Here is a 66,685-nt window from a genome sequence, read left to right as displayed (position 1 = left end):
TCCCCTGCATCGGCAGGCGGACGCTCAACCACTGCGCCACCAGAGAAGCCCTATTCTTTTTTAAAAAAAAAAAAAATTTTATTTACTTATTTTTGGCTGTGTTGGGTCTCCATTGCTGAGCGCGGGCTTTCTCTAGTTGCAGCCAGCGGGGGCTATTCTTCATTGCGGTGTGCGGGCTTCTCATTGCAGTGGCTTCTCTTGCTGCGGAGCACGGGCTCTATGCACACTGGCTTCAGTAGTTGTGGTACGTGGGCTCAGTAGTTGTGGCTCACAGGCTCTAGAGCGCAGGCTCAGTAGGTGTGGCGCATGGGCTTAGTTGCTCCGCAGCATGTGGGATCATCCCGGACCAGGGCTGGAACTCACGTGCCCTGCATTGGCAGGCGGATTCTTAACCACTGCGCCACCTGGTCTGTATTCTAACTCAGGCCGTCGTCATCCCAGGTCTGCGTTACTGAGCTACGCTCCCCTTGTCCAGAAGTCCTGGGTCCCATGCCCACGCAGCACCCTGTGCAACACGCCACTGATCTTCTCTCGTCTGTGTCCCTGACCGGGTCTGGAGCGCCTTGAAGGTGAGGACTGTGTTGCCTAGCAAAGTGCACTTAGGAACCCTTTGCATTTAGCCCTTAGTTCTGCTCAATTAAACGTTTACTACATTCTAGGGAATAAGAAAACTGCCTGAGGACTCGCCCCAGGTTAATTTCTAAGCGTGTTCTCCTTACTGAACTAGGTTAATATATAGTTATTGTAGCTCACTTTAGTCAAGTATGCCAAACAGTAAACATAAACTTCCAAAAGGGGAGGAGAAGAAAACATACCTATTTCCAGTGATGATGCCAAAAGAAATGGTTCCCACACAGCTCTGCTTCCACGCAGCCTGGAAACCGGGTTTAGCTACATTCCTATTTCCTAAAGGCAATAGAACGTCACTCCTCTAACACAATTTATTTTTTCCCCCAAAAGATAAATGTTGAAAACAGAGAATTCAAAATAGTGATGGTACTTTGTATGCGCCAAACCAGTGTTTCACAAGGTATGGAGGGGGAGGGGATCCATAGTGGGATCCCCTGAGGTACCTGCTTAAAATGCCTAATTAGAGCCTGAACTGTAATGAATCAGTCTCGGGGGTGTGTCTGGGGTCTGGATTTTTTAAAAAAATTTATTTATTTGGCTGCCCGGGTCTTGAGTTGCACCATACAGGATCTTCGTTGCAGCACGTGGGATCTTTAGTTGTGGCATGTGGGATGTAGTTTCCCATCCAGGGACCTAACCCCAGCCCCCTGCATTGGGAGCACAGGAGTCTTACCCACTGGACCACCAGGGAGGTCCCTGGGGTCTGGATTTTTTAGGTAGGCTCCTCCCCTGCTGCTGCACCGCGGGCATCAAGGCAGAGAAGGTGACTGTGTCTACTCGTAGGTCCTTCCTGCCGTAGGAGCGGTTTTTCAGGTGTGAACGACTTACCGGCTTGCTCTCAGTCACTGAGATTTGCTCAGTGACATTTATTGAGCACCTATTGCGTCCCAAGCACTGTGCTGGCGCTAGGGGTCAGCAAGGAGCGGGACTAGCAGGTCCTCACTATCACGAGCTCAGCTGAGTCTGGGGGCGTGCGGGCTGCTAGTATGACGGGGCCCGGGTTGGGGAACGAGTGATGGGGCCGTGGAAGAAATGAAACAGGGTGGGTGGAAAGCTGAGCCCCACGGGGGAGGAAGAGGCAGAGCCAGTGTTCCTGAGGCAGGAACTGCTTCCCGGGGTGGGGTCATCGGGAGCAAGAGGGAGGGAGGGGATCCGGCACGAGAGGGAAGCAGGCAGGGGCTGGATTGAAGGCCTTCAGCTCCTATTGTAAGTGTGAGGGAAGCCCTTGCGGACTTAAGCCAGAGGGATGGCAAGATCTGGTTTGCTTTTTTTTTTCTTCTTTTTTGGCCACGCCACAAGGCATGTGGGATCTTAGTTCCCCGACCAGGGATCGAACCCGTGTCCCCTGCATTGGAAGTCTTAACCACCAGACTGCCACGGAAGTTCCTGGTTTCTGCTTTTTGAAAAGATCACCCTGGCTGCTTTGTGGAGAACAAAGTTGGGGAGTGGGGTGTTGTCAAATTCAAGTTGCTGTGCCCGACACGCAGTGAGGCCCAAACAAACCGAAACGTCAGAGTTTGGAGCAGAGAAAGGTTAATTAGTCCAGGAGGTGCCAACCTAGCAGATGAGAGACCTAGGCTTGTCTCAGATCCATCTTGCTGGCTGGCTGGGGCACAAGGTTTTTAAAGGTGAAAAAAAAAAAGGTAAAGAGGATCTTTGTGATTTCAGCTTCCTGATAAGACCTTAGCTGCAACCTTCTGGCCCTCATACGTCTTGTGACCCCATGTGTCACTGGTGATCAACCTGTCTGTTCCTGCAAAGCAAACTAGTAAATCATGGTCTTTTGATCCCTTAATTTCTTTCTAAGAGAGAGCAAAAGTAATGGTTGAGGTGTTTTATTATTTATGTAGAGCCTATGTGACTGGTTAAGACTTTCAATTCCCTCTGGGACCCTGCTGTTTTCTTTAGGACTTTGGGGGCCTGCTCTTTCCTGTGTTTCTGTGTTCCCTCACTTCCCTAATTAGTAACTGCTTGAATCTGCTCTTTGGAACTCAGGGAAAGTCTAGGAGACTAAAGCCTTTTTCTACAAACAAGAAACAGGAGACACGGAGAGGCTTTTGTATCCAGGAGGGCCCCGTAGGGTCCTGATTGACTTCAACCCCCCCCCCCGCCTTTTCTTTGATTCTCCTCAATCTTGAGGGGGACAGGAGCAGGACAGAAAGGGTATAAAGTTTTGGGTAGAGAGGTTAATCATAGACTCATAGGAAGAACTTGGTTTGGGGGGGAGTTGGTTTCCCCCAAAGAGGGAGTAGAGTAGAAAGAGGCTACAGCATCCATCCAAGTAGAAAGAGGCTACAGCATCCATCCAAGCTAGAGATGCTGGTGGTGTGGACTAGGGTGAACAAGGCAGAGACCATGAGAGGGAGCAGGTCCAGCGAGATGGATGGACGTGGGGAAGCTGTGAGCAAAACAGGAACCAGCGATGACCCTGACTCCTAGGTTAGGGGCCCAAGCAACTGGGGGGAAAGTGGTGCAACTCACCAAGGTGGGAAGATAGAGGAGGAGCGTGCTTAGGGGGTGAAATCAAGGTTTTCTTATGCTGAGCTCACGGTACTCATTAGATTTACAAGGGGAGACATCGGGTGGGTGGGTGGACACGAGTCTGGGCTCCAAAAGGAAGTTGAAGCCAGAACCTCAGAAGACATCGGTGAAGCTAGTATTTAAAGCCACCTATTAGAGATGATCTCCTGGGGCCTGAGTATTGACAATAGAAGACTGTGCTCTGGGTCACCCCAATATTCAGAGTCTGAGCGGCAGCGAAGCGAGCAAGGGAAAGGTGGAAAGCGAGCCAGGAGGCAGTGCCGGCAGGAATGCTAACAGGAGAGTGGGAAACTGAATAGAATGCCACGGAGGGGCTGGATTGGGCAAAACTAGAGGGATTTCAGTGGGGTCACGGGGAGGAAAGCTCGCAGGATGAGAGCGAAGAGGTGGAAGCCAACGCAGAGAACCCTGGGGGAGTGTAACCGAGATGGGGAGGAGGTGAGTGGGGTGACAGTGGCAGGAGGGCACGGGGACAAGGGCTCCTGTTCTGTTGCTTCACAATGGGAGGCACCGGGCTGCTTGCTGCCAGGAAGGGGCCAGGAGACCCGGGATGAAGTGCTTCTGTGAAAGTTACCGCAGGGGGCGGGGAAAGGGAGACGCCTGGGGAGGGAGGACACGAAAAAATGCCTTTTAGAAAGTGGGAAAGTGACCCTACGAGGGTAGTACAAGATCTCAGGAGAGGAGGGGAGTGCTGGGTTCCTGTGCGACCCCCCGTGATCCCACATTCACCTGGGACTGGTCAGTCCAGCTGCCTGGTTGGGTGAGATAAAGGATTGCTAGCCCCAGGGACTGTAGCTCTAAAGTACAATTCCTTGCTTTAGGGAACATCTGTCCCTGTCACTGCAAGGCTGCACACCCACGTCCACTCATTCTCCAAACACACACACAATCAACTCTCATTCATGGTAGTTAGATTCCATAAAGTGGCCGCAGACACTGAACCAACCATTCCTGCCTGGGGAAACACAGGGTGAGGTTTCTGTGAGCCTCGGGCCACATCGACCAATCAACATACAGCCTTGTTTTGTGTGTGTTTTTTGTTTCAAGACACTTTCATTAGTATACATTACTGATTCACTAGTGTTGAACTTAGAGCGTAATGACTCAGGCCTGAGCGAAGATGCTTTAAGACACACCCCACCCTCCTTGTGCTGAGAAACACTAGCGGACGCTTCGGCATGGCACGGTGCCTGGGGGCCATTTTGTTTAAATGGCAAAATCTACAAGAAAAAGCAGAAAAATGCAAAAAAAGGCCTGCGATTAAGTAAGTTTGAGCTAAAACAAGAAGGCCGCGTGTTGCCTTGTTTGGCTTCAGCCAGGAACACGTGCATCGGGCAACTCAAAATGTCGCTACGTTGCGCGTGCAAACGGCAGCAAAAGCACCAGGAGTATTGATTTTGGGGTTACGAATAACACTGAGTGAGTAGGCCAATTCACAGAATAGAACCGGTGGGCCATGAGGAGCGACTATTAGATATTATGACACACATTATGCGAACACACACACACACAGGGGGCTCACTAAAGGAACAGCCTTACGCCTGACGCCCTCCCTGCCAGGTTTGGGATCCGCCTGCCTCTCCCTGAAGCGGCACAGCCCTGTGGGGCTGGGACCGGGAGGATGGACCCTGCAGTCATACTGCCTGGGCTCATGTGGCAGCTCTAACACTTCCTTGCTGGGTGATCACTGGTCAAACCCATTTCACCTGCCGACAGTAATCAAGGTCATTTAAGACTTGCAGTCCTCCAAGCAGCAGGGAGCCTACGCAATAAGATGTTTCCCCGAGTTGTCTTCCAGGAGCTTGGAGTCAGCTGTGTCTAGTTTGAGCTGAGCTGGTTAAGACTGGATAGGACCACTGACCCTCCACATGGGTGGCCTTTTGACGTCAGAGAGCCACCCTCAGCTCGTGCTAAGCGCCTCTTTTTTTTTTCTTTGGCCACGCCACGCCGCTTGCAGGATCTTAGTTCTCCGACCAGGGATGGAACCCGTGCCCCCTGCAGTGGAAGCGCAGAGTCCTAACCGCTGGTCCGCCAGGGAATTCCCACCCCTCCAGTTTTGAAGGTGCAGAGGCCTGTAGCTGAGCCACACCTGCTCAGGATGACGATGACCACGCCTTTTCCCAATCACCTATCCCCACTCTCCCCACGCCTCGGACCACCTTTATTGGTCATCCCATAATATACCCCCAGCATCTTGCCTTCCGGGAGGCAGGTCTGAGCCTTTCTCTTCTGTCTCCCCGCGTGGCTGCCTTGTGAGCGAAACCCTCTCTGCTGCGAACCTCGGCGTCTCAGCGATTTGGCCTGCTGCACGTCACACAAAAGGTTCGGGGACAAATACGGTGAGCCGGCCGGGGGTGAGTCCAGACGGACCTTTCGCCCGTGGCTGGTCGGCCCCTTTTGAGTCCAAGCAGCTGCCTCGTCCTTTTGTTCCGGGGACTGGGCCCCGGGTTTCCTCAGTGAGACGCCGTGGGCCTTCGGCGCCTAGCTTTGTTTTGCAGCAAAGAAACGGTTTTGGGTTTGGAAGATGTCTTTTGGGCGAGTACCACACGTGTGCCTAGGTTGCTTGGCATTCCCGTCCGGATTGGGGGGTGGGGAGGGGGCGGAGCGTGGAGGCCCACCTGGCAGGATTTCGGTAGAAAATATAAAAGGTTCCAGCTGCTCAGGTGCTCCATACCTGGGTTGGAGGCCCGAGGCGCCGGGTTCGGTCTTGTTTTTGGTCTGGTTTGTTTGTTCCACGATATCCTTTAGACTCTGGCGCATAATGGCCTAAAAATGGATCCTTAGGTTACAGTACAAGTTTACAACTAGATTTATTTTGTAAATGGGAAGAAAAATGGGATGAAATACCTTATGTACAGGCTTTTATGTTATTGTATCAGAATAAACGATGTGCAGAGAAGATGAAGGCCCGACAGGAAGGGAAGGCAAAGAAACCTGTTTTGCTTGTTTCAGGAGGAGGGGGACTTGCTGTGGGTTTAGTGGGACACCCCGACTGCTTTTCCCCCGCCCCCATATGATGGTGCCGCTGCTCCTTCGTTGCTGGTGCCTGAGCCCCAGTCTCTGGCTTGGGGTGGAGGGCGCCCTCGCAGTCTCTCAGGTAAGTCCCCGATGGGGTGTGGACACTGAGACTGGGCAGCTGAGGGGGTGGATCTGGGTCCGTCCCCCCTTGGCAACTTCGGATTTATTTCCTTGGAAGAACAGTATGCCCCCTTCCGGAGATGACCCAAAGATAATGGAAAATATTTTTTCATCGGTATTATTATTATTTTTTTTTTTGCGGTACGCGGGCCTCTCACTGTTGTGGCCTCTCCCGTTGCGGAGCACAGGCTCCAGACGCGCAGGCCCAGCGGCCATGGTCACGGGCCCAGCCGCTCCACGGCATGTGGGGTCTTCCCGGACCGGTGCATGAACTCGCGTCCCCTGCATCGGCAGGCGGACTGTCAACCACTGCGCCACCAGGGAAGCCCTCATCGCCACCCACAGCCCAACGTGGGCAGGTGTTCAACACTGAATACATACCCTCCTCACTTCAGAAGAATGTTGAGTGGTGCTGAGGAGGCAGACCGGCTTCATACAGAAAGCCCTGGCCGCCCCCTGTGGGCTGCTGCAAGCGGAGCTGGACCAACAGTGGATCCTAACTGGACTGTGAATGCTGGAGATGGGCTGAAACTTAAGCATCATGGAGACTGCATTCCTGCAGGCTCACGCAGAAGGGCGCCGAGACAGTGACGCCTCGGTGAAGTACAGGAGGTAAGACAGAAACTGAGTGAGGATCCTTCAGAATTTCTAGAAAGGGTCTTTAAAGCTTATAGGCAATATACAGATAGAGACCCTGAGGCTGCAAAGAATCTAAGGATGGTTAACGTGACTTATCGGTCCGAGTGCTCCCAGCATACAGAAGAACCTGCAAAGGTGGGAGGGCCTTTAGGGATGTCTTTGTCTCAACTTGTTGAAATTGCCTTTGAAGTTTCTAACGGCAGGGAGCAGGCTCAGGAGAAAAGGGAACACTGGAGAATGAAACAGCGGACCGCTCGGCTGGCGGCTGCCTTAGCAGAGGGAAGAGCTGGACCAGATGGAGGACCCCCGCGAGGGACCCGGCCAGCGGTAGCAGGGCATCTGCTAGTGGGATCCCGCCAACGTGCATATTGCAAACAGCAGGGACATCCTAAGTAAGACTCTTGAAGGAGGTAAACAGGTGGCACATCAGATGCCAGAGTGACCTGAGAAAGGCAGTGACCAGGAAAGACAGGGCCCAGAGGCTCCTTTAAATCCCGACTGTCTCAGTAGCTCCCATATGGAGCCCTGGGTGATTACGGCAGGGGGCCACTTACTCGGTTTAAAATACAAGACTTACTAAGTTTTCTTCTGAGTCTTATGTTAGCAACTGGGGTGTCCGGAGAAACCTTGCAAAAGGCTTTTTTCTAGCTGCTAGGCTCTCAGGTGGAGGAGGGCCCATCTGAAGCATAGCTTTCTGGACAAGCCTGAATGCCCCAGTCCCCTTCCGGGATGAGATTTACTAACCAAAGTAAATGCCAAGGTTACCTTTGCACCTGGAGGAGTGGACACCAAAGCTCCCCCAGAGCAGGCTTGTACATCGCAGGCTCTATTGCTCCGACGTCAAAGAGAACAGCCGGCAGCCATTCTGGAAGAGGTACTGCAGAAGGTGAGTCCAGAGGTATGGGCAGATGGGAGGCTGGGAAAAGCAAAGACAGCTACACCCGTCCAGCTGAGGCTGTGCCCTGGGGCAAAAATTCCAAACCTTATGGGGTACCCAGTAAAGGAGCAGGGAGAGCATGGAATTCATCCCCTCCTAACAGCCTTCCTCGAATGTGATTTAATGCGTCCCTGCGAGTCACCTTATACTCCAGTCTTACCAGTCTAGAACCAGGTAGAGATGAATACTGGTTTGTGCATTACTTAAAAGCAATTAATCGAATTGTGGAAGATACTCATCCAGTAGTCCCTAATCCATACACTCGTCCCTACTGCTCACGGGAGATTTTGGTTGGTTTACTGAACTGGATTTGAAGGAGGTTTGGGGGTTTGTTTGTTTGTTTTGCATACCCTTGAGATTTGAACCCCAAGAATGGTTTGCTTTTAATGGGAAGATCTAGATACATGGGGAAAACAACAGTATTGCTGGACAGGAAGTCCTCGGGGCCTTAAAAATTCCCCCATGATGTTTGTAGAAATCCTGGTGAAATATTTGAAGGCCCTTCAACTAAACGAGGGAGCCCTGTTCCAGTATGTGGATGGTATCGTTCTGATTGCCAGTAAAACAAAGGACACCTGAGGCCAGAATACAGTTTTGATTCTGAACTTTATGACTGAATGAAGTTATAAGGTGTCCAAGAAAAAGGCATAGTTCTCTGCCTTCTGTTAAATACTTGGGTTTTGAACTCTCATAAGGACAGAGACTTGCTCCCTGACAGAAGGGAAGCTCTAGCTGGGGTTGCAGTTTTCACTCTCAGGAGGCAATTGTGGGGATTCCGGGGAATAGCTGGGTTCTGCTGCATTTCGATCCCCAACTTTGGATTCGTGGCAAAACCATGTTAGGAAGCTCTTAGAGGAGGAGGAGATGACCCTCTAGACTGAAATCTTGGAAGAGTAAACATCCGGAAGACCAGCTTCATTCTCCCTAGACTGGACCTCGTGTGGAACGTGATGGGAAATGGAAACCACACTGCAGAGGAGAACTGTCGACCGAGATCGTCCAAGCCCTGGCTGGCTCCAGACCCCGTACACCGACTTCTCCCGGTGGGCAAGTGAACCGCTAACAGATCTTGAGCGGCTTTTCAGAAAGAAGCCACAAGAAAGAAAGTAAGGCTTGCAAGGACAATTCAATGATTAGGACTTCTCATACTTGGACAAAAGCAGGTACTCTCTCCTTAGCTGTTGGATATTTCATCCAAAATCTTTTTCCGTATTTGATCATACTGACCCCTTGATCCTGCCTGTCATTAATTTTTTTTTAAATTATTTGTTTTGGCCGCACCACGAGGCATGTGGGATCTTAGTTTCCCAACCAGGGATTGAAACTGAGCCCCCTGCATGGGAAGCATGAAGTCTTAACCACTGGAGCACCAGGGAAGTACCTGTCATTAATTTTTTGACTGTCCCTAACTTCACTGTAACATATCAGATTAGGCTAATCAACAGAATTTCCTGTCGTGTTTTTCCTTGTCTAAGGTGAAATTTGGTCCTTGGGACCTCAGATTTAAAAAAAAAGACTGTAGTCTACCCCTGTCAAGGTTATATTAGGTGAGGATAGAAAACATACTTACTTTTCCCCAGCCTGTGTTCCTTCCATATTTAAGTGTTTCAGCCACACTGATAATGATTGGGACTCTCCAATATGTAAAAAGGTAAGACACTGATCCCTGGCTTGACCTTGTCCTAGATAAAATCCCTAAAAGAAGACTGAATTTTAACAGTGTGTGCCCCCTCAGGGCACGTATTTGTCCGCCGTTTCAGTGATCAATCTTGGGCCTATGACAGCTGGCACGTAGGTGATATGTTTCTTGGGATCAACTTGAAACTGGGAACAAGAGAATGTTTTCAAGTGAGCGCTAAACAGTAGCATTCCTGAAGCTTTTGTTAGCCCTGTGCTTTTGTTGTTTTTAATCGGAGTATAGTTGATTCACTGAATACACTGCTGTGTTAGCCCTATGCCTCTTATCCGCAGGAATTACAGTCATCGCCCCCTCTTCCCTCCAGATTGAGGAATGATCAAAAGAAGGGGCGTGGGGGTAAAACTGGGTAATTATCAGTCAAACCCATTTCATCTGCCTTCATTAATCAAGGTAATTCATTTTGAGACTTGCATGTCCTCCAAGCAGCAGGTAGCCTAGTGTTTGTCTCAGTTGTTTTCTAGGAGCTTGGAGTCAGCTGTGTCTAGTTTGAGCTGATCTTGTTAAGATTGGATAGGACCACTGACCCTCCAACTGGGCCTGCCCACGTGTCCACTTGGTGACCTTTTGACAGATCATGCTAAGCACCTCCGTTTTTGCATGTGCAGAGGCCTGTAGCTTAGTTACGCCTGTGCAGAATGACAGTCACCGCAACTTTTTCCAGTTACCCATCCTCACTGCCCCCACGCCTCAGACTGCCTTGCTTCTTTATTCCGTAAACACCTGGCGTCCCTTGCCTTCCAGGAGGTGAATCTGAGACTTGTTGTGTCTCCTTGCTTGGCTGCCTTGTGAATAAACCCTCTCTTTGCTGCAAACCCTGACACCTCAGCGTTTTGGCTTGCTGCACGTTGGGCAAAATGATCCTGGTTTGGTAACAGTCACAGGGGCATTACTTAGGTTCTCCCGCAATCATTTTTTTTCCTTTTTTTTTTTAAGGGGTGAGTGTCTCTCCCTTCTCACTGACATTTAATTTTTCTCTTTTCCTAAACAAACAATACCCTGAAGAAATGAAACTGAGCAGGACCCTGGGGGGGGCGGGTCTTCCTGGGGACAGCTCTAGTAGTTTTCTGGCATTTTAAGGATTCTCTATTTATAGTATCATGTCATCTGCAAACAATAACAGTTATACTTCTTCTTTTCCAATTTGTATTTCTTTTACTTCTCTGATTGCCATGGCTAGGACTTCCAAAACTATGTTGTTCCCCTGCATCGGCAGGCGGACTCTCAACCACTGCGCCACCAGGGAAGCCCCAGATCATATGGTTTTTATTCTTCCATTTGTTTATATGGTGTATCACATTGATTGATTTACATATATTGAAGAATCCTTGCATCCCTGGGATAAATCCCACTTGATCATGGTGTGTGATCCTTTTAATGTGTTGTTGGATTCTGTTTGCTAGTATTTTGTTGAGGATTTTTGCATCTATATTTATCCGTGATATTGGTCTGTGATTTTCTTTTTCTGTAGTATCTCTGTTGGTCTCAGTGTGTTTCTCCTTGGGTTTATCCTGTATGGGACTCGCTGTGCTTCCTGGACTTGGGTGGCTATTTCCTTTCCCATGCTAGGGAAGTTTTCAACTGTAATCTCTTTATATATTTTCTCTGGTCCTTTCTCTCTCTCTCTTCGCCTTCGGGGACCCCCATAATGCGGATGTTGTCTACTTTGTGTGTGCCCTCCGAGGGTGGAGTCTCTGTTTCCCCCAGTCCTGTCGAAGTCCTGCAGTCAAATCCCGCTAGGCTTCAAAGTCTGACTCTCTAGGAATTCCTCCTCCCGTTGCTGGACCCCCAGGTTGGGAAGCCTGACGTGGGGCTCAGAACCTTCACTCTAGTGGGTGGACTTCTGTGGTATAAGTGTTATCCAGTTTGTGAGTCACCAACCCAGCAGTTATGGGATTTGATTTTACTGTGATTTCGCCCCTCCTTCCGTCTCATTGTGGCTTCTCCTTTGTCTTTGGATGTGGGTATCTTTTCTGGTGAGTTCCAGTGTCTTCCTGTTGATGACTGTCCAGCAGTTAGTTGTGATTCTGGTGTTCTCGCAAGAGGGAGTGAGAGCACGTCCTTCTACTCCGCCATCTTGGTTCCTCCTCTCCATTATGGTTTGTCATAGGATATTGAATATAGTTCCTTGTGCTACACAGTAGGACCTTGGTGTTTATCCATCCTGTATATAATACATCCGCTAACCCCAACCTCCCACTCCATTCCTCCCCCAACACCCCACCTAGCCCAACCACCAATCTGTTTTCTATGTCCGTGATTCTGTTTCATAGATAGGTTCCTTTGTGTCATAGTTTAGATTCCAGATATAAGTGGTATCATATTGTATTTGGCTTTCTGACTTACTTCACTTAGTATGATAATCTCTAGGTCCATCCATGTTGCTGCAAATGGCATTATTTCATTCTTTTTCATGGCTGAATAGTATTCCATCGTCGTGTGTGTGTGTGTGTGTGTGTGTGTGTGTGTGTGTGTGTGTGTGTATATAACATCTTTATGCATTCATCTGTTGATGGACATTTAGGTTGTTTCATTGTCTTGGCTATTGTGAATAGTGCTGCTATGAACATAGGGGTGAATATATCTTTTAAAATTATAGTTTTGTGTGGATATATTTCCAGGATTAGGATTGCTGGATCATATGGTAATTCCTTTTTTTTTTTTGGCTGCACCACATGGCATTTGGGATCTTAGTTCCCCGACCAGGGATTGAACCTGTGCCCCCTGCAGTGGAAGTGCAGAGTCTGAACCACTGGACTGCCAGGGAAGTCCCTCATATATATGGTAATTCTATTATTAGTTTTCTGAGGAACCTCCATACTGTTTTCCAAAGTGGCTGCACCAACTTACCTTCCCACCAACAGTGTAGGAGTGTTCGCTTTTCCAAAGAGCAAATTTAATGAGATTGAGAAAATGCAGAAACAAAGGAAACCAGTCAAGCAAGACAAAATAATAGTTTAGCCATAGAACAAAGTCGAGAACCTTGAGTTCCTCCTCCAGGGATACAGACAATATCCTGAGCCATACCCTTGAGTTCTTTTGCAGAAACTAAACCCCCACCAGGTGGAGGAAGTTAACTGCATGCTGACCACCAGCACAGAGACCCCAGACCAGTTGGAACCAGAAGGTTGATAACTGAGATTCTCGAAGCATCATGCTGTTATCTCATCATCAACCTGAGAATTGTACAGGAGCTGATTACCCACCTGTGACCCTTTCCCTCACACCGTTTTTTTTTTTTGTGGTACGTGGGCCTCTCACCACTGTGGCATCTCCCGTTGTGGAGCACAGGCTCCGGACACGCAGGCTCAGCAGCTATGGCTCACGGGCCCAGCCGCTCCGCGGTACGTGGGATCCTCCCGGACCAGGGCACGAACCCGCGTCCTCCACATTGGCAGGCAGGCTCCCAACAACTGTGCCACCAGGAAAGCCCCATCACACTTTTTTTTGCAGTACGTGGGCCTCTCATGTGACCACACCAGGATATTCTTCCCTACTGGGTTGCCTTGAATGGAACTTTTCCTTTGGAGGGTGGGGTGGGAGAAAGCATAGGACTTGGTGGTCTGGTTTTGAGCAAAATGCTTTTTTAAAAAACTATATTTATTTTGGCTGCACCAGGTCTTTGTTGTGGCACGTGGGATCTTTTAGTTGTGGCACACGGACTCTTAGTTGCAGCATGCTTGTGGGACCCAGTTCCCTGACCAGGGATCGAACCCAGGGCCCCAGCACTGGGAGCACTGGAACCCAGGGCCCCAGCACTGGGAGCACTGAGTCTTACCCACTGGGCCACCAGAGGAGTCCCCAAAATGCTGCTTTAATTGGAGTGTTCTCTTCTGAGTTGAGGAGTGCTTCAGCCATCCCACACTGCCCTTGTGGTGACTGGGAAACTCCCTGTTAAACCAAGGCTCGTTGGTACCCCTATCTGGAACAACAGGTAGGAAATCTTCCATTCTTGTGCTAGGGAACTGTGATCCTGAGAGGCCTCTCAGCACTGGGTTGCCTGGTTCTGATCTGTTTCTGGTAATACCAGCTGTATGAAAAAAAGGGAAATCGGAGCTTTATCACATCTTGTAGTCCTCTGGGGTGTATTTTACAAAATTGGGAAATCTTCAGCTATGTTTCTATGAAAAGAAAGATGACTTTTTTTTTTTTTTTTTTTAGAAAGATGACTTTGTTCTAATACCACATGGCCAGAATGTTTAAACTGGAGAAAAATGGCTTTGCATTGTGGTGGACTCTCTTGTTGGGAGCATGGGCTCTAGGCGCGTGGGCTTCAGTAGTTGTGGCACACGGGCTCAGTAGCTGTGGCTCGCGGGCTCCAGAACGCAGGCTCAGTAGTTGTGGCGCACAGGCTTAGTTGTTCTGCGGTATGTGGGATCTTCCCAGACCAGGGCTCGAACCCGTATCTCCTGCGTTGGCAGGCGGATTCTTAATCACTGCGCCACCAGGGAAGCTCTAAAAAAATTTTTTTTTTTTTTTGCATATGCAGTTAGAGACGTCTGGCTTGATTAAAAAAAAATTCTTTTTTGGGGGGGGGATGGTGTTGGGATAAATTGGGAGATTGGGATTGACATATATACACTAATATATATACAATAGATAACTAATAACCTGCTGTATAAAGAAAGTAAAATTTTTTTTTAAATTCTTTTCAAAATTCTGGCCCTGAGAGAGCAAAAGTACTCCTAGGTAAAAGGTTAAGTTATAACTTATTTCCTTGAAATGCAAACACAGCTCACATTGTCTGAGACTGTGGTCTCAGCTTACCTGGTAGAACCTGAAACTGAGAGGAAATGGGAAAAGAAGCATTTTAAAACTCAAGTAAACTTATTCCAACTGTTATAAATTAATGTTTTAGATGTCTAATTTATGATTGTTTAAAAATGAAACTATGGGATCTCTAGTTCTGTCTTTAAAAATTAATTTGTAAATGAGCTCTAATTGATTGGCTCAAAGGGAATTAAATGCTTATATAAATTCTCAGGAATACAACAAATTAACCCAAATGAATTTCAAGTTCATGTGATCTGGGGGAGTGGTATTAAACTAAGTTTAATACCAGATATTAAGTTTGGTTTAATACAGACCTGTCTTTAGAGTCATCAGTATTAAGTATGATACTTTTATTGTACTTAGGTTTACTGAAAATCAATAAATTCTCATTATCCCTGTTGCAAATTTTGTCAGCAAGAAAAGATTAACTTGGTATGATATTGTCATAAGTAATAGAGATAAATGGGATAAAAGCTTTTAGGTGAACTCTTTAGGAACAGTTGTTTTTCCAGATTTTTGGTAACTTGAGTTTTCCTAAATGAAGGTAAAATGATGAAAATTGAATGTCTAAGTCATTTTTAAATAAGATGAAATAGTGGAACACTTGCTAAACAAGTCTGTTTACAGCAAGTCTGTTTACCTAATTTAGTTTTTCTCTAACAAGAGGACAAAAGATATGTCTAATAAACCCAAACATGTCGTGTACCACGTTTTCTATGAGAAAATGTTTTTAGGTTAGAGAAGATGTTCCTAAGTTTGCTAATCAGAAAATGCTGGTATGATAAACATTTCAGTTGCTTGCCTCTTGGTTTTTGCTAGAGATTAAAGTTTTTAAGGGTTAAAAATTGTGATAATTAAAAACTACTAAAAATAAGGGAAACATTTCAGTATGTAAAGGAAGTAGGATATATGTTGTTGGCAAGAAGGTATGAAAAATGGAGATATTTTTGTTAAAGAATAGATTTGTCCTAGAGCTGGTTGTTTCTGGATGGGAAAAGAATAAGGGACAAACTCCTATGGATATAGGAAGTTGTGGAAGAGGAAACTTGAGAAAAGAGTTTTGTTCGTGGTCAGAACTGGGTAAGATTAGACTGAATTCAATCTAAGTAAATTAATTTTGTTATTAAAAGTAAGCTGATAGAGCTTCCCTGTTGGCGTGGTGGTTAACAATCCGCCTGCCAATGCAGGGGACACGGGTTCGAGCCCTGTTCCAGGAAGATCCCACATGCCGTGGAGCAACTAAGCCTGTGTGCCACAACTACTGAGCCTGTGCTCTAGAGCCTGTGCGCCACAACTACTGAAGCCCATGTGCCTAGAGCCTGGGCTCTGCAACGAGAAGCCACTGCAATGAGAAGCCCATGCACTGCATCGAAGAGTAGCCCCCCATCGCCGCAACTAGAGAAAGCCTGCACGCAGCAACGAAGACCCAATGCAGCCAAAAATAAATTTATTTTAAAAAGTATTTTATTTATTTAAGCTGATACAAGACTGGAGTTTGTTTTTGTTTTCTCCCGTTGTGGAGCACAGGCTCCAGATGTGCAGGCTCAGTGGCCATGGCTCACGGGCCTAGGCATTCTGCGGCATGTGGGATCTTCCGGGACCAGGGCGCAAACCCGTGTCCCCTGCATTGGCAGGTGGTCTCTGAACCAGTGTGCCAACAGGGAAGCCCTGGAGTTTGGTTTTTTGTTATGAGACAGTTTTCTTGGAATATTGAGCTACTTTAAGTAATACTTTTATGATTTTTTAATATTTTGACCTCACCACATGGCTTACGGGATCTCAGTTCCCTGACCCGGGATTGAGCCTGGACCACAGCACAGTGACAGTGCTGAATCCTAACCACTAGAACACCATGGCACTCCCAATAAGACTCTTACATGATCTGTTGTAACCTTCTGTATCTGCCTTTGAAATCTTCACTGTCACTTTAGTTAAGTGAATACTTTCACAATACTTACGATTCTACTTGACCAAGTGTTTTAAAACTTTATTTAAAAAAACTTTATTGAAATATAGTTGATTTACAGTGCTGTTAGTTTCAGGTGTACGGCAAAGTGATTCAGTTATATATGTGTGTGTATATATACAAATATATGTATGAATACGTGTATTTTTTAGATTCGTTTCCATTATAGTTATTACAAGGTATTTTTACGGTACGCGGGCCTCTCACTGTTGTGGCCTCTCTCGTTGCGGAGCACAGGCTCCGGACGCGCAGGCTCAGCGGCCATGGCTCATGGGCTCAGCTGCTCCACGGCATGTGGGATCCTCCCGGACCGGGGTACGAACCCGCGTCCCCTGCATCGGCAGGCGGACTCCCAACCACTGCACCACCAGGGAAGCCCTACAAGGTATTTTTTTTTTTTCCTACAAGGTCTTTTTAAAAAATTAAATATTTTTGGCTGCATTGGTTCTTCTTTGTGGTGAGCAGGGGCTACTCTTCATTGTGGTACACAGGCTTCTCATTGCAGTGGCTTCTCTTGTTGTGGAGCATTGGCTCTAGGTGCACGGATTTCAGTAGTTGTGGCTTGTGGGCTCTAGAGCGCAGGCTCAGTAGTTGTGGCGCATGGTCTTAGTTGCTCTGTGGCATGTGGGATCGTCCCGGACCAGGGCTTGAATCCCCATCCCCTGCATTGGCAGGTGGATTCTTAACGACTGCACCACCAGAGAAGCCCCATTACAAGATATTGAGTATAGTTCCCTGTACTATACAGTAGGTCCTTGTTGGTTATCTATCTTATATTATAGATAGTAGTATATATATTTCAATCCCAAATTCCTAATGTATCCCCCCACTCCGTTTCCCCTTTGGCAACCATAAGTTTGTTTTCTGTTTGTGAGTCTGTCTGTAAAATAAGTTCATTTGTAGGATTTTTTTTAGATTCCACATATAAGCAGTATCATATATTTGTCTTTCTCTGATTTCATTTAGTATAATCTCTAGGTCCATTCATGTTGCTGCAAATGGCATTGTCTCATTCTTTTTTATGGCTAATAGTCCACTGTGTATATATATATAGCATATCGTCTTTATCCATTCGTTTGTCCGTGGACACTTAGGTTATTTCCATGTCTTGGCTATTGTGAATAGCGCTCCTATGAACATTAGAGTGTGTGTATCTTTTTGAATTAATTTCTCCAGGTCACCAGATCATACAGTAACTCTATTTAGTCTCTTTTAAGGAATCTCCATACTGTTCTCCATAGTGGCTGCACGCATTTACATTCCTACCAACAGTGTAAGGGGGTTCCTTTTTCTCCACACCCCCTCCAGCATTTATTATTTGTAGACTTTTAAAAATTAATTATGGCTCTGCAGGCTCTTCATTGCGGTGCACTGGCTTCTCCAGTTGTGGCACGCAGGCTTTAGAGGGCATGGGCTCTAGAGCGTGTGGGCTCAGTAGTTGCAGCACAAGGGCTTAGTTGTGGTATGTGGGATTTTAGTGACCAGGGATGGAATCTGGGCCCCCTGCATTGGGCACATGGAGTCTTAACCCTGGACCACCAGGGAAATCCCTGTAGACTTCTTAATGATAGCCAATCTTGACTGGTGTGAGGTGATACCTCATTATAGTTTTGATTTGCATTTCTCTAATAATTAGTGATATTGAACATCTTTTTATGTACCTGTCGGCCACCTGTATGTCTTCTTTGGAGAAATGTCTATTTAAATCTTCTGCCCGTTTTTTGATTGGGTTTTTTTGGATATTGGGCTGTATGTATATTTTGGAAATTAAGCCCTTGACAGTCTCATCATTTGCAAATATTTTTTCCCATTCTGTAGGTTGTCTTTTCGTAAAGCTTTATTTTTTAAATATTTCCCTTACTTTTTGGCTGCATTGGGTCTTAGTTGTGGCACATGGGATCACTGTTGAGGAATATGGGATCTTTTTCGTTATGGCCCATGGTCTGCTTGGGTTTCTCTCTAGTTGTGGCACGTGGGCTCCAGAGTGCGTGGGCTCTGTAGTATGTGGCACGTGGGTTCTCTCATTGAGGCGCGCGAGCTCAATAGTTGCAGCATGTGGGATCTTAGTTACCCAACCAGGGATGGAACCTGCATCCCTTGCATTGGAAGGCAGATTCTTTACCACTGGACCACCAGGAGAGTCCCAGTAAAACTTTATTTTTGACAAACTTCCTCAAATCAAATTCTAAATTGAAGTTCTTTTGCCCTCTAATTTGGGACCTTTCAAAGGCCCCTGAGGCATCTCAGAGAGAAAAATATTACACTAATTCAGATTATTTCGTATGTTAAATTACATGAGAAGCACCATCAAATGAGTGGTGATAAAACCTTCTTAGGTGGGCTTCCCCGGTGGCACAGTGGTTGAGAGTCCGCCTGCCGATGCGGGGGACTTGGGTTCGTGCCCGGGTCCGGGAAGATCCCACATGCCGCCGAGTGGCTGGGCCCGTGAGCCATGGCCGCTGAGCCTGTGCTCCGCAACGGGAGAGGCCACAACAGTGAGAGGCCCGCATAACGCAAAAAAACTAAACAAAACAAAAAACCTTCTTAGGTAATACTGTATGGGTAAACATCCATCAAGTGTTCTAAAAATTATATGAAGTTCCTAAAATTTGGAGATGTCCTGGTATTGTTATCAGTCTTAATTCTAGTTATCTTTAAAATATTATTTGTCACAGCAACTTGGTTAAGCTTCTTTGTCAATTGCATTGTAATCAGATCCTTAACTGTGCCTTTTCAAGTCTTGTCATTCACAGATATTTCACTCATGCTTTTGCAAAATCTTAAGATTCATAGAAAGGATTTTGGCAAGTGTAAGATTGATAGCTTCCAGATCATACTGCTGACCTAGTTAAATTCTGATGGAAACCCTGATTGATTCATAAAACTGTTAACAAGATTTAGATCAAGGTTAGTTACATAGTACTGAGTGAACTAATGAATATGGTTGTTTTTGTCTGAAACACTGCCGGCGTTTAGTCTGTGTTTTCTAGACATAAGGAAACCTTTCCCTTTATAACAACTTGGTAAGTTTTACCTTTGTAAGTGGAATTGCTTTGTTAAGTGGAATTGAAACATTTATCTTTTCTCTTGACCTGATCCCTCCAGGAGTTGGAAACTCAGAGTCCCAACAGCTTTATCAGCTGAATAAGGAAGGTCACCTCCTGGCAGGAGCAGGAATATTGAGATATTTTAGGAACCTTGAGAAGGGAGGAATTCTCTCATATCTACAGATACTGCAGGCAAAATCCGATGGCAAGTTGTTATGATTTTCCTGGCCTCAAGGTTTTTAAAAAGTTCTAGCACAGCTAATTGAAAAGAGCCTATACGACCAGTTACACTTAGGTAAATCAGGCTGTTTACTGAAACTAGACTTAATTTGGCCCAATTTGGTAGAAATGAGGATAAATTAGAGATTATGTTTTGATAATATACCTTTTGGATACTGAGGTTTTGTATATACTGAGGGTTTTTGTATTATCTACATCCAAGATGACCTTGTTGCTATAAAGTATTTTAATTAAGTTACTAAAGGAATAATTCTAAGCTTGTTTCTGAAACTGATCATGGAAATCTATTTTTGGATGAAGATCAGATGCCCCATGATCCACAACCAGGAGATTATACATACTGGAAAAGACATCACTTTTAAGACTCTCTCCAACCTAAATGAAAGACCCCTTCTCAGGTATTAAGTAGCTCATGCACAGTGAAACTGAAGGAAACTGACTCTTGAATTAATACTTTACACTCAAGGGCTTCTGTACTGGAAGAGAGCTGACCCAAGAATCTGGACCAGGTCTGTTAAGATCCATCCTAATTCAATGGAACTGTTCACCAAATGTGTCTCCCTATCAAAATGGAAAGTTTTTGTTTTATTTCTAATATACTTCTGACTCCAATGTTCAGGATAGAAAGGAAATTCTCCAGTGAAGCTGAATAACTACTCACGATGTGTATCACTGCTTGCTACTGAAAGATCTGCAAACAAAAAAGGGAAAGTGATGGAGGAAACTTTCACGTATTGAGGTATGGAGAAGTCATTCTGGCTTATAAGGTAAGGCTGTTCTAGTTTATCAAACATACATTGTACATCTGCTTTAACCATTAAAGAATGCATTTAAAAAATCAGAATGAAGTAACAGGTTCAGGCATCCCAAATGGATCTGGGTGCCTATTATGGACGTGGTTTCAGACACATTCCTACATTACTGAGAACTTGAACGTTCTGAACTGTATCAGACTCAAGGACACTATCAGCTGCTATGAAACCTTTCTCTTTAGGAATGGTAACAAGCAAGACAGCTCAAGCTATAGCCTCCCAGCAGAAGGCACCAGATTCTTTAGGCAGAATAGTACTAGATACGAAAATTGCTTTAAATTATATTTTGACAACAAAAAAGACGTGTAGTGGCCAATAACTCCTGTTATGTATATGTTAATACCCTTACAGAGTTAATTGGTAATCCTACTTACAGAATTTACATAAAAAGGACCTGCTCTGAAACCTATTTTCCTGGCTGCCATCTGTAACAGGAAGACTTCTGAGGTATATACTACACGGGTGCATTTTGATCATTATGATACGTCTACTAATTTTCAAATGTTTGTTTGTCCAGGTGCTGTGACAAAGCAGTCAGAGAGAGAGGTAATGTTTTATCATACAAAACAACTTGAGAATTCTTTAAAAATGAGAAGTCAGGGACTCGGGACGTCCCTCGTGGTCCAGTGGCTAAGACTCCGTGCTCCCAAGGCAGGGAACTAGATCACACATGCTGTGACTAAGACCCGGTGCAGACAAATAAACATATTAAAAAAGTCAGGGACTCTCTCCTCTAATCCTGAAAAAGGTTGTTGCCTCTCTTCCCCTCAGGCTGGAGGTGTATCAAAGAAAAAGGCTGACTAAAACCAAGCAGGACACTGTGGGCCTTCCTAGAGAAAGACCCCCATACACACAATGTCCCCTGTTTTAGCCTCCCAGGCCTTCCCTGGGTTCCAAAGAGCAAATTTAATTAGAAGAAAATGCAGAAACAAAGGAAAGCAGTCAACTAAGGCAAAATAATAATTTAGCCATAAAACAAAGTCAAGGACCTTTAGTGCCTCAAGGGCTAGAACTAGTATCCTGAGCCGGCCCCTGAGTTGTTTTGCAGAGATCAAGACCCCCACCAGGTGAGAGAAGTTACCTGCATGCTGACTACCAGCATGGAGACCCCAGACTGGTGGGAGCCAAAAGGCTGAGATTCCCAAAATGTCACCCAATTATTCACCATTAACCAATCAGAATTGTATGAGCTGACTGCTCATCCTGTGACCTCTCCCTCAGTCTTCAAAAGCCCTTCTCTGAAAGCCGCTGGGGAGTTTGGGTCTTTTGAGCACGAGCTGCCCATTCTCCTTGCTTGGCACCTGCAATAAACTGGGTTGTGATAACAGAAAGTACAATGTTAGTTGCTGAGTGTTGGGTGACCTGATCCAAGTTTCTGGTTGGTAACGGAAATACTAAGTCACTCAACCTAAGGTACCAATAACCCTCTAAATATCATCAGAAACCACTGGAGGACATTTTCTTCCTGAACATCATCTTCTGACATCTAGTAAAGGTAAAGACAACTACCCAGTCTGGCACCCTCCCATTTGTCTAGTCATTTGCCCACCTGTCCAGCACATATGTGCTTTGGTATCTCATTGAGCTCTTGGCCAGGGGCACTGGGCAGATGCAGGGAGTGCCTCCAGTGTGAGAGACTCACTGAAGTGTGTGTCATAACTCTTACTTTGAATCTGGGGAGAGATAAAGAAACCAAGAGTTCAAAGATAGATAGATAGGAGGGCTTCCCTGGTGGTGCAGTGGTTGGGAGTCCGCCTGCCGATGCAGGGGACACGGGTTCGTGCCCCGGTCCGGGAGGATCCCACATGCCACAGAGCAGCTGGGCCCGTGAGCCATGGCTGCTGGGCCTGCGCGTCTGGAGCCTGTGCTCTGCAACGGGAGAGGCCACAACAGTGAGAGGCCTGCGTACTGCAAAAAAAAAAAACATAGATTGGAGGACACAAAACTAACCAGCCAGTCCCTGATGAAAGAGAAACACGGCTTTCAAGATGTACAGTTAGGGTGTGTGCTAATTTATTATGGCTGACTTGCCATTTCAGCTTCCTGGGAAAGAAAAATTCCTGTGACTTGAACTGCGGAAAGACAGAAGTTATCACAGATGTCACATGGCTCAGGGTGGAGCCAGAGAAATTGAGAAAAGTAAGATGTTTCTTAGTTTCCCTTCACTCAAAACCACTATTTCCCACTATTTCCCTACTTCTATCAAACTCCATAAAAGGCACAAAATAGAGCTAGAAGCTTGGAAATATCCAAAAAGTGAGCTAAGGCTCTAAAATTAGAGACCATCCCTGTTCCTCCTGTTGGCCTGAAAAGACACCCTCAGTCACCTCCCATTTTCTGTTTAGATCCCCTCTTAACTCCGGATGAAAATGCAGCTTTTGGCCAATGCATCTGCTTCCCCTGCAGTGCAGCTAGGATCCCCCAGGCCATCTCCTCTGCTCCAGCCCAGGCTGGATTCTCTACCTGCTTATTTTCTACTCACCAGTTGTTTTTCCAAAGCTCCTCTCACACGTTAAGGTCCTCTCTTCTGGCTCAGCCTCAGTTAAGTCCCACATCTCCCTCTGCACATGTGTGCTGGGAGGGAGCACGTGTTCTGGGGTGCAGTCTGCACTCTCCGTTGAAGGAAATGGAGGTCACGTGCCCTGCAGTGAGTTGGCTCCACGGCCAAGGCCATTTCCTTCAACGAGTCTGGGAACAGGCCCCATCCCTCTCATGTCGTTTCACAGCCTTCTCTACAGTTTCTGTAATTAACATTCACAGGTCAGAATAAAACCTGGAGTTTTTCTGTTCTTTACTAAATAAACATTCGCTTCACAGAAACCAGCCCCAAACTCATCAGTGTCCAATTATGTGAGAGCAGGCACCAGGTCATACATTTCCCCCCTTGCAGCGAGAACATTAACGAACCCTGCCTGGCAGTGCCCTCGAGTGTCCAGGAGACAGTCCTCTCTCCCACAGGCCCAGTCCTGCCAACACGGGGGCTGTGAGCCCTTAGGGTGGACTTCTACTTGCTTCTATCCAGTGAGGCGTTGGGAGGGAAACTGAGCTGAAACAGAGATTGCTCCCTTCCCCTTGAGGCCTGTGGAGGATTTTCTGGGGTCCCGGTCACAGAGCGGGCCAGGCTCCAGACAGCTGCCGTGGCCAACCTCGTCATCGCCCCATGATGAAACTGGGCTCGTCCTCCTCCTCTGTTCCAGATGCCGCCTCAGAGCCACTGGATGACTGCTCCTGGGACTGACTGGATCCTGCAATCATACGACATTTGGATTAGAGAGGTACAAATCTTTGAGTATCCCCTGATTAGCAAATCAAGGGGTACTCCAAGGAAGGACTGCTGAGGAAAACCCAGGAACTAGCTGTTCCTGGACTGTACAGGGAGGAGCCAGAGAGGTCTTCATGTCCATCAGGCCCCATTGCCACTCCCGGGTATAAAGGGCCAGTCATAGAACTGACCTACCACTGCTGGAGGGTGGGCCTCATCCTTATGAAAAGGTCCAGCACACATGAGATCCTGATGCCCCGTAAATCAGGCCTCACTGCTTTTTATATGATCCCCACTAAAGTCTGTCACCTTGGCAGGGCGACGTCCACAGCAGCCCTTTAACATTTAGTGCTAGGCTGACAAACTCCTGATGTCTCCAGCTCTCACCCCAGTCTGCAAAAGGAGTCTCAAAAACCTTGTAGCAGAGGGCTCTGCCTACAACAGATATGTCAGCTCCCCGGCTCTTCCCACAGACACAGAAAGCCTCTCTGACACTCCCCGTGCAGCTCTGAATCCCAGTGCCTTCCCTGGCGGTCTGCCAGTCTACCCTCAGTGCAGCTGAGCTCGCTAAGAGCTGAGCACAAAGACTACTTGTTCCCAACTCCTCCTCCCCTCTTCTCGGGAGCAGGGCAGCAGGCGAGAGCTGGGACGAGCCAGAGCCCACACCAGTCCTCCAGCTCCCCGTCCACGCCAGGAGGCCACTTGCAGGCACCGTGGGCCTCCTCCTGCAGACATGCAGAAACTCACTCCAGCACCCCAGGGCCCACAGGCACCCAGAGCTTTGCTACTGCTGTTGTCACAGGGCCGAAGAGCTTCAAGGCCTGGGGGTGCCCAGGGCACAGCAGTCACCCGCGTACCCTAGAATGGGGCACTAAAGAGCACTCATGGCAAGGGGTTGACATCATCTCTATGATTTAATTATTTAGGGCTTTCCTCCATCTTAACCTCATGCCAAAAAGAACGAGAAATTTTGAAAGTACAAATGAGGAGCACGTTTTAGTAGCTAAGATTTGTTGAACACCTATTATGTGCCAGGTACTGTGCTTATTGTCTTTGCATATACGTACCGTCTTAACTCTAAACAACAGTCTATGAGATAAGTAACACTCCTCTATATCCATTTTACAGATGAGGAATAAAGCTCAGAGAGGTTAAGTAATTTGTTAACCAAGGTCTCATAATCAGTAAAACCAGGACCGAGGATTCAAACCTGGACTGACTTTCAAGCCTCTGGTACCTTGCCCACAGAAATGCATAAGGAAACGGAGGCAAAAGAAAAATGGCATGACAGCCATAGAAAAGAATGAAATAATGCCATCTACAGCAACATGGACGGACCTAGAGATTATCACACTAAGTGAAGTCAGACAGACAAATACTATATGATATTACTTATACGTGGAATCTAAAAAATATGATACAAATGAACTTATTTACAAAACAGAAACAGACTTCAAAAACAAACTTACGGTTACCAAAAGGGAAGGGGGGAGGGATAAATTAGGAGACTGGGATTAACGTATACACACTACTATATATAAAACAGATAACCAACAAGAACCTACTATATAGCACAGGGAACCTTACTCAATCCTCTGTAATAACCAATATGGGAAAAGAATCTGAAAAAGAATAGATACATGTATAACTGAATCACTTTGCTGTACACCTGAAAGTAACACACCGTTGTAAATCAACTATACTCCAATATAAAATAAAAAAGAAAAATGAGGTGAAAACAGGGATGAGGTGAGCCTACTGAGTGGATAAGGAAAATGTGGTCTATTCATACACCGCAATGATTCAGCCTTTAAAAGGAAAAAAATTCTGACACAGGCTACAACGTGGATGAACCCTGAGAACATTATGCTGAGTGAGACAGGCCAGTCACAGAATGACAAATACTATATGAGCTCTCTTATAGGAGGTACTTAGAGTACCCAAATTCAGAGACAAAGGAGAAGGGGTGGTTGCTGGTGCTGGGAGGAGCAGGAGATGGGGAGTTGTTGTCTAAAAGATGTCGTTTTTGTTTTACAAGATGGAAGGCGTTACGGGAATAGATGACGACGACGGCTGCACAATTTGTATTTAGTGCCACTGAACTGCACACTTAAAATGGTTAAGACGGTGAATTCCGTGTCATGTGTATTTTACCAAAATTTAAATAAAAGGAGGGGAAGAAAGAAAAGAGAAAGAAAGGAAGAGAGGGAGGGAAGGGAGGGAGGAAATGCTATGCAGAGACTGAGTGAAAAACTATAGATGGATCAAAAACATAGGGCAGAACTCCCTAAGTGCTCTCATGTCATGGCACTCATGGAAAAGGACAGTATTTCTATGGCATGTGGGGCAACGGTCCAAGGCCATGGGCACTCAGTCTCCACCCTGAAGGCAAGGGGAGCAGGGTCTCTGCCATGTTGTAGTCCATTCCCCATATACCAGAGGGGGAGCTCTGCTCTAGAACCTGGGCTCCAAGGCTGAAACTGCTGAGTACTTGTTTTGTTCCACAACTCAGTCATACTTGGTCAGCCTGAAGCCTCTATAAGAACCACCCGCCATATCCATAGAAATCTGAACACAGCAGGACAAAAGCATAGGCTTTGATCTTTCATTCTGATCTTAAAGAGACAGTAAAACAGGAGACATCTTTGAGCTCACCGAGTAGACATCAAGAGCAAGGCTCCCCCTCCTAAGTGGAAGAAATTTGTGGAGAAGTTATCACTAAAATTAAGTGGTGGCAGACACGTCCAAGGAATACTGTGGGGCTCTGATCCCTTTATGAATCTTGTGATAGACGAATGTGTGGAGATGGCAACTAGTGGGCAACAGAATACTGGAGTGGTGGTAATACGAGGAAACAGTATCATCGTGGAACCAGTATGAACAATGGCTGTGTTCACCAGAGAAATCAACTGCTTCCACATGGCCCCTCCACATTGTACTATGATAAAAACTGGCTTGTGTACATTTTATTATTAAATAAACTTTTGTAATAGTGGAAAAAAAAAACCCAGTAAAATACTCATTAACCTGGATGTTTATGGAATGGGGTGTTCCCGATGCCTGAAGTGCTGACTGACAGAGGATGACTCAAAGCACTCCTTGTGACTGAAAAGCTCCTGAAAATGTAATACCTCAATTAACAGTAAACACAATTGTTTCCCGTGTGTCGGAGACAGGGTGTTGGGGCCTGGAAGTATCTCTCTCAAAGAGGAGAAACCTAGGAATCTGCTTCACATTCAAGTCATTTGGTAATTCAACAAAATCATTTCATTCTCCAGTGAAAAGAAATAGGACTCAGAGAAAAGCTGATTCTAGGTTAGGGACAGGAAATACACAAGACAAGTCTGGACTATCCTGTAGTACCAGAAACTAAGGAAGTGCTGTTAAAAACAAAACAAAACCCCTCAAAACTCCACCAATAATGGGAGTATGTAAAAGGGACACGGGCCAGAAAGAGCCCCCAATGGCCAAAGCTGCAAGAGTTTGGGCAAGAAAATGAAGTAGTACTGGATTAAACCTAAAATATAAAATAAATAGCCCAGAGTCCATACTGATACAAAGAAATGAGGGAGAAGACAAATCCATGCAAAACAATAGCTTATGTAGCTACTCCGCCCTCATGGAGGGGCTGTATAACCTGCCACTCCTTAAGTATGGGCTACGCATAGTGAATTCTTTCTAGAGTACAGCGTGGTAAGGGGAAGAAAAGAGTCACTTTACACAGAGAACCCTGAAGAGCACTGCCTGAGCAGGTGATCAAGGGCAACATCAACTGTGACAAGCCATCCTGACAAGCACCCAGCTCTGACATAAGAATGGTACTTTATCTCTGTGGTCTTCCTCCCAAAAATAAATAACTCATGAGAAAAACGTCAGACAAATCCCAACTGAGGGACATTCTACAGAACATCTGACCCTCAAAACTCTCAAGGTCATCAAAACAAAGTCTGAGAAACTGTCAGAGCTAACAGGAGCCTAAGGCTACATGATGACTAAATGTAATGTGATATCCTACATGGGATTCTGCGGCAAGAAAAAGGCATTAATTAAAAATTAAGGAAATATAAATAAAGTATGGACTTTAGCTGCTCCATGTATCAACATTGGTTCATTAGTTGTGACAAATGAACCACATTAACTTAAAATGTTAACAACAGAGGAAACTGGGTATATGGGAATTCTTTGTACTATACTATCTTCGTAATATTTCTGTAAATCTAAAATCATTCTATAACACAGTTTATTTAAAAAAAAAAAGACACTGCCTACCCTCATGGAACTGAATAGATAAGCACGTTATGTGATTCAGCAGATTCTGTAACCAAATATGTGCAAAACCCTGTGGAGCAAGGTGGAGGCTGGGTGGGGAGGGAGGTTAGAAAAGGCTTTACAAAGAGAGGAGGGTGCAAGATGAGAAGTTTTCCAAGCAGATGGGGAGTCGGGTAGCATGAAAATGAAAAGAGCTCAGAGGCCTGAGCAGGAGGAGAGGTGGGAGAACAGAGGTGTTAAGCTTGGGGAGAGTAGAGGACACGTGGAAGGGAGTGGCCAGAACAAAACGGTGGAGAGACCAGAAAGGGCAGGAATGCAGGAGCTCCTGGCTAGGTTTCAAGAAGGATCACCTCGCAGGTAAGCACAAGGCCCGTGGAGACACATTATCTGGGATCAAATCCCGGCCTGTCACTCACTCCCGCTAGCTCTACGGGTGCCATTACCACTTGGTCCCTAAGGTCAACTGTAAAATGGGGATAATGTCACTGCCTATCTCACAGGGCCGCTGTGAGGATTATGTTAGCTAATACGTGCAAAGCACCTTAGAACTGGGGCTACACAATAAATGTTCAATAAATGCTAACTATTGTTATTGTACAAGCAGAAGAACGAATGACAATCCAACCTCTGTTTTAAAAAGAGCTTTGGAGGCTGTTCAAGGTGGGCGGCGTCAGAGGTGGGGTGGGAAGAGAGTGGAGGCTGCTACCATAGTCCTGACACATCTGGAGATATAGATATATACTGACTGACTGGCTGTGCCGGGTCTTAGTTGCAACATGCGGACTTCTTAGCTGTGGCATGCATGTGGGATCTAGTTCCCCGACCAGGGATCGAACCTGGGTCCCCGCATTGGGAGCACGGAGTCTTACCCACTGGACCACCAGGGAAGTCCCCTGGATCTATATTTTTGTAAGGTTTTTTACTAAATCCTCAATGCGACCTTGACTTCCTCTGAAATCATTCTTACCCATGTGGAGGAATACGGCAAGGATATGGTAAAAGTGTACTCCATGCTACTGATGGCAGTAAAAACTGGTACTACTCCTTTGGCAAGAATCTGCCACTACTCCTTTGGAAAGAAACTGGCAATACATTTCAAGGGCCATGAACTCTTTTTACACTCTGTGATCTAATTATTCCCACTGCTGGACATTTATCTCAAAGGAAATGACCCAGAAAGGGGGAAGGGAGACAGGTGCATTAATTCACTAAAATATCTTCTAAAGAGAAAAACTGGCATCAATCTAATGTCTAACAAAAGGGAAAATGTTAGGTGTATCATGGCATGTCAATTGCTGGATATTATCAGTCACTGAAAAAATTATGAAGGACCGGAAATGCTTATAATGTTAAATAAAAACAAGCAAAGGGGAAACTGTTCATACACAATTGTCATTACATACAAATCACATGTGCATATGGAGAGATTAAAAGAAAATGGACAGAAAGAAAGGTGATCTATGAGGATGATAATATTTGAGCTTTTTCCATTACTCTTATGCTATTGTTTACATAAAATTGTAAAATCTAAGAATCTGAGATTTTATTTAGACTATAGGAATACTAGGTAAAATGCCACTGAGTGTAACTGAAACTGATGTTAACTTTAAAAAAAAAAAAAAACCAGATGAATGGGGACTTCCCTGGTGGTCCAGTGGTAAAGAAGCTGCCCTCCAATGCAGGGGATGTGGGTTCGATCCCTGGTCAGGAAACTAGGTTCCTATATGCCGTGGGGCAGTTAACCCTGCACATCGCAACTATTGAGTTCACGTGTCTCAACTAGAGAGCCTGCGTGCCACAAACTACAGAGCCCATATGCTCTCGTGCCCACGCGCCACAACTGCAGAGTCCATGCATCCTGGAGCCTGTGCACTACAACTACAGAAGAGAAGACCTACATGCCACAACTAGAGAAGCCTTCGCGCCACAATGAAGAGCCCACACCACAATGAAAGATCCCGCGTGCTGCAAATGAGACTTAACTCAGACAAAAAAATAACAAACAAAGCAAAAACCAATAAACAAACAGATGAATGAATACACTAGGGAAAATAAATCCTTTTGTACTATGGAATTGCAAGGACATGGGAAAATATTTGTGATACAGTGTTATATGAAAAAGGACAACTGTAAATATGATAATTATATAAATAGGTTTATATAATAAATATTAAAATTGAAATAAAAACATGAAAATGTTAAAGTGATTAATTTTAGTAATAGTTATGGATAATTTTTATTTTTGACTTTATTTTCTGCATATTCTAAAAATTTCTAAAATGATCATATATTACCTTTATTCTCAAAAGACACAAAGGCTATGGATAGTTTTCCAACATAATATGTATAAGAGTTTTGGCACTGAAACAAATAGTTCAATCCAAAACATAAATTGAGGGGCTTCCCTGGTGGCACAGTGGTTAAGAATCCGCCTGCCAGTGCAGGGGACACGGGTTCGAGCCCTGGTCTGGGAAGATCCCATATGCCGCGGAGCAGCGGGGCACGTGCACCACAACTACTGAGCCTGTGCTCTAGAGCCCGCGAGCCACAGATACTGAGCCTGCATGCCACAACTACTGAAGCCCGCGTGCCTAGAGCCCGTGCTCCACAAGAGAAGCCACCACAAAAAGAAGCCTGTGCACCGCAATGAACAGTAGCCCCCACTCGCCGCAACTAGAGAAATCCTGAGTGCAGCAACAAAGACCCAGTGCAGCCATAAATAAATAAATAAATAAAAAAAACCCCACATAAATTGAGTGCCTTTCAAACACCAGATACCAGCTGAGATATGAATTTTATTAGCTAGGGACAATTTTGCCCCCCTCCCCCACGAGGGAACACTTGGCAATGTCTGGAGACATTTTTGATTGTCAATAACTGAGGGGAGGGTGGGTGCTGCTGGCATCTAGTGGGTAGAAGCCATGATGCCCTTAAACATCCTACAATGAACAGGACATAGTCCCTTACAACAAAGAATTATCTGGCCCAAAGTGTCAACAGTGCTGAGGCTGAGAAACTGCTTCCCCCCACCCACAGTTCTGAAATAATTGCAACAGGTTTAGTGAACATTCATCATCTCATATACATACAGCATTAAAGAAACAGAAAAAAAATTCTTGCTTTTGATGAGAAGCCTCTTAACTTTCATTCATGATGTACAGCAGTATTAATTATCTTTATCATGTTGTACATTACATCTCCGGTACTTATTTATCTTGTAACCAGAAGTTTGTACCTTTTGACTACCTTCATCTAATTCCCCTTCCTCCATTCACCCACCTCTGTAGCCACAAATCTGATCTCTTTTCCTATGAGTGTTTGTTTGCTTGTTTTTGAAGTATAATCGACCTACAACACTATATTAGTTCCTGGTACACAACACAGTGATTCAATATTTCTGTACATTTCAAAACGATCACCACGATAAATCTAGTTGTCATATGACACCATACAAAGATATTACACAGTTACTGACAATATTCCCCACACTTACACATTTCATAGCTGTGACTCATTTTTTATTTATTTTTTTATTTTTTGCGGTACGCGGGCCTCTCACTGTTGTGGCGTCTCCCGTTGCGGAGCACAGGCTCCGGACGCGCAAGCTCAGCGGCCATGGCTCACGGGCCCAGCCGCTCCGCGGCATGTGGGATCTTCCCGGACCGGAGCACGAACCCGTGTCCCCTGCATCGGCAGGCGGACTCTCAACCACTGCGCCACCAGGGAAGCCCTGACTCATTTATTTTGTAACTGAAAGTCTGTACCTCAATCTCCCTCACCTATTTCTCTCCTCCCCGCCACTGTCAAGAAACTGCCCTTGACGTACTTAGTAACAAATCACCTTAAGGTCACCCTGGGTTTCTCTGGAGGTGAGCCTGTGTCAGGATAAGTAACACTGGTATCAGAATACATCATTTTAGGAGTTCGAGGTGTCACAATAATCCAAACTGGCTTAACACCATCCTGTGGTATCATTCAGACAAGTCCCACACTGCAGGGCGTCTTCACTGAACTGCTGGACCAGCACGGACAATAAGTGGGGCTATTTCCTCTCCAACAACAGAACGGAACTCCTAGCCAGCTGCCCCTTACCACCTTATAGGAGAAGAGCCAAAAAGCTCGAGTAATTTATCTCCAAGTCCCTCAAGAACCCAGAAGTGCACAGAAGCCACCTTGTGGCACAACTGATTATCACCACATTAAATTTCTGTTCACTTCAACCACCTAGAAAACCTACTTTCCCTTTCACCAAATGAAAAATAAGGAAGGAAACTGACAGGGTGAGGTAAAAGGCACACAAAGCATCCTTATGAAGTTATTCCTACAGCACTCTCTATCCAGCTCATTTGGTGCGAAGCATATACAACCATGTATTATTACTAATCATTTTTTTAATAGGTACAGGTGCTAACTTCACAAGTAGAAGAGCAGGGCTCATGAATCATAACAATGATTTTCAAATCTGTTTGACTGCAGCCCACAGCCCACATAGAAACTGAAAGAAAATTTCACAGAACAGTTATTCAGGGTGTGATGCATTCTGATATTTTCTAGTCTATTTTATTTTTGTTTGAAAAAACCATGAAAAAACCAACATCTGTAACCTCTAAGCTGATCTCATGACCCAGTGAATAAAGGATCACATCCCTCAGTTTGAAAAAACGCTGTGCCACTATGATGCAACATGGGCACAAACACCTATCTTTCTGATAGAACTGAAGCTCAGGATGGGGGAGACCCAGTGAGAGGGCACAAGGCCATTTTAAACAGGTTAGAGGTTCTGGATGAAATCTACCATCTCATATACTCTTCATAGCTTTGGGCAAATTAAAGAAAAGTGACCGAAAACTGCACGATCACATGCATCTAATGTGTAAAAGGGGCTAGAAAAGGGGGATTTAAGAAACCTCAGCTCTGGGGACTTCCCTGGTGGCGCAGTGGTTAAGACTCTGTGCTCCCAGTTGCAGGGGGCCTGGGTTTGATCCCTGGTCAGGGAACTAGATCCCACATGCATGCCGCAACTAAGGAGCCTGCCTGCCGCAACCAAAAGACCCAGCGCAACCAAAAGACCCAGCTCAACCAAATAAATAAATAAATATTAAAAGAAAAAAAAAAGAAACCTCAGCTCTGGGATGTTGCCTCCTGTCTCCTTCAATTCTAGAACTGATTACTAAAAAGTTATTAAGTGATTCCAAAGACCCACTACAGGTTCATTTAAGTACAAACTCAGAGCAAACTAACCTGTTTCTTGTTCTGAAAGGGTTCTTAGATTTACTGGTGAGGGAACCGCCCCTCTTGCTGCTCAAATATGCTATATCTTCATTACAGCAAGGCGTTTGGAAAAGTTATCAAGCTGTGGAATTTTAGATCTAGAAAGAGTTTATCATTTTACAGACTAAAATTTAAAAAAAAACATCTGCTCAAACAGGAGGTGCTAAGGTCAGGGTGAGCCAGAGTGAGAGCTGAGCCCAGAATCTATGCCTACTGTACTTACTCCCTGACCTAAAATTATCTTAGTTTAGAATGACACCTCTGTGAAAGAGGAAAGAAGAGTGAGTCTAGCTGATTCTTAGCTGGAGAGTAACTCCACCCAGAGTTTTAGTGAACAGGTCCATGTTGGCCTAGATGGAGCTCGCTAGTGGATGCTGGAAGGCTCTGGCCCTGGCCCTGTCTGGCTCAGCATTTTTACCAATGACAAAAGGAGGTATGTTTATCAAACCTGCCCCTGACATGGTAACATGCTTAATTCGAGAATCAGAATTCAAAAGGATTTTGGAAACCTGAATCAACGGAGCCAATAACACCAAGCTGAAATGCACAAGAGCTAAATATCAAGTCCTGTAATTGGATTAAAAAAACCAAATAGAGGGTGGGTTCCAGGTAAGACAGAGCAAGCACGTTTGACCCCGTTTCTCCACTGAACACAGCTACAGAACCTGGACAGAATGCACGGACTCTGAAAAGCACACAGACTGGGGAAAAAGACCAGAATACAAAGTATCACTGGAACAATATTGTGTCTCCTGTTTTTTTCTTTCCTCCAGTATCCCCCAGCCTGGACTCAAGGCGATCCCATACGCAGAAGTGGAAAATGGGCACAGACACAGTTCCAAGAGAAACCTTCTACTTCTGATTCAAGGAGTAAGAAAGCGGACTCCTAATGCTCAGAGGAAGGGAAATTCTTGTGTTTCTTCTTTTCTCTCCATTCTCTCACACCGTAGCTCCAGGCAATCCTGCCAGTGTCAGGATGGCCACAGCGACTGCGGTGCAACAGGGGCTTGCATGTGCAAAAACTTTGAAGGAGGGGAACCTTCCTCTCTGATCAGAGGAGCTGTGGTCCTAAGATGGCTGGGCAAACTCTGTTGCTTTTCTTCTCTGTCCTCCCACCACTCAGCCCTGGATGCAGGGGCAGCTGTACAAAGTATGTGGCAGAGTAGGTAACTAAAGCCCCAACTTTCTTTTCTTTCTTAAATATTTATTTATTTATTTGGCTGTGCCAGGTCTTAGTTGTGGCATGTGGGATCTAGTTTCCTGACCAGGGATCAAACCCGGGCCCCCTGCATTGGGAGCTTGGAGTCTTAGCCACTGGACCACCAGGGAAGTCCCCATACAGGATCTTTTTTTTAAGTTGCGGCATGTGGGATCCAGTTTCCTGACGAGGGATTGAACCCAGGCCCCCTGCATTGGGAGCTTGGAGTCTTAACCACTGGACCGCCAGGAAAGTCCCAAGCCCCAGCTTTCTGGCTGGAGGTCTGAAAAGGGGAGCCCCAAGAAACCAGAACCTACAGGGGAGATCATGGAGAGAGGATTAGAAGAGACATCATAAAGTTGTTTGTAAACTCCTGGGCCCGCCCTGACAGCACATGCATGGATCTGGCCCTAATTGTCATGCCAAATACTTTGAGAACCGAACTCAAAGAACTAAACCCTGACTGGCCACTGGGTGGCACACACAGGACACAGCTGAGAGCACAGCAAAAGCGTTAAAAGCCAAACTGACACAGGAACCACAATCTACAGAAGGCTGGTCAGAACCTGTGCTCCGAACACAACCAGGCTGACTGTCTGCTAAAACAAATATCAGCAAGACCAGAGCCTCACGATATAATATTCAAAATGTCCCGGATCCACAGACAGTTACTCGGCATGCGACGAATCAGGGAAATCGCAGCTTGCGTGGGGAGAGACAATCAACAAATGCCAGTGTCAAGATGCCCCAGATCTGGAAGTACCAAATACTTGAAAGTAGCTATTTAAATATTTTTCCAGGAAGTAAGAGTGAAGACTCTTGAAACAAATGGAAAGATAGAAGACTGCAGCAAAGAAATAGAAGGTATAAAGAAGAATCGAATGGAAATTGAAAAACTTTTCTGAAAAACATAATTCACTGGATAGAATCGATAAGCAGAATGGAGATGACACAGGGAAGACACAGCTCAAAGTCAGATCAATAGGACTTATCCAATATGAACAACAGAGACAAAAAAAGATTGAAATAAATAAATAAATCCCCGGGGCTTCCCTGGTGGCGCAGTGGTTGAGAATCTGCCTGCCAATGCAGGGGACATGGGTTCGAGCCCTGGTCTGGGAAGATCCCACATGCCGCGGAGCAACTAGGCCCGTGAGCCACAACTGCTGAGCCTGCGCGTCTGGAGCCTGTGCTCCGCAACAAGAGAGGCCGTGATAGTGAGAGGCCCGTGCACCGTGATGAAGAGCGGCCTCCGCTTGCCACAACTAGAGAAAGCCTGCGCACAGCAACGAAGACCCAACACAGCAAAAATAAATAAATAAAATAAATTTGTTTAAAAAAAAAATTTTGCCCTATTTCCTACTCCCTCTCCGCAGATCCAAGGTAGCCTCCCAATCAATAGCCTCCTACTCCCAGTAGCTGTGAAAACCAGCAGCCTAGCAGCCACTGGAGGAAGTAAACTGCCCTGGGAGTTCCTCAGAAGTCCCACACCCAGAGCACTGTCCCTATTTGACCTGTCTGGCAGCTCTCTGGAAACTTCCACTGGCAAGGCTTGTCTTGTCTTTATTCAACCTGACTCAGTGAGAACAGACTTTTCCTCAAGGTATTTGTCAAAAACAATCAGTGGCAACTGTTTAACATCACAGCTGCCTGAGGCAGTGATAACGGTGGAAGCAGACAAGAAACTGACCAACAGTTTAAGAGGAAAAGCTGGTAATCTAGAAGGCCACAGGCATGTGAAGAGCTGTGCACATGTCTAAGACAGACAAGTGATGGCCCTAATCTCACCTCTGGCTAACCTTGAGGCTCTGTGCAAGAAGGAAGTGAAGGCTAAGGCAAAACTGTAAACCGCCTGCCAGAATGGTGAAGGCATGCTCCACCACACACAGAAAGCCCCCTGGCAAAGATCAGGAGACTTACTGGTTCAAAGCATTTCAGGAAATCTCTGATCTTCGGCTGGCCACTAAGCTAACCAAGCAAAGACTTCAGCTGCCACACACAACAAAGAATATAAGCTGTACAGAGTTAGTTCAGGAAAGTCACCAAACACATAAACAGCAACAAAGACAACAAGCAGCAAAAACAACAAACCCTGGGCAGGGAGGGTCAAATTACCAACAGCCAAGGAGCCCTTTCTATTTCCCAATACAATGGGGTCCAAGCCACAGTGCCTCCTTCAACAGAACATGAGACTTGTGTTTTTTGCAGGGAATGTGATGAGGTGGCTTATTTGACGGATGATGTCCTAGCAATCACATTTTGGTACTGTAAAATAATTTCTTCTCGGAAATGGTAGGGAACAGGCTAAAACCATACCATATATAGTGTGTCACACAGTACATTTACAACTCATAAGCAAACTGGTCCTGGAAGGGGCCAATCATATTTCCGTATATCAGTGCAGGTCTGATTTTATCTTAAGACCAAAAATCGCAATTAGGAACCATGTCTAGTCAATCAGGGAACAGCCACCAATTCAGAGATGTGGTGACCAGTTGTCATTGTTCCAGGGGTTCCCAAAGGAGTGGCTGGCACCACTGGCCTTGTGATGGGTTCGGAAGTGGGCAGGACTGGCAGCACTGTGGGATGCTGACACATTACTCACCCCCATTCCTCCTTCTAACAAATCTCAATTCTGTCTAGGGTGACAATGTACCCAGCATCCAGTGATGGATCACGATACGTTAAAGATAGTCATGACAATTCTGTCTTCTTTTCATCTAGCCTGATGACAGCAAGGGATGGCAAAGTGACCCAGTACTGACCAATGAGATACAAGGTAATACGTGATGGGGGATATTTTGCTCTTCAGTTTAAAAAAAAAAAACCACAACAGACAAGTACCACTTCTTTCCCCTCTTCTTCCTGCTTTAAACGTAAGTATGATGCCAGGAGCTGCAGCAGCCATCTCATGCCCACAGGATAAAGGCCAAAAGAACCGCAGGGGTACTGGGCCTGACACTGCTGAGCTACTCAACCACACTGGGCTGCCACCTACCACCAGATTTCTTGTTATGTGAGAAAAATAATTCCTCTTTGCTTAACTACTGCTAGTTTTCTATTTCTTGTAGCCAAAAGCATTCTTAACTGATTTGCCAAGTGACTCAATAAGAGCCAAAGAGACACAAAAACTCTTTTGCTAGGGACACCCCCTCAGTCTTTCCTACTAGGCAAGAATGAGCCAGGGTGTGGCCCGGAGCAGCTACTGGTACCTCACCACCACAAGGAGGAAACGAGCCTCCCTGAGGACAGGGAGCCAGGGGACAGAAGGAGACAGTGAATGCCAACATCAGAGCTCCTTTACCTGCCAGGCCCAAGAGGAGGTCTGTCCTGGACTAAACGTGAGGCAGTATCTTTCTTTTTTGCTTAAACCAGCTTGGCTTCCTGACACTCGCAATTAAATGAGTCAAAACTAATAGAAACAAGCCTTCATTTCTTCAGAGGCCAGCCAACCTACTCCAAACTCTAAATCTCATTCTTGACAGGTCAACCACTATGATCAGCACTAAGAAAGGTCACGAAAGAAAACTGGGTACCACTCACCTTCTTTCTGTTTCTTCTGTTCAAGTTTCATCTTCTTTGCCAATAATTTCTTCTCTTTTAACTTCTGGCTGCAAATGCAAAATAATTAATTCCTTAACTACCTATTTTATATTTTAGAAAATAAACATCTACTTACAGAACATTTAGCAACTTAGTAATTACACGAATACTACGATAAAATGAAAGAAATACTTCCTCATGACTCTGCTACTCCAACACCATCAACATTATCAACCTGTTTCCTTCACGAATCAAGATCAGATTCTATGGAGTCCTGAGGTGATTAGCGCAATCCAGAAATACTGGAGATACTTTCTCATTCAGAGATATTTAGGGACTGTTTTTTTTTTCTTTCTTTTTTGCGGTACGCGGGCCTCTCACTGTTGCGGCCTCTCCCGTTGCGGAGCACAGGCTCCAGATGCGCAGGCTCAGCGGCCATGGCTCACGGGCTTAGTTGCTCTGCGGCATGTGGGATCTTCCCAGACCGGGGCACGAACCCGTGTCCCCTGCATCGGCAGGTGGACTCTCAACCACTGTGCCACCAGGAAAGCCCTAGGGACTGTTTTTAGAATCCTGCTCAGCTCTCTAAAAGTTGAAGGAGCATTTATTAAAACAACACACACACAAGCACGGGTGCAGTCTGTATACTCATGTAGTCACTTAGGGAGGTTACAGACCCTCCTCTAAGGGAGAAGCTAATCGGGAAGTTTGCTCATAGCAACTTATTAAACCTGATGTTAAAATACCGACATGGGGCTTCCCTGGTAGCTCAAGTGGTGGAGAGTCCGCCTGCCGATGCAGGGGGCACGGGTTCGTGCCCCGGTCCAGGAGGATCCCGCATGCCGCGGAGTGGCTGGGCCCGTGAGCCATGGCCACTGAGCCTGCGCGTCCGGAGCCTGTGCTCCACAATGGGAGAGGCCATTGCAGTGAGAGGCCTGCGTACCGCAAAAAAAAAAAAAAATACGGACATGAAGGAGACACAGAAATCCATGTGCTCACCACCAAAGTGCTGACCAGCAAGCTTTGGAGAATCTGTAGCAAGCTGGGGGCAGGGGCAGGGGCAGGGGGCAGTAAGTGAGTTGATCTCCCCCCAGGTACTGGAAGAAAAGCCATTCCTCTACGGGGGTGCTCCACTGTGGGATTTTTTTTTTTTAGCTGCGCTGCACAGCATATGGGATCTTAGCTCCCCGACCAGGGATCAAACCCGCGCCCCCTGCATTGGAAGCATGGAGTCTTAACCACTGGACCGCCAGGGAAGTCCCCACTGTGGATCTTTACACCCAAGACCTATACAGGCCATACAGGTAAACTTGACTACAAGAAGGACTCGTTCACCAACTATTTACTTTTGCATTTCCCGCCCTAAGTCTCAGTAGTTATGGGATGCCACAAAGCCCTCACCGCTTTTTCCGACGCTTTGCAGTCTGCTCCTCCGCAGCCATTTTATTCTTTTCCAGTCTTTTCTGAAATTCTGCATCCAATTTTTGCTGCAAAAAACCACATCAGTTAGACAAACTCTGGCCTGCCTGGGTATGAAAACTCTAGAAGTCTCACCACTGGGGGTGCTACAGGTACATCCAGGTCTCCAGGGCCACTTAAAGGAGTTGCCTCACAGGTGAGGCATCTCTGATGGTGATATGGATATGGATCTCTGATGGTGATATGGATATGGATCTCTGATGGTGAAATAACTCAGTTCATTAAGATACCGTTCCTGCACAGGTAAATGTAAGAGAGAGAAAGTATGGGAGGAAGAACGCTGAGGATTCCCTGAAGGCAGAGGCAGCACTACTGGCTCTGTTTCGCCAGGGCCTTGGAAAACGTGATACTGTGACTTGTAATATATATACATATTTGGTCTTCATCTACTGTTTTTGGCACATTAAAACTCTTACAAATTTCCTATATGAGAGCCACAGGGGGATCTTTTATTATAATATTTAGTTTTGTTCCCGGTTCCTGAAATAACTCCAGAAATAAAGATGAAATGGGTATCTTTTGTTATTCATAACCAGCCCCTTTCAAGCACAGGAGTTTATGAGTGACTTTGGGAAAGCACCTAAGGAACGGGGCTGGTTGCCAAGGGAACTTTCTGCTCCACCTCCTTGACCTCCAGGGAGGGGAGAGGGGCTGAGGGTTGAACTAATCACCAACAGTCAGCGATTTAATCATGTCCACATAACGAAGCCTTCAAAAACCCCAAAAGTCTGCGTTTGGATAGCTCCTGGGTTGGTGAACACTGGAGATGCTGGGAGAAGGAACGGAAACTCTGCATCCCTTCTTCCATGCAGCTGTTCTGAGTTATATCCTTTTATACGACACCGGAAAACTAGTAAGCTGTTTTCCTGACTTCTGTGAGCCCCTCTAAGCCAATTACTTGAAACTGAGGAGGGGATCGTGGGAAACCGCTGATTTATAGCCAGTGGGTCAGAAGCACAGGTGACAACGGGGACTTGTGGCTGGCCTCTGAAGTTGGGGGTGGGGCTCAGTCTTGCAGGACTGAGTCTTAACCTTCAAGATATGGCGCTATCTCCACGTAGACAGGGTGACAATTGAGTTGAATTGTAGGATACTCACCTGGTGTCACAGAACTGCTTGGCTTGGGGAAAATCCCCACACATCCTGTGCCCAGAAGTGTCAGAAATGCAGTAGAGTACTGACAGTAAGGAGACACACAGGAGTGTTGCTTCTTCAGAGACAGTGATGGGGGCTCACTGGGTGGAGTGGCCAGAGGGCTGTGGCCATGGAATTTTCAAGTCCTAACTCGCTACGGTTATCAAATGACCGATTCTAAGGCGGAATAACATGCATTGCCATCACCTGCTACTAAACACACCTACACGTGTACATACGTATATGTGAGTACGCACTTACATACAAATAAATATATATATCCATCCCTTGTGTTATTTCTTCCTAGCAGCTCCCTGTTTCTAAGCCTCAGCTTCCTCATCTATAAAATGGGGGAAACAATAATTTCTCTTTCCCTGAGCCTTTAGGAAGACTAATGAACTGCAATAACCTACAGGAAAGATCTTGTAAACTAAAGACATCTACTGATGAAAAACAAGTGCCGTCCCTATTTCTTCTAGTTACAGCCATAAAGGCTGATGGAGCAAAAAAGGAGCCAGCAGAGGAGAAAGAGGTGGCTTCAACACCTCCGCTAGTCTGCACTGCCAGGCTCTGTGGATCTGCTCAGACGGATGCAGAAACTCTCTGAGAGCAGAATTATGAAATTAAAAAGAAGGGTCTCCTTCCAAGAAAGGAATCAGCTTTAATTAGAGTTCAGCTAGAAAGCAATGACTTCAAACTAAAAGCCCCTGATCTGTTTAGAAGCTGAGCTGGAAATGTCTGAAGCGCGACCAAGACGGAGCCCCCTGCTGGCTGCTGACCCCGGCAAGGGCTCAAGCAGGAGTCAGATGTGCTCTGTCAGTGGTGACAACCTATCAGTCGCTGTGGAAGGTAAGGATTCTCTTGCATTTCTTGTTTTCTTCTAACCTCAGAGCCTCTCTTTCACCACGTGAAATAAAACCTTTGCATTTATGTGGTTTCAAGGTTTGTGAAACATTTTTCTGTATTTTCTCTGGGTCGTTAATCAATACATAAAAGCTTCAGACTAACTGATGGCATTTGAGACAACTGTCTGCTCTATTTCCTCCCCTCTAAAGTAGTTTAAGAATAAAAAAGTGCTTCTGTTAGTTTCTACATACAGAGTTCTGTTTATTCCTAACAGCGCAAATCCTTCAGTGATCTGGTATAGCTGTGTGACAAGTCACCTGAAACTCCTCACTGGAATTGAGAAGTAGCTGGAGAAGAACCACCGACACCTGGGGGCCGAGTAAGGGCTGCAGGACAAGCAAATACCAGGTGAAAACCACCATGGCAATGATCCCTTCTGTTCAAAAATCATACAGGTATTTTTCAAACTCAATTTTGGCCATTCAAACAAATTTTTAAGGGACCACTCACCACCACTGCAAACAAAACACTTAAAATATCTTTGAAAAAACGTGGTGAGACATATGTAAAATCTCTATATATGATCACTGATACAAAAAGATTAGACAAATAAAGAAGACAAAGTTTTAGAGGGGATGACTAAACCCTATGACATCCATTCTCATTCAAGTTAAGTTATAGATTCAATTTAAATCTAGTAAAAAAATCAATCAAAACTTTTGGAGTGGATAAAATAACTCCAAAACTCAATTCCAGAAAGAAGACAAGTGAAATGTCCAAAAGAATATTTCTTAAGAGCAATAGGAGAGAGGTTTCTGGCCTTTCCCATCAAGCAATGGAGAGCTTAACAGTTCTTACAGTACAATTTCAAAATCAATTCTCAATTCTTTAAAAAATTTTTTTAAATTTTAATTTTTATCTTTATTTATTTATTTTTGCCACACCGCATGGCTTGCAAGATCTCAGTTCCCTGACCAGGGACTGAACCCAGGCCAAGCAGTGAAAGCACCGATTCCTAACCACTAGACCAGCAGGAAGCTGCCAGCAATTCTCCATTCTTAATCAATAATTATTTGACACCTGTCATGAAGAAATGCCAGTCTCAAAGCTAGAAAACTCAAAGAGGCAAAAACACCGGAAAACACACCACTGCTAGCACCAAACACACAGCTAACTGGAATTACAGGCATTCAGCCAAAAACAGAAACTATAAAGAAATAATAACTCAAGTGGTGTGAGATCCTGCTTCTATTCCATGGCAAATGGCCTGGAGGAGAAGGGGGACTCTGCTGGGCTCTCCACCACCTGGAAGACTCCCTCCCCTCATTCATTTCCTAGTGTGAGCATCCTGCCATGCTGGATCTGACCTAGAAGTACCCTGGACTCTACCTGACATCTGTTTCTCCTGCTGACTTTACAAGGCAGCCCTCACACAAGCCACAACCAGGTGTATCTACTCTTCCACAAGTGTTTTCTTCTAAGGTTTAAGTGCACACTGCCTAAACCCAAGGGTTCAGCCAGCGTCCTGGCTCACTAACCTTCTCAGCCATGGCATCCATGTAGTCCTGTCGCTGGTACTCTCTCCGGCGCAGATGCCTGTATACATGGAACTCTCCACTGCCAGCCCCAGCGCTTGAACCTAAAGCCAGGACAGTCCAGAGCTTTTGATGATATCCAATTACCAACACAGTCTACTCTTAATCACAGGGGACCAAAGAAAGGTACTAGAAGTGATGGAAGGGACCAAGCCTGCCCTATTCCCCATTGTACCCCAGAAGCTACCACACTGGCTGGTATATTGTAAATATCTGTTGTGTGAATGTTGAATGTGAAGTCACCAAAAATTCCACTCTAGCGCAGTATTAGGAGGACAAGCAGACTATCGTTCAGAGACCAGAAACCTAAAAGACAGCCTGTGACCTTTCCCTCCCCCACCAGATGATTTCACATTTGACATGCTTTTCTACTTAGTTGAAAAGATGTCCATGATATATGAAGTGAAAAAAAGTAGGTTATCAAATAGTATGTGTAGAACAACCATATGTTTGTAAACATTTTTTCTTAAGCATGAGTGGTTTTGACTATTAAGAGGTTTGGAGGACTACATCAAAATGTTACAAATAGAACGACAGATAACAGGTGGTTCTAATTTTTTTACACCTGTTATTTATTCTCTTTATAGTTAGTTAACTTACAACCCAACAAAATAAAAACTGTTTCCATTTTGAAAAAACAAGGTATTAAAAACAATGCAGAAGAAAGTTCTCTAATGCCAAACCACAAGCAACAATACCCCTTCACTGTAAGAGCAAAATACTGGATAAGTGAACTTTTTTTTCTTCCTATCAGGGGTGTAATTAACAAATGCTAACTGCAGAGTTTTTAATACCTACACTTTAAAAACTGTATTTAAACACACACCCACATCCAAAAGACATTACCCATTACATCGCGGACAAATTCTGGGGGAGGTCGAGGTGCCCATTCACTCATTTTTTCTGGAATTGGAACTGCTTTGTCCTGCAACATTTAAACACGAAAGCATTTGTATGTATAAACCGGCTAACAAAGTGACATCTTTTTCAACCAAAAAACTTTAACTGAAGTAGTGAAGTAAGGCTGCTTTGTTTCCTGGACCCAAAGCTGAGTTTGTTTTCTTCCCTCTGCCTTTACTTCATCCTGTATACTCTGGGTCCTATCAGAGCCCACAGCCTTGCCAGGGCTACTCAACTTTTCAGGGCAGAACTCAGAAACGCGACTCATCGTTTATGGCTGGAAACCTCCAACCCCAGGTGTCTTGGCCAATGCCTCTCTAACAATTAGTGCTGTTTAGAAGAAGAAAAACCCTTGTGCTAACCCACGGATTATATCTTTCCAGTCTAAGGCTTCTGTTCACAAAGTTAAAGGGTTTTAGAGCACGAGAAGCCGCTTCGCAGCGCCCTCATCCAGGCTTGGCTCTAACATGAGAGCAGAAAATAGCTCACTATCTCCGGGGCCGCCTACTCCTTCCTAAGGTCTGACCCTGGGGTTCGGGTACTGAGTTCCAGAGTTCGGAAGCGCGGAAAGAGGGCCCGCTAGCGCCCACAGACGCCAGAAAGGAAGGGGGTAGGACTCGGAAGGGCCGTCAGCCCGCGCCTCGTCTCACCGGGTTCTTCATTAGCCGTTCCAGCTTGAGCTTCTGCTCCTCCGCCGCATTCTTGGGGATGACGAGCGCCTGCGGCTCTTTCTTGGGCCTCGGCGGTCGCACGGAAGAGGCGGCCGGGCTCGCCATGAGAGCTCTGCAGCTGTCCTGGTGAGCGGCTGCGCGCGTGCGTATGACGACAGAGCCGCGCGCCAGCGACGCAAGCGCAGTCTCCTAGCTGGGCGGGGCTGGAGCGGAGTTGCCAGCCGGAAGCAGGATGCTGTATATTCATGAGCTTGAAGCCCCGGTGGGTTATTTTGATTAAAGCTGCTTGATTTCTTTTCATGTTTCTGAGCAAATCAGCGCAGCGAATGTCCACGTCCCTGGGGGAGAGGTTGGCCCTGCGTGCCGGAGGGTCCGGCCCCAGGCGACCTCTCCGACCCCAGGCGACCTCTCCAGCCCTCGACCCCGACCTCTTAGCATCCCCCACCCCCGTCCCCGGGCCTTTGTCCTGGTGGTTCCTTGGATCTGGTCCACTCCCCTTGCCATTTCTGACAACGTGTTTAAGACGGCACAGACGTCACTGCGAGCTCCCTTAGGACTGGGGCCGAATCTCTTTTGTCCACCTCGAATTACTCTGCACCTGGCTCCCAGCAAATATACCTCGGTCGAGTGAATGGGCCTTTCTTATGAGAAAGAGAACAGTTGCTCCTCGCATCTGGGAACTAGCCTGGCACTCACAGCTAGGCCTTGGTATTCTCCTGTTGGACACAAAACAATTTCCCAGAACACCACGGTAGTGCAAGGCCATTCCGAGACCATGATGGAGCAAGGCATAAACAAGACTGCTCTGTAATCATGTTCAAAGCCAGATGAAAACAAGAATATTGTTGGAACCAGAAAAAGACCAACCGTTTCCCCATTCTAAGTAACTGCTGCTTCCTTACAGCATTAGCCTTTCACTTTAAAGATTTAAGACTTCCAGTCGTAGAATTGTCCCCTCTTCCTGACATCTATTCCAGAGTAAAAGCCCACTTACTTGAACCCTCCCCCAAATCACCTAACGCGGGCCCAAATTCTATAAAAAGCCTTCCCCCCCCCGCCCCGATTTATTTATTTACTTATTTATTTTTGGCTGTGTTGGGTATTCGTTGATGCACATGGGCTTTCTCTAGTTGTGGCGAGCGGGCGCTACTCTTTGTTGCGGTGCGCAGGCTTCTTATTGCAGTGGCTTCTCGTTGTGGAGCACGGGCTCTAGGCACGTGTGCTCAGTAGTTGCTGCTCTTTGGCCCTAGAGTGTAGGCTCAGTAGTTGTTTCACACGGGCTTAGGTGCTCCGTGGCATGTGGGATCTTCCTGCACCAGGGCTCGAACCCGTGTCCTCTGCATTGGCAAGTCCCTATAATAAGCCTTTTTAAACACTTTTTGTTTTTTGGCCATGCAGTGGGACTTGCAGGATCTTCGTTCCCTGACCAGGGATCGAACCTGGACCCTAGGCAGTGAAAGCTCCGAGACCCAACCACTGGACTGCCAGGGAATCCCCTAAACACCCTCTTACTGAGGTACATGCTGTTTTCCTTCTCAAAAGAGGCAATAAACCCAATTCGTTCAACTACAGGTGTGTTCCTGGTGGTTTTCATAATTGCTTTTCTTGTTTATCATTTGTCAGCCCCTAGAGAGTGGGAGTTCTGTCCTGTTCATTGCTGCATTTCCAGTTATCTGGGGCAAGGCCTGGCCCACAGCAAGACACTCATGTTGCTGGATGAACATGGGATCTTGGGAGCCAGGCACCTCAGATACTACTGCTGCTGTTGCCTGCTCAGCCCACCCAGCCTAGGACATCTCTCCCACTGAGTCCCCTGAGGATGGACAGGTAGACAAGTGGTGGTTGCTTGGAGGGTGCTCTATTAATGCCCTAAGGCCATTCCTAGCCACTTGATAGTGGATGGTTTTCCAGGGGCCAAGGTTGCTGAATTAGGGGAAGTCCTTGAGTGACCCACGTCTGTCACTGGAACCCAGGGAGGGCTTGGTCTGGGTTGGATCATGCACACATGACCCTACATCACAAACCCCAGGCACCTCACTTTTCCCCAAACACACCACGAGACAAAAACTAGGAGTGCCTTTTCCTCCCTGGAGAACTCCCATACACCCTCCTTTGCCTGGCTTAAATGCTACTTCCTCCATGAAGCCTTCTCTGATTGCCCCCACCCAGCCTCCTCCTCCAGGCAGTCAGTTGCTCCCGTCTTGGTGCTCCCCCTGCTCTGAGTCCCAGTGGCTGGCATGTGGTAGTTACAGGGTGTCTTCACCATCTGCCTACCCACACGTCTGGGAGAGGGTTGTGCCAGAATCCCAGCGTCTAATTCTGGCTTAAAGTGGTGCTTCCAGAATGTTTGCAGAACAGAGGATTGAGGGAGGGAGGAAGGAAGAGTCTGAAAAAATAAAGAATGAGTGAATGTGCAAATGAGATAACCTAGTGATGGATGCATGAGTGAATGAGGAAGTCAGTGCCTATGAGAAAGAATGAATGAACACTCAACAAAGAAATGGATACTCCATGAATGAAAGAGCACACAATACAGTGGATGAGCAGACAGTTACAGAGCTAGCAGGGCAACCATCTCGATGATACCCCCAGCTCAGGGTCTGGCCCAGAGCTGGTACTTGGCAGACAGCTGCTGGATGGAAGTTAAATGAATGAATGAAATGAATGCGTGCACCAAGATGGGGGAGAGTTAAGGCATGTAGTTGTGAAGGAGCTGATAATAGCAACCTCAATGTCTAAGCCTAGTATAAGAGTGTTGACATGTTTGTCGTCCTGTTAAGGAACTGAGAGCCCCAGAGGGGTGAGTGACTGGCTCAGGGTCACCCAGACTCCAACCCAGCAGGCTGGGGCTGTGAGGGCCTGAGTGATCACATGACTCACGGATAGATGGACCAAAGCCCTCAAGCAGACCATGGTGGGGCCATCCAGGTGGCACCCTCCTAGGGCTGAAGCCAGATTTGCGGTCCTGCTCCCTGGGAGGAAAGGGTGCCTACCCACCCCCACTCCTCACTAACTGTCCCACAAGAGTGGACTCAGACTCTGAGTGACATCCTGTCCGCCACCAGAGGGCAGCAAAGCTCCACCCAGGCCCACGTGCCAGCAGCTGGCGCCCCTGAGGCACCAGAACTGGGCACTTAGGGAATGACGTCTACTGACCTGAAAGACACCAATGCTGTGGAGTCTGGCAGATCTGATGGCAAAGTTTGGCTCCACCTGCTCTGAAGCGTGGGCTGGGCAAGCAACCTAACCTCTCAAAGGCTGTTTCCTTATGTGCAGGCTGGGGACAAGCAAACCTTCCCTTGACACTGGCCAGCGGATAAGATGATGTGCCAGATGTGCAGTGCCCAGCACAGCGCCTGACACTCAGTAACAGGGTGATCACCTGTTCCAGTTTGGTTCCAAGACTGAGAGATTTCCCAGGATGCTGGACTTCCAGTGCTAAAATGGGGAGAGTCTCGGGCAAAGCAGCACAGTCGGTCACCCAGGGGTGGGAACTCCCACCTCAATCCTTTGAGTTGCGATTGATACTTAAAGAACTAAAACAGCAAAAATGTTCACAACTATTCCGTAGTTTCAGCTTCTCACTGAATTAGTGAGTCAACGGTCTTTCCACAATGGTCTCTGTCAGTGACTAGAGAACAGTTCCACCAATGGAGATAAAAACAAAGAATACACCCACTTCAGAAAAGAGTTTGTCAGTTTCCTATAAAGATAAGTACCACACAACCCAGCAATCTCATTCCTAGAGAAATAAAGATGTACGTCCACCAAGACCTGTATGTGAATACATACAGCAGCTTGATTCATAACTGCCCCAAAATTAGAGACAACCCAAGTGTCCATCAAACTGTGACGTATCCATTCAGTGACACACACCTCAGCAATAAAAAGGAAGGAACCGTTGGTACTTGCAGCAGCATGGATGGATTTCAAAAGCATTATGCTTAAGGACTTCCCTGGCAGTCCAGTGGTTAAAGACTTCGCCTTCCAGGGCAGGGGGTGCGGGTTCGATCCCTGGTTGGGGAGCTGAGATCCCACGTGCTTTGCGGCCAAAAAAACCAAAACATAAAACAGAAGCAATATTGTAACAAATTCAATAGAGACTTTAAAAATGGCCCACATTAAAAAAAAAATCTTAAAAAAAAAAAGCATTATGCTCAGTGAATAAAGCCTGATCCAAAAGGCTACAACCTGAATGATTCCGTTACTTGATATTCTGGAAAGGCCAAAATGATAGAACACAGATCAGCAGTCACCACAGACCAAGGATACGGGAAGGGGATAGACTGTAAAGGGCCCGAAGGAACTTTCTGGGGTGATGAACATGTTGTGTATCTGGATTGTGGTGGTAGGTACACAAACACACACATCTGTCCAACTCATTGAACTCTATACTTAAAAAGGGTGAATTTAATTGTATGAAAATGATACCTCAATAAACTAGATTTAGTTTATGTGCAATGATGACACTTGAAAGGCACGGGGGCAATGGAAAGTGTAAGTATTGTGCCGCTGGCTGCTTTTTGTTAACTGCTTTACAAGACTTGAAAGGAGAACACGCATGTTCAGGTTAACCAACCATCAACTCAAGGCATGAAGGTCAGAAGGCATCCAGATTGGCAATCCGCACAGAGGCGGCGCTCATCACCGGGTAGACGAGATGGCTTGTTTAGTGGAGGTCATCCAGCCCTGTCCTAAGCCACTCCAGTGATTGTGCAATTAGTCCATGAACAGAGTAGCCATATGAAGGGTATGCACGGGCACAACAGATGGGCTCCCTCTCACCACAGCTGATATATTGCCGCTGCTGCTGAAGGCCTGAGTTGAATGATCCTTCCTGTAGCATTATCCTTCAAGGAGCCCAGTCAACCTCCTGATGGCAAGTCTGTTACACTGACCACCTTTCGCCCTAGAGGCATTTGTCTTACTGTAATTTATTCTGTGCCACATAAGGGTTTGCCTCCCCTACCTGCAGGACCTCTGCCAGCACCATCGTTCAAGGGCTTGCAGAATGTATTGGATTTGCCAGCAAGGGATCCGGCACAATACCTCTTTAGACCAGGGGATCATTTTATGGTAAAGGAGATGCAACATGGTGACGGGATTGTACACACAACAATACCCGAAAGCAGCTGACCTAATAGAACATAGAGTGGACTATTATATTCTTAGATGAGGTGTGAGAGGTTGGAGGGATATCCACCAGGACGTGAAGTGTGCATGGAACCTACAGCTGATACATGGCCCGGCATGCCCTATAGTTAGAATTCATGGATTAGGGAACCAAAAGGTGGAAGAAGTAAGTGGTTCCTTTCACTACCACCCCTGAAATCTGCTTGCGAACCTGTACTTCTCATTTTTTCAAACTTAGTCTCGGCTGGATGAGAAATTCCGATTCCTACTAAATATTTGGTGGTGAGAACACTGTAGGGTACATAGAAGTAGAAACAGAATGTTGGGACTTCCCTGGTGGCACAGTGGTTGCGAATTGCCTGCCAATGCAGGGGATACGGGTTCGAGCCCTGGTCCAGGAAGATCCCACGTGCCACGGAGCAACTAAGCCTGTGCGACACAGCTACTGAGCCTGTGCTCTACAGCCCACAAGCCACAACTACTGAGCCTGCGTGCCACAACTACTGAAGCCCACATGCCTAGAGCCTGTGCTCCGCAACAAAGAGAAGCCACCACAATGAGAAGCCTGTGCACTGCAATAAAGAGTAGCCCCCGCTCGCCGCAACTAGAGAAAGCCCGCGTGCAGCAACGAAGACCCAATGCAGCCAAAAAGAAAGAAATAAATAAACTAATTTTAAAAAAAAGAAATAGAATGTTGTACACATGAAACTTATATAATGCTATAAACCAATGTTACCTCAATACAAAAGTAAATCTAAAAGAAAAAAGAAAAGAAATTCTGATTCCTGGGGGTCATGGAACACTGGGGGACACAGTAAGGGTTCCAGTGGATTTGAAGCTCTGATTACCACCTGTTCATTTGGGGCTTCTTGGGCCGGGGAAATAGCAGCAAAGGAAGGGGTGGGAATAAATGACCTTAATTAGCATGAGGACCTAGGCGGCTCCTGCATGATGGGGCTGTGGAGGAGTATGTCTAGAACTTGAGGGATTTATTAGGGACCATTTCTTTCTTTTTTTTGCACCCATGTTTCTTGAAGCTGCAGCAGAGTGGGAAGGGGCCACGACAGGGACCTGATAATTCTCCCTGCTGAATTTCCTTGTGGGGATACCTCTGTCTCACTGGTGGGCCCAGATCGTCCTGGAACCGGAATGTGACTCACTCCTCTTCAGCTCCTTGGCAGCCCCAGAATGATGAGTAGGGCCTGCACCCTTGTCCTTAAGTGCCTCCCACCCAGCTTCAAGGAGCAGAAGCCACCAGCCATCAGCCATAAGGCTGAATCTGCTTCTCCCTCTTTCCCCTCCAATGGCTGAAATGTCACCCCCCCCACCTTTCAGCTGTCTCACAGCTATAAAGACCAGAAGATCTGGAGTATAGAAACTTTGTTTTAAATCTTGGATCTGCTATTTACTGATTATTTGACCCTGAGTGAGTCATCAATCTTTATAAGCCTTAATTCCTCATCTCTAAAGAGGGAATAATTACACTCATTTCATGGCATAGTTGTAAGGGCCAATGAAGATGAAATTTGTGAACAGGACACAAGCTGGAATTCAGCTGATGGAGCCTGGAATATAATGTTACCCTTGACAAGGAAAAGCCTGCCACCTGGGTCCAGCATCCTATTTCCAAGGACCTTCCAGAACTGGCTCCATCAGTGATTTCATCTTTTCCCAGTGTTCTCACTCTCTCCTTCAGCATATAAACATGCTCCATCTCCCCAGACTCTACGTCCTTCTCTACATACTCTCCTTCCCTCTACCATCAAACCGCTTTTCAAAAATTTTAATTATGAAGATAAAATATAGCCCTAAGAAGAGCAAATACAAAGTAATTCCCATGCACCCATCACCTAACTTCAACAATTATCAACATTTTCCATTCTGCCCTTTCTCCCTTCCTGCTGGTAAAGCAAATTCCAGAGATCATATTATTTCATCTGTAAATGATTCTGGATGCATCCGTAACAAATAAAAACCTTAAAAAATCCAGTATATTACTATCACACCTAAAAATATTAACAATAATTCCTTAGTATCAACTAATAGCCAATTAAAAAAATTTCCCAATTGTCTCAAAAAATTTTCTTTTACAGTCGGATTATCATCTTTAGTTCCCTTGTCTTATCTTACCCATATCATTTCCCCTCCTTCTTTCTTTTTCATGACAATTATTTGTTGAAGAAACAGAGTATTTTTTCCTATAGAATTTCTCACTTTGGGATTTGGACAAATGCTTTTTTTGGCATCCTTTCATATGTCCTTCTATCCCCTATTATTTATTTATTTATTTATTTGCGGTACGCGGGCCTCTCACTGCTGTGGCCTCTCCTGCTGCAGAGCACAGGCTCCGGACGCGCAGGCTCAGCGGCCATGGCTTATGGGCCCAGACGCTCCGCGGCATGTGGGATCCTCCTGGACCAGGCACGAACCCATGTCCCCTGCATCGGCAGGTAGACTCTCAACCACTGCGCCACCAGGGAAGCCCCTATTATTATTTATTTTGGGGGTAAACTCATAATTAGATCTAGAGACTTGATTAAATTCAGGTTCAATTTTTGTTTGTTTGTGTGCTTCATAAGAGGTGCTGTGTTCTTTCCATCATCTGACCTCAGGATCCCCATTGTGACTGTTTGTCCTGCTTTTAGTCATGTTAGGATTGATTGGGGGTTAGACATTGGCAGTCTAATCTATCCATTAGAAAGCTCCAAAAATCTTACCTAATGGTTTTTGCAGCCTTTAATGGTTGTTCCTGGATCCATTATTTCATTGCGTGCTACAAAATGTTGAACTTCTAATTTCAGTATTCCTTATGCATTTTTAAGCTGGTATTTTTCTCTAAAGAACTTTCCTCATTGCCCATTATCCTGTATAGAAGATGCTATTTTTTTCTTTTTTTTGGCTGCATTGGGTCTTCATTGCTGCACGCGGGCTTTCTCTAGTTGCTGTGAGCAGGGGCTACTCTTCCTTGCGGCGCGTGGTCTTCTCATTGCAGTGGTTTCTCTTGTTGCGGAGCATGGGCTCTAGGTGTGCGGGCTTCAATAGTTGTGGCACGTGGGCTCAGTAGTTGTGGCTCTAGGGCTCTAGAGTGCAGGCTCAGTAGTTGTGGCACATAGGCTTAGTTGCTCCGCGGCATGTAGGATCTTCCTGGACTAGGGCTCAACCTGTGTCCCCAGCATTGGCAGGCGGATTCTTAACCACTGCGCCACCAGGGAAGTCCCTAGAAGATGCTATTGATGCCACAACCCACGTCTCTTTGGCTTCCCTTTGAGTTTACTATATACACGGACAGCTGCCCGCCTCAAGTGCCCATGTCTTTTTCTTCTCTGGATAGAGCATCACAGTTGCTAAGAATCTCACCTGAGGTGGATCACTTGTGTTGTAGCCTTAGATCTTGAAGGATATGAAGGAAATGGCAATTATATGAGTTGTGGAGTTGCCTGGTTTTTCTTTACTGCCCTATAATATTTGAAAAAAGAGAATAACAGACTCAGGGCAGCCAATGAAACCCAGCACCAAAAGGCTGCCTACATAGCAACACCTAGAGAGACTCTCATCTCCAGTATCTGGAGGAAAGTCTATGCTGAAAATCAGACCCTGCAGGAGAGGACAGAAAGAAGGCAACAAAGTAATATTTGAAGAGATAATGGGACTTCCCTGGTGGCGCAGTGGTTAAGAATCCACTTGCCAATGCAGGGGACACAGGTTTGAGCCCTGGTCCCGGAAGATCCCACATTGCATGGAGCAGCTAAGCCCATGAGCCACAACTACTGAGCCTGTGCTCTAGAGCCTGTGAGCCACAACTACTGAGCCCATGTGCTGCAACTACTGAAGCCTGCTCACCTAGAGCCCGTGCTCCACAAGAGAAGCCACTGCAATGAGAAGCCTGCGCACCGCAATGAAGAGTAGCCCCCACTGGCTGCAACTAGAGAAAGCCCACATGCAGCAACAAAGACCCAACACAGCCAAAGATAAAAATAAATAAATAAATTTAAAAAAAGAGATAATGGCTGAGAAATTTCTAAAATTAATGAAAGACATGAATCCACATATTCAAGAAGCTCAGTAAACCCTAAGCAGGATAAATACCAAAAAACCATACTTAGGCATCCCAGAGTCAAACTTCTGAAAGCCAAAGACATAAAGAGAAAATTCTAAAATAGGCAGAGGGACTTCCCTAGTGGTCCACTGGCTAAGACTCTGTGCTCCCAATGCAGGGGGCCCAGATTCGATCCCTGGTCAAGGAACTAGATCCCACATGCTGCAACTAAGACCCGGAGCAGCCTAATAAATAAATACTTAAAAATAAATAAATAAAATAAAATAGCCAGAGAAAAAAAGACACATTAAATTCAGGTGAACAATGACAACAATGGCTTACTCCTTAAGAGTCATTATAGAAATCAGAAGGAATGGAATGACATCTTTAAAGTGCTGAAAGGAGAAAACCCTGCTAACCTAGCCATCTATGCCCAGTGAAAACATTCTTCAAAAACTAAGGCAAAATTTTTTAGACAAACAAAAGCTGAGAGTCTTTGTTTCTAGCAGACCCACACTATGAGACCCCCAGCTAGCTTGGATCTTCAGGAAGGAAAGAAGAAACCTGGAATGGGTAAGTAAATGGAAAAAATTTTCAAGATATGGAAAATAGCATGACAGTTCCTCAAAAAATTAAACACAGAATTCCCATATGATCCAGCAATTCAACTTCTGGGTATATACTTAAAAGAACTGAAAGCAGGGACTTGGACAGATAACTTGAACCCCAATATTCATAGCAGGTATTATTCACAATAGCCAAAAGTTGGAAAGCATCTAAATGTCCAGCGACAGATGAATGGATAAACAAAGGTGGTATAAAAGCAGAAACTAACACACCATTGTAAAGCAATTATACCCCAATAAAGATGTTAAAAAAAAACAAAGGTGGTATATACATACAGTGGAATATTATTCAGCCTTAAAAAGGAAGGAAAGTCTGACACATGCTACAACATGGATAAACCTCAAAGCCACTATGTAAATGAAATAAGGCAGACACAGAAGACAAATATTGCATGTTCCTCTTATCTGAGGTACTTAGAGTAGTCAAATTCCTAGAGACAGAAAGTAGAATGGTGGCTGCTAGGAGCTGGGGGAGTGGGGAATGGGGAGTTAGTGTTTAATGGGTACAGAGTTTTAGTTTGGGAAGATAGAAAGTTTTGGAAATTGATGGTAGTGTTGATTAAACAACAATGTCAATGTACTTAATGCCACTAAACTGTACACTTTAAAATGGTTAAAATACCTTATGTTTTGTATATTTTCCCACAGTAAAAAAAAGTAAAAAGACTGCCAGCTGTTTAGGGCAACAATGATTAGTGTATACTGAGGTTTCTAACACATGTAGAAGTAAACTATATGACAACACAGAAAGCTGGGGAAAGGAAGTGTAAATGGAATTGTACTATCAAGTTCTTACATCTTTCCTGAAGTTGCAAAATACGATTTTAAGGTAGATTGTAATAAGGTAAAAGGCATATTATAATCTCCAGATTAACCATTTGAAAAAATTATAAGAAGGTATAACTAAAATGCCATAGAGGAGATAAAATAGAAGAAGAAAAATAACGCTTTATTCATCCAAAAGATTAAATAAAGGAAAGGAAGAACAAAAAACCAGATGGAACAAATGGAAAACAAGTAGTAAGATGATAGACATTAAATTTAGTGCTGTAAATAATGCAGTCTCCAAAAGACAGAGATTGCCCGACTGGATTAAAAAAAATCAACAACAAACCAATTGTATGCTTTTTACAAGTGACATGCTTCAAGTATAAGGACACAGAGAGATTGAAAATATAAAGATACAAAAAGATATACTCGGGCTTCCCTGGTGGCGCAGTGATTGAGAGTCCGCCTGCCGATGCCGGGGACACGGGTTCGTGCCCCGGTCCGGGAGGATCCCACATGCCACGGAGCGGCTGGGCCCGTGGGCCATGGCCGCTGAGCCTGCGCGTCCGGAGCCTGTGCTCCGCAACGGGAGAGGCCACAACAGTGAGAGGCCCGCGTACCGCAAAAAAAAAAAGAAAAAAAGAAAAAAGATATACTCTACGAAAAGCAACTATAAGAAAGCTGGGGTGATTCTATTAATAACAAAGTAGACTGTAAGACAGAATACTATCAGAGATAAAGAGGGACATTTCTTAATGATAAAAGGGTCAATTCAACAGAATGACATAACAAACCTAAATGTGTATAGTCTAATAACAGAGCGTCAAAGTACGGGGAGAAGAAAAACTGGCAGAACTAAAAGGAGAAACAGGCAAACCCACAATCATATTTGGACATTTTAACGCTGCTCCCTTGACAATTAGTTCAAAAAAAAGTAGACAAAAACATCAATGAGTATACAGAAGATTTGAACCGTACTCTCAATTAACTTGACCTAATTGACATTTATAGAACATTTCACCCACGAACAGCAGAATGCACATTCTTTTCAAGTGTACATGGAACAGCCACCAAGATAGACCAGGTACTTGGGTCATAAAACAAGTCTCACTATATTTCAAAAGAGTGAAATCATACCAAGCATATCTTCTGACCACAATGGAATTAAAGTAGAAATCAATAACAGAAGGATAACTGGAAAAATCCCTGTTTGGAAATTAAGTAAAGCACCTTCTGGTAGGCTACTAAGTCTCTGGAAGAAATTGAGTCTGTCTGTGGGAATCATGGTCAATGCAACCAGAGTGGCGGTCATGAGCTGGTACTATTAGACCCACTACGTCATAAGGTTAGGTGGGCACAGTACAATCGTTGTATGATGGAAATGGTACCTTTGGGATCTGATTCAAGCAGGTCCGAAGGACACAAGTAAACAAAATGAATAGGCAGCTCACTTCTCTTCTGGTGCACTAAGCACCTGAGTGTTCACCTATGTAGGAAGGGGTGGGTAATACCAAGACCAGCTGATGGAGGACGAAAAGTCTGGGCCTAGTTCAAAGTAGGTTGTCTTGATACGCTGGTGTGAGCCAAAAATGGCCTGCTGCTACACTACCTGCCCCACTCAGGGGCATCCCAAGTGGAGAATGGAATAGAGATTCCCCCAGTGGGCAGAACTTTGAGCACTACAGCTGCCATCAACTCTGTGTTCAGGGAGAAGAGGTCAGAGGCCAGGCTATACACAGACTCTTGGGTAGTGATGGATAGCTTGGCTGGGAAAAAGATTTGTAGACGATGTAGGGGAGTGGATACAAAAATGTACGGTTTTGGGCTTCCCTCGTGGCGCAGTGGTTAAGAATCCGCCTGCCAATGCAGGAGACATGGGTTTGAGCCCTGGTCCAGAAAGATCCCACATGCCGCAGAAAGCCCGTGTGCCACAACTACTGAGCCTGCGCTCTAGAGCCCGTGAGCCACAACTACTGAGCCCATGTGCCACAACTACTGAAGCCCACGCGCCCTAGAGCCCGTGCTCTGCAACAAGAGAAGCCACCGCAATGAGAAGCCTGTGCACTGCAACGAAGAGTAGCCCCCGCTCACTGCAACTAGAGAAAGCCTGCGTGCAGCAACGAAGACCCAATGCAGCCAAAAAAAAAAAAAAGAAAGAAAAAAGTATGGTTTCTTGGGACTTCCCTGGTGGTCCAGTGGCTAAGACTCCATGCTCCCAATGCAGGGGGCCCGGGTTTGATCCCCAGTCAGGGAACTAGATCCCACATGCTGCAACTAAGAGTTCGCATGCCGCAACTAAAGGATCTCGCAGGCCGCAACAAAGATCGAAGATCCCAAGTGCTGCAACTAAGACCCGGTGCAGCCAAATAAATAAATCTTTTTTAAAAGTATGGTTTCTTATGTCTCATGCCAATGCCCATCAGAATACATCTAGCACAGAGAGCGCACCTAACAAGCAGAACAGGATGACTTGTCTGGTCGACATCAGCCAGCTTCTGTCCTTGGCCACCCCAGTGCTTGCACAGCAGAATAGCCGTGGTAGCAGAGATGTAGGCTATGCACGGACCCGATGGTGCAGGTTCCCTCTCACCAAGGCTGATCTAGATTCTGCAGCTACCGAGTGTTAAAACTATCAGTAGCAGAAACCAACATTGAGCCTTTGATATGGTACCTTATCTTGAGGAGACCAGGCCACTATTTTTTTTAATTTATTTAATTTATTTTTGGCTGCATTGGGTCTTTGTTGCTGCGTGCAGGCTTTCTCTAGTTGCGGCAAGCAGGGGCTACTCTTCGTTGCGGTGCGCGGGCTTCTCACTGCGGTGGCTTCTCTTGTTGTGGAGCACGGGCTCTAGGCCTGCAGGCTTCAGTAGTTATGGCTCGCAGACCCTAGCGTGCAGGCTCAGTAGTTGTGGCACACGGGCTTAGTTGCTCCGCAGCATGTGGGATCTTCCTGGACCAGGGCTCGAACCCGTGTCCCCTGCACTGGCAGGCGGATTCTTAACCACTGCGCCACCAGGGAAGCCCCCAGGCCACTATTTGATGGCACCTGAGTTTGTCTACCTTAGAAGAGGTAGAAATTCATCTTTACTAGGACTGAAAATTATTCAGGATATTGGCTTGCCTTCCCTACCTACAGTACCTCTCCCAGCTTACAGGGTACCTCATTTAGGGAATTCACATAATATTGCCTTGGAAAAGGGGGAACATTTTATTTTACTTTATCTTCTTTTTTGTCTTCTTTGGATTCACTGAATTTTTTTCAAGTTTAATGGAGATGTAATTGACATACATCACTGTTTAAGGTGTACAGCATAATGGTTTGAACTTACATATATTGTGAAATAATTACAGCAAAATTTAATTAGCATCCATCACCCCTTATGGATACAATAAAAAAAAAGTCCTCTTGTTCCTCTAAGTCCAGGACACAGCCCAATTCAGTGTGAGTTATGACTCAACCTCAAACTCACTAAGGGGTATGGAGCAAGGCTGGCAGATTTGGCTGGTAAAGAAACAAACCTTTTCAGATTCAGACAGTTTATCATTTCCATCAGGAGCAAAAGCAAGGTCAGCCAAGGTGGCAGCTCCCTGGGACCCTTCTTCAACAGCATGACACCAAAACAAGAGAGGACAATGCAACACGAGGGGTGGGGCACCCTGATACTGAGGAGTCTGTTCCGTGTAGTTTGATAGCTGGCAGCTGGCTGTACCCTAAGACGGGGAACCTCATACCTCATTAGAACCCAGGAGGTCATGAGAAAATGTCTTCCTGGAAGATGGGGAGGCAGCTTCCTAAGTTCTCATGTTCTGGGAGGGCCACAGGGCGTCCTGCCAAGCTTCAGGTCAGCTGTGGTTAAGTCTTGCCTACATGGCCCATGTAGAGACGCGCATGGTCGCCAGGGCAACAGGGAGGAACCTTTTCCTTTTCAGAGTTAAGACTTCTCTTCCTTCCCCAGCTAAGGCTGGTGGCAGGAGAAAGCCTTCAGTCCAGGAAGGTGACTGTGGGTGGATTCCGCCCCCTCTCCCTGCTTACATCCTCACTGACTAATTACTGTTTTGATCCTGGTAGGGGCAAAAAGAGAGGAGGTAAGGGGATGAGATGGTTGCCCCCTGGCTGGATGCCTCCGCATTTCCTTAGCCTGGCCAAGGCCTAGAGCGGACTCCGCTTGCGGGCACCTTCTTGTATCCTTCAGAGGACTAAATATTGGGTCTTTCTGAGGCACTTCCTGTGATGTGATCGAAATGCTTTCCCGGAGAAACTCCAGACGTGCAGACTCCTCTATCCTGAAGCCGCAGGCTCCTTTAGCTTTTTCAGACATGAGATGGAGAACAGGTCAGGTTTTCTCAACCTCAAGGGAGCAAGTGGAAAGCACCTCTCTCCTTGGGAGGAACTCAGCACAGCTGTAGCTCCCATCCTCCTTTTTCCTTCTCTCAACTCTTCCATGTGCTTGAAATAGGGGAGCGGATTCGGAAGACCCAGGGTCAGCCCATGACCATTTCCTTTGTCAATTCTGCATTTGATGATCTGCCTCTGGAGTTTCACATCTATTGAAATGTTGAGCCTCAGTGGACATTTTTAACATCACGTTACTGACCTCCAAAAATATTTGTCTCTTTTGAGTATCACGGACTCATGGTCTGTCACAAACTCAGCTTACTCCCATTGACCATAATTTTATTTTTGCTTTTGGCCAGTGGATATCCCTTGAAGCTGGCTCTTTGTTCTTTGTAGTGATGGATCCCCAGTTAGCCTTGAAAGCCTTCTTGCTTTCTGACAGCACGACAAATTTAGGCCCAGTTCGAGGTTTTCTGCCTCAAACACGGAATCAGCTACTCTTTCCAAGGAGCCTTGGTCTTGTATATTCAAACATGGTATTAGAGACCAAAACTTGGGCCTTAGGAATGCAGACTTTATGGTGTCACAGGAGTACTGGGGGCAATGCAGGATGACAGAACAGAAAAATTATCTTTTATTTAAAAACAAAAATGATCATCAATTTATGTAAATATTTTAAACTTAATTACAATTTTACTAAGCCCTTTCTTATACTGATATCAAAGTCTTTTAATTTTCTCCTCTTTTCTGAGATAGAATATTTTCTCCTCTGACATATAACATCTTTTTACTAAATTTTATGTACTTTGCTTTAATATATTATACCAAATCATGTGTTTAAATAATAATGCTATCTAAGACTTCAGAAGGTTTTACTTTTCTAAAACAAAATTGGATCTTATCCAAGAGAATTATAAAAGAATACCCGTCATCTCTTAGCTGTTTTGCTATTTCATTTTTTAACAGCTTTATTGAGGTAAAATTGATACACAATAAACTGCATGTTTATAGTGTATAATTTGATAAGTTGTGACATATGTATACACTGTGAAACCATTAGCACATTCCAGATAATGAACATGGGCATTACCCGCAATAGTTTGTTTATACCCTTTTGTAATCTCTCCTTTTTGTTCCCCTCCCTGCCCACCCCCCATCTCCAGGCAACCACTGGTCTGCTTTCTGTCATTATAGATGGCCTTTTCTAGAATTTTATAGAAATGAAGCCATACAGTATGTACTCTCCTTTTGTCTGGCTACTTTTTTTTTAAATTAATTAATTTTATTTTTGGCTGCGTTGGGTCTTCGTTGCTGTACACGGGCTTTCTTTAGTTGCAGAGAGCGGGGGTTACGCTTCCTTTCGGTGTGCGGGCTTCTCACTGTGGTGGCTTCTCTTGTTGCCGAGCACGGGCTCTAGGTGCGTGGGCTTCAGTAGTTGTGGTGTGCGGGCTCAGTAGTTGTGGCTCGTGGGCTCTAGAGTGAAGGCTCAGTAGTTGTGGCGCATGGGTTAGTTGCTCCGTGGCATGTGGGATCTTCCCAGACCAGGGCTTGAAGCCGTGTCTCCTGCTTTGGCAGGAGGCTTCTTAACCACTGCGCCACCGGGGAAGTCCCTGGCTACTTCCATTTAGAATAATTATTATGAGATTCATCCAAGTTGTCATGTATATTAATTGTTCATTCCCTTTCACTGATGAATAGCATTCCACTGTATAGTCACAGCATAATTTATTCATTTACTCAACTATTGATATACCTTTGAGCTGTTTCCAGTTTTTGGTCATGACAAATAAAGCTGCTATGGACATTCGTGTGCAAGTCTTTCTATGGACAAACGCTTTCATTTGTTTTGGTTGACTACTTTGGAGTGGAATGGCTGGGTCGTATGGTACTTATATTTTTTCTGATTTTTTTTTTTTGCGGTACGCGGGCCTCTCACTGTTGTGGCCTCTCCCGCTGCGGAGCACAGGCTCCGGACGCGCAGGCTCAGCGGCCATGGCTCACGGGCCCAGCCGCTCCGCGGCACGTGGGATCCTCCCGGACCGGGGCACGAACCCGTGTCCCCTGCATCTGCAGGCGGACTGTCAACCACTGCGCCACCAGGGAAGCCCGGTACTTATATTTTTAACTTTTTAAGAAGCTACTGAACCGTTTTCCAAAGCATTTTAAACATTTTACATTCCCACCAGCAGATGGTGAGAATTCCAGTTGTTCCAGTCCTCACCAACACTTAGTATGTCAGACTTTTTAATTTTAGACATTGCAATAGGTGCTTCAATTTGCATTTCGCTAATGACTAATGATGTTGAGCATCCTTTCGTGTGCTGATTTGCCATCCATACATCTTGGATGAAGTGTCATTAAATGTTTGGTAGAATTCAGGAGTAAAACCATCTGGGTCTGGAGTCTTCTCTGTGGGGAGGTTTTAAACCACATTTTCAAACTCTTTAATAGACATGAGGACTACTGGTCTCTGTTATCTAATTTTTCTCGAATGAGCTTTGGTAGTTTGCATCTTTCAAGGAATTTGTCCATTTCATTTAAGCTGTCGAATTTATTGGCATAAAGCTGTTCATAATATTCCTTTATTATCCTTTAGTTATCTGTAGAGCCTATAATAATGTCACCTCTCTCATTCCTGATGATGTTAATCTACTGTCTTTTTGCTTGCATTATTTCCAGTGAGAAAACTGTTGTCATCCTAATACGTAGTGTGTCTTTTTTCTCTGACTGCTTTTAAGATTTTCTCTTTATCACTGACTTAAGCAATTTGAGTATGATATGTCTTGATATAATTTTCTTCATGTTTCTCACACTTAGGATTTGTTGAGTTTCTGGGATCTGTAGGTTTCCAGTTTGCATCACTTTTTGAAAAATTTTAGCCATTATTTCTTCATTTTGGGGGGTCCTCTTATCTCTTTCCTCTTCCCTCCTTTGGGGACTCCAATTACATGCACCAATATATTTAGCTGCTTGAAGTTGTCCCGCATTTCACTGATGCTCTGGTCATTTTAAAACAGCTTATCTTACTTAATTTTATTTATTTTTATTGTGAATACATATTTCTCATAAAAGTTGCCACTTTAAGCCATTTAAAAAATTGTATATGATACCATTCTTTATAGATTGGAAAAAGTAACCCTTTTTGTGAGTACATGATGAAAATTAATAAACTGTTCTCCTTATTAGGGCAAAATGAAAGCAATACATTGTTGCTACTGTGAGGTTAAAACATTTCAACTCTTTAAACAGTGGAGCAGCATCCCCTTCTAGATATAAGATCAATGTCTGATTATTGCTTTCTCTTTTTTTGATGTTAGCAGTCGTTGAAGCTTAATGCCTAGGTTCATTTATTTACTGGGAGTTGCAAAATAATATTCAAGTTATATCCCTTTTTCTTATTTATTAGCTGGAATAGATTTATAAAGAGATGCTTCCTCTCACCCACTAAAAAATACGGAACACTTCACAAATTTGCATGTCATCCTTGTGCAGGGGCCACGCTACTCTTCTCTATATCGTTAAAATTTTAGTATATGTGCTGCCGAAGCGAGCACCATTTTAGTCTTTTTTAAATGTACAATTCAGTGGCATTAATTACATTCACAATGTTGTGTAACCATCACCATAGCTATTTCTAGAACTTTTTCAACACCCCACACGTAAATTCTGTACCCATTAAGCAATAACTCTCTGCTTCCCTTTCCCCCAGACCCTGGTAACCTCTAATCTACTTTCTGTCTCTACGGATTGGATGGTGTTCTTTAAAGCTCCTGAGCACCAAGTATTAGTCTCAATTAGTTTCCAAAACATTTGTCCAACTTAAAAAGCTCCAAGTTGAAAATTATAATACATAAACTACATGGGCATAAAACCTTTAATTTGGGGACTTCCCTGGTGGTTCAGTGGGTAAGACTCCGTGCTCCCAAGGCAGGGGACCTGGGGTTCGATCGCTGGTCGGAGAACTAGATCCCACATGCATGCCGCAACTAAGAAGTCTGCATGTCACAACTAAAAGATCCTGCATGCCGCAACTAAAGAAAAAAAAAAGATCCCACATGCCATAACAAAGATCCTGCGTGCCACAACTAAGACCCGGCACAACCAAAATAAATAAATACATTTAAAAATAAAACCTGTACTTTTTTTCCCCTTTAATTAGCTTTCTCCATTCAGTCCCAAACAGGGAGAACAAGGTCAGTGCGAGATCACACACAAGCCTCCTCTCCCTTCTAAGACCGGCTCCTTGTCCAATTTGTTTTGTAAGATCAGGATTCTTGATGATGTTAAAGTAGGAACCAGGAGGTTAATTTATGCTACAAGCCAACTGTTAGATCAGGGACCAGCTGAGGGCTTTTTTGATTCCTCATCACACCGTTTTTTTCTCTGCTATTTCTGAACATTCTATTTCCAATACAGGCAATATATCTTCATTCTTTAGAGCAGGGCTGTTAACCTGTGGTCCTGGGATGGTCTGTGGATAAACCATTCAGTAAGTCCGTTTACTTCAAGGGGAATAAAATGACATCTTTATTTTAATTAACCTCTAGCTAAAAACTACGTTTCCTTCATTTAAGGAGAAACCACAGCAGTAGTAACAGCACCTGTCACTTTAGAAGCACTCATAGAAATCCGTGATATTTTCATCGTACATCTTGGTTGTTGCAGAAACTTTGAAGCATCATTTACACTAATCCTACTTTGAAATTACCTTAATCCATAGAGATGCTACTAGAACTTGCTATTTAAAGTGTTAATAAACAAACACATATATTATCACATCACAAGTTAAAAAATATGTATTTTGATTATGTTTAGTATTTTGACTGAATTTCAGGATAATTGGTTTTCTCTGCAAGCCTACTTCATGAGTTTTAAAAAATGCTTCAAAACTGTGCGGGGGTCTCTATGCTTCACCAGACTGCCAAGGGGTCTGAGGCACAAAAGAGGTTAAGAACCCCTGGCCTTTTGAGGGGGTCACTGTTGAAAACTTCCTACTTGTAGGATGGCAGTTTGGGCCAGATGCATCTTTTTTTTTTTTGGCCGTATGCGGGCCACTCACTGTTGTGGCCTCTCCCATTGCGGAGCACAGGCTCCGGACGCGCAGGCTCAGCGGCCATGGCTCACGGGCCCAGCCCCTCCGCGGACCGGGGCACGAACCCGTGTCCCCTGCGTCGGCAGGCGGACTCTCAACCACTGCGCCACCAGGGAAGCCCCAGATGCATCTTCTTAAAGGATTTTGGGGGAATGATTGAGATTCACTACTCAACATTTACATTAGTGTACTACTTTGCTGTCTCTTAACACGAGGCATATAAGAACACTTCTTGGTGCCAGGAATTTTACTTCTTCTACCCCAAAAGGGCTCACACTTGGCTGAGTTAGAAGCGCCCGCCAGAAAAAAATGATTTGAATCATCACTGGTACACCAGTTCCATTTCTGAAGGAAACTGACACCTTCAGGGCCATAAAATACCCAGCTTTCCATTTTGATGGGGCAGGCACAAGTGTGGACCCTCGTCCTCCCCCAGCATACATACCTCAATTCTATGGCAGTGACCTCCTTGGAGCAAGGTCAGCCTTATGTCTGGAGGCAGGACACAGCATTTGCCACTTCTTGGTCTGGCTGGTGGGTGGCTGCAGAAGGGAAAACCCACCCCATGTGGTCAGGCCTGGGCACCCTCCCAGGGAGACCCTGCACCCTTGGTTTACCCTGGAACCCTGTTTCCAGGTCACCCTTGGTCAAGTGCAAGGGCCCAGATCTAGCCTCAGTGTGGATCTGCCTCTGGGTCGAGGGCCCCCCTCCCAGAAGAGTGCATTGATGGTAGTGGCTTGCCTCTCCACGGCTCTGAGTGCTTTATCTTGGAGATTTTGGGGTAGCCGAAAGCATCCTTCTGTGGCTTATGTAGGGGGACATCTAACCCCACCTCTTACCGGAAGGAGAGCTGGGAGATGGACAGAAAAGGTTTCGATGGTGTAGTCCCGGGCTGGAGAGAGACCGACAGTCCTTTGGAGCTTCTTGGTGAAGACAGCAGACGTCTCTTCCTTCTCTTTAGGCATGGGGTTGGAGCTCGTGTTCTCCACAGCCCCCTTCAGGTGGAGCAATCCAAGTGGGTCCAGTAAGGGCTGTACTGTCCTCCAAAGCCTCAAGCTGGAGATTCCCTTGCACCTCCCCCATCCTCCCCCTTCCCCGCCTCCATCAGTCTATGGATGATCTGCCCTCCATCACTGATCTCCTCACTCTCTTCTATCCTGGTCCAGCTCATCACCCCTCACCCCTCACTGCAGGCTCCCTGGCCTCATTTTTGCCCCTTCCAATCCATCCTCTCCTCATCCTTGGGTCCCAGGGTGATCTGTCTCAAACAGAAAACTGACCATCTCAGCCCCCATTTCAAAATGGCTCTGGTCCCCCAAAACCCTCCATTTCTGGCCTGGCACTCAAGGCCCTCTCAACCCAGCTGGTCTCATCTCCCACTCCCTGCCCCGGCCTCTGAAGGCTGCCATGTCCTCCCAGTCACCAGGGCACGTCCTCTGTGTGGTCCCAGCGCACGGCTCATCTCTCTGGCCACCCACCCACCTACCCCACGGGCCTGGCCACGCACCAAGCAGGTACCTGAAATGCTTGCTGAGGAGCAGAATCCTGAGAATGTCGCCACCATCTGTGCAATTGCTATGGCTTCCCCAGAGTCCCACCAAGTCTGGGCTTTCTGGAAGCACCACTTTGAGTGACAGGCCTGAGGGTCTCACCCTGGGGGCCACGCTGTGGAGACAGTGCCTCTTTTCCCTTGACCCCTTGCGGCCGGGCCTCCGTGCCACAGCCCTTGGAGAGCCCTCGGAGACGGCCATCATCTCTTCCACCATTCTCCCCTGAATCCACTTTACCCTGGAAACACCTTAGGGACAGTGCCTGACTGCCATCCTTGGAGTGGGTACAGCCCCTTTCCCACTTTCTCACGCTCTGGGTCCCTGGTTCAGCCTTCAGTGCCTTTTGCTTTTACTTCTGGGCCGATTCCTGCCTTGAGCTCTCAGCAGGTAAAGTGGCCTCCAAGGTGGCCGATGTCAGGAGGGAGAAGCAGGAGGGCTGAAGAACGGCAGACCCCGTGTTCGAGTCTCAACTCCACCCCTGAGGCCACTGAACCCTTCCACTGAGGGAGCAAGGATGAAGCCTCAGGCTTGGGGGTGATGTCTGGGGCTCGGCCGTC

General features: G+C 45.7%; 1 protein-coding gene, 1 long non-coding RNA gene and 1 other non-coding gene across 3 annotated transcripts; 1 reads left to right on the top strand and 2 right to left on the bottom strand.

Moving 5' to 3' along the window:
- The first annotated feature begins 18,831 nt into the window (after nt 1–18,831).
- Nucleotides 18,832–25,018, top strand: LOC112399957 (uncharacterized). The gene is made up of 3 exons (XR_003003347.1): nt 18,832–20,965; nt 22,459–23,694; nt 24,608–25,018. It is a non-coding gene; the product is annotated as an uncharacterized LOC112399957 (long non-coding RNA).
- PRKRIP1 (PRKR interacting protein 1) lies at nt 22,411–44,725 on the bottom strand. Its single transcript, XM_024745446.1, has 6 exons — nt 44,567–44,725; nt 43,863–43,941; nt 42,960–43,060; nt 39,364–39,449; nt 37,963–38,030; nt 22,411–23,664 (listed from the first exon to the last, which is right to left on the bottom strand). The coding sequence occupies exons 1-6, from the start codon at nt 44,690–44,692 to the stop codon at nt 23,570–23,572; spliced, it is 555 nt and encodes a 184-aa protein (XP_024601214.1). The 5' UTR covers nt 44,693–44,725; the 3' UTR covers nt 22,411–23,569.
- Nucleotides 44,726–62,933: 18,208 nt separating this feature from the next.
- Nucleotides 62,934–63,040, bottom strand: LOC112400016 (U6 spliceosomal RNA). Its single transcript, XR_003003354.1, has one exon. It is a non-coding gene; the product is annotated as a U6 spliceosomal RNA (small nuclear RNA).
- Nucleotides 63,041–66,685: the final 3,645 nt, after the last annotated feature.

Source organism: Neophocaena asiaeorientalis, unplaced genomic scaffold (assembly GCF_003031525.2).
Source record: "Neophocaena asiaeorientalis asiaeorientalis breed wild unplaced genomic scaffold, Neophocaena_asiaeorientalis_V1.1 scaffold461, whole genome shotgun sequence".
Lineage (NCBI taxonomy): Eukaryota > Metazoa > Chordata > Mammalia > Artiodactyla > Phocoenidae > Neophocaena > Neophocaena asiaeorientalis.
This window is presented reverse-complemented; position numbering and strand designations above follow the sequence as displayed.

Bases quoted from the DNA above. Each gene is read 5' to 3' on its own strand.
- PRKRIP1 (XM_024745446.1), bottom strand. From the start codon at position 44,692: ATGGCGAGCCCGGCCGCCTCTTCCGTGCGACCGCCGAGGCCCAAGAAA. The intron at 43,942-44,566 runs GTGAGACGAGGC...TAAATGTTGCAG, and splicing joins AACGGCTAATGAAGAACCCG to GACAAAGCAGTTCCAATTCC. The intron at 43,061-43,862 runs GTAATGTCTTTT...TCCTGGCTTTAG, and splicing joins ATTTGTCCGCGATGTAATGG to GTTCAAGCGCTGGGGCTGGC.